The sequence below is a fragment of the Sorex fumeus genome, unplaced genomic scaffold (assembly GCF_029834395.1).
Source record: "Sorex fumeus unplaced genomic scaffold, SorFum_2.1 ptg000010l, whole genome shotgun sequence".
NCBI classification, from domain to species: Eukaryota; Metazoa; Chordata; class Mammalia; order Eulipotyphla; family Soricidae; genus Sorex; species Sorex fumeus.
The window spans coordinates 11,690,307-11,762,395 of NW_026606067.1; the positions used below are offsets into that span (position 1 = coordinate 11,690,307).

Sequence of the window (72,089 nt, forward strand, 5' to 3'; positions counted from 1 at the left end):
ATGGAAATACATTAATTCAATATATAACCCCAGAGTGTAAAATATACAGATGAGTTGTGAAAACACAGTGATGTGATCTGGTATTTTGCTACATTTCACAAGACTGTCTTCTCTTTTCATTCTTTACAGCAAGATGAAACAAGACATTTCTGAAATTTTTGCAACAACTGGTTACGTTTACCTGCATAGGAATACCAGTTGGTCTAACATCCTTAATGACAGACTCCACAACATCTTCACTTTGGCATTTCTATCTTCTGGCTTAGTGACTGAGAAAAATATAAATATAACAAACAGTTACTGAACCGTGGGGGTCATTCTAGAATTAAATTTGGATGGTTTAAACTGATGACAGTCAAGCTATTTTAGCACTGTAGCACTGTTTTCCTGTTCATCGATTTTCTCTAGTGGGCACCAGTAACGTCTCCACTGTGAGACTTCTTGCTACTGTTTTTTGGCATATCAAATATGATATGTTTAGCCCGCCAGGCATTGCCGTGCAGGTGGAATACTCTCGGTAGTTTTCTGAGCTCTCTGAGAGAGGCGGAGGAAACGAACCCAGGTCGGCCGCATGCAAGTCAAACGCCCTACTCACTATGCTATGGCTCCAGCCCAAGCTGTCACTGTCACTGTCCTCCCGTTGTTCATCAATTTTTCTCGAGCGGACCCAGTAACGTCTCCATTTTGAGACTTTGTTGTTACTGTGTTTGGCATATTGAATACATCATGGGTAGATTGCCAGGCTTTTCCGTGCAGGCGAGATACTCTTGGGCTCTTCAAGAGGCGCGGAAGAATTGAACTCAGGTCAGCCATGTTGGCTGCATGCAAGGCAAATGCCCTGCCCACTGTGCTATCACTATACTAAATACATTAAAATATATAACATATTAAATATTTAAATTTAAATACATAAAGTAAATATTAATATATCGCACGGCAGAGCCTGGCAAGCTACCCGTGACAAATTCAGTATGCCAAACACAGTAACAAGTCTCATGATGGAGACATTACTGGGCCTGCTCGAGCAAATTGATGAACAATGGGAGGACTGTGAATATAAAATATATAGATATATTAAGTATATTATTAAATATATGTGCTACTGATACCATTTCTACTAATTTGTAATCATTTTGATTCATGTTTAAATACCCCATATTTGTTCAGGGAGATAGTTCAAAGAGTGAAAAACATGATTTGCATGCAAGAGTCCCAGGTTTGAGCTTCAACCTTTCCATGAGCTTCCATGTACCAGTGTGGGAGGGACCCATTATACCTAGGTATGGCAGCAACTCCGCCAATGATTTAAAAATAGCTTAATTTCTTCTGATGTAACAATATATCTATAGATTAAATTAGTAATTAGATTAATGATTGGTAATTATATTAATGATTAGGTTAGTGTAAGGTTTCATATGTTGATGATAATCTTCCCAAATGATTTAATTTGCTTTTGAGTATCAGTAGTCTTTTAAGCACAATTTCGCTATCTGTTGGTAGCTCCAAATTTAATATCTGTCTTCAATAAATAACAATTGTTATTTTAACATCTATGAAAAAATACTATAAATAAATGTAAAACAATTACCTGGATTAATAAGTTAGTTTTTATTAAATTAAAATATATTAAGTATTTTTATTGTACTTTTAAAGTGTTCATTTATACACTAAAATTTGATTTGAAACTAAAATTTCACATAAGTATGTGCATTTTTCTATAAAATAGTCATGGATTTTATACTTACCAGTTTATACTGGATATTTTTATATTTCAGAGGCAATTTTGCCTATCATACATATTAATCTTTATTGTTTTTCTAATATAATCTCTTACATATCAACAAAAATTATGGTATTTTATTTCTTTCACAAGGTATCACTGTATCACCGTCATCATGTTGATCATCGAATTACTTGAATGGGTGCCAGTAACGTCGCTATTTCTCCTAGCCTTGAGATTTTATTTTTTATTATTTTTAAAAAATTTTTGTCAGTGAAACACCATGAAGTACAATTGTAGGCTAACAAATTTTTGTGCTTGGCTTTCAATTATGCAATAATCTAGTACCCATCCCTCCACCAGTGCCCATACTCCATCACCACTAATACCAGTATCCCTCCCACCTCCCATCCCCTCATCACACCCTGCCTCTGTGGCAGGGCATTCCCTTTTGTTGTCTATCTCCTTTTGGGTGCTGTGGTTTGCAAAAGAGGAATTGAGTGACAATCATGTTTGGTCTATAGTCTACTGTCAGAATGCATCTCCCATCCTGGGCAGATCCTCCCAACACCAGTACTTTGTATATCCTTGATATCAACCCGTTGTCGATGTGTATTCAGCAAATAACCTTTCCCATTCTGTAGACTGTCTGTATATTTTGGTCACTGTTTCTTTTGAGGTGCAAAAGCTTCTTAGTTTAAGATAGTCCCATTTGTCTATCTTTGTTTTCACTTGCTTGGCCAGTGGCATAATGGTATCTTCATCTTTGAAGATATCATTAGCTTCAATGTCATGGAAGGTTTTGCCAACTTCGTCTTCAATGTACCTTATGGATTCCGGTCTGATATTGAGGTCTTTAACCCATTTTGATCTTACTTTTGTATGGTGTTAGGCAGAGATCTGAGCCCACTTTTTTGCATGTAGCAATCCAGTTTTGTCAGCACAATTTGGTAAAGAAGATTTCCTTGCTCCATTTCACATTTCTTGCCCCCTTATAAAAGATTAGAAAATCATAGGCTTGCTGGGAGATGTCAGTATATTCAATCCTGTTCCATTGATCTGCAGCTCTGCCTTTGTTCCAGTACCATGATGTTTTAATTATTACTGCTTTGTAGTAGAGTTTGAAGTTAGGGAAGTTGATTTCTCCCATTTTCTTTTTCCCCTTAATTGTTTTAGCTCTTCGTGGGGACATTCTGTTTCATATGAATTTCAGGAGTGTTGGCTCCATTTCTTTGAAGAATGTCATGGGTATTATAATAGGGATCACATTGAATTTATACAGTGCTTTGGGAAGTATTGGCATTTTGACAATGTTAATTCTCCTGATCCTTGAGCAGAGGATATCTTTCCATTTCCTTCTGTCCTCTTTTGTTTACTGAAGTATCGTTTTGTAGTTTTCTTTGTAGATGTCCTTTACTTCCTTAGTTAAGCTAATTACTAGATAGCTGATTTTTTGGGGCACAATTGTGAATGGTATTGTTTTCTTCATGTTACTTTCTTCTCTCTCACTATCTGCATATAAGAAAGCCATGGACCTTTGCGATAGCACAGCGGTAGGGTGTTTGCCTTGCACGCAGTCAACATGGCCTACCCGAGTTCAATTCCTCCGCCCCTCTCGGAGAGCTCGGCAAGCTACCGAGAGTATCTTGCCCGCACGGCAGAGCCTGGCAAGCTCCCCGTGACGTATTCGATATGCCAAACACAGTAACAACAAAGTCTCCAATGGAGACGTTAATGGGCCCACTCGAGCAAATAGATGATCAACAGGAGGGCCTTTACTTACTTACTTATTATAGCCTGCAAATTTACTATACAAGTTTATTGTTTCTAGGAGTTTCTTTGGAGAGGTTTTAGGGTTCTCTAAGTATAGTATCATATCATTTGCGAATAGTGAGAGCTTGATTTCTCTTTTCCTACCGTATGCCCTTAATATTATTTTCTTGCCTAATCGCTATTGCAAGTACTTCCAGTACTATATTGTACAGTACTGGAGAGAGTGGGCATCCTTGTCTCATCCCTGATCTTAGAGGGAAGGCTCTCAGTTTTTCCCCATTGAGGTTGATTCTTGCTGTAGGCCTTTCGTAGATGACTTTAACTATATTGAGGAAAGTCCCCTCTGTCCCCATTTTGGCGAGGGTTTTAATCATAAATGGGTGCTGGATATTGTCAAATACTTTCTGTGTATTTATTCATATGATCATATGATTTTAATCTTTTCTTTTGTTGATATGATGGATTATGTTAATTGATTTCCTAATGTTAAGCCATCCTTGCATAGCTGGAATGAATCCCACTTGGTCTTGGTGTATTATCTTTTTGATTAGTTGTTGAATTCAATTTGTTAGTATTTTGTTGAGTATCTTTGCATCCGTGTTCATCAGGGATATCGGCCTGAAGTTTTCTTTTCTTGTGTTGTCTTTGTTCCTTTGATATTAGAGAGATATGGGCTTCATAGAAACTGGGAGAATTTCTGTTTCTTCAGTTTCCTGGAATAGCTTGAGAAGAATTGGCAATAGGTCCTCTTTAAATGCTTGGAAAAATTTGCTAGAGAATCCATCTGACCTGGGTTTTTGTTTTTGGGAAGAATTTTGATTACTGTTTCTAATTCCTTGATGTTAATAGGTCTATTAAGGTACTCTAGATCTTTTTGATTCAGCCCTGGAAGATTATAGGAATCCAGGAATTGATCCATTTTTTCTAGGTTTTCTTGTTTCCTGGCATACAGACTTTCAGAGTAGTCTTGATGATCTTTTAAATTTCTTTGGTTTCTGTTGGGATATCCCCATTCTCATTTTTGATTTGATTTATTAGGTTTCTCTCTCTCTTTCTTTGTGAGTGTTGCTAGTGGTTTATCTATCTTATTTACTTTCTCAAAGAACCAGCTATTGGTTTCAATGATCTTTTGTATTGTTTCTTTGGTTTCCATGTTGTTGATTTCTCCTTTAAGTTTTATGATCTCTTTCCTTCTTCCTGACTTAGGCTCCTTCTGTTGATCCTTTTCTAAGATCTTGAGCTGTGAAGTCAAGTTGTTTATGTGGGCCCTCTCTTCCGTCCTGAGAAATGCTTGCAGCACATAAATTTTCCTCTTAAAATGGCTTTAGCTGCATTCCATAGGTTCTGGTAGCTCATTTCTTCATTCTCATTTATTTGCAGGTATCTGTTGATTTTGTTCTTGACTTCCTTCTTGACCCACTCGTTGTTCAACATTGAGTTGTTTAATTTCCAGGTGTTTGATTTGGTTCTCCGTATCTGTGTGTGATTCACTTCTATTCTTAGTGAATCATAGTCTGAAAATATTGTTGATACTATTTCTATCTTCCTGATTCTATTGAGGTATGTTTTGTGGTCTAGTACATGGTCTATTTTGGAAAATGTTCTATATGCACTGGAGAAGAATGTGTATTTTTTCTTTTTGGGGGTGTAAAGCCCTGTATATGTCTAGAAGCCCTTTATCTTCTATTTTTTCTTTCAAAGCCAATGCATCCTTGCTGAGTTTTGTTCTTGTTGATCTATCCAGAGGTGATAAAGCGATGTTGAAATCTCAGGCTTCGATTGTGTTGCTAGCACTCTCCTTAAAAACTGTTAGCAGTTGTTTAAATATTTAGCTGTTACCTCATTAGGTGAGTATACATTTAAGAGTGTAATTTCTTCTTGTGCTACATATCCCTTGATGAAGAGAAAATAGCCTTCGCTATCCCTTCTAATGTTTTTCAACATGAAATTAATGTTGTTGGATACTAGTATGCCCACCCCAGCTTTTTTGAGGGAGCTGTTTGCTTGCAGGATTGTTTTCCATCCTTTCACTTTGAGTCTGTGTTTGCTCTGAGTGTTGAGATGAGTTTCTTGTAGGCAGCAGAATGATGGGTTCTGTCTCTGAATCCGTTTTGCCACTCTGTGTCTCTTAATTGGTGAATTTAGACCATTGACGTTGAGAGAGTTTATCGTTATGGGGTTTTGTGTCATCTTTTTGTAAGGGTCTGTTGTTCTTGTAGGGTTTGTCTTGTCTTATAGTAGCACCTTTAGCCCTTCTTTTAGATTTGGTTTTGAGTCTATGAAGTTCCTGAGCTGCTGTTTATTCAGAAAATAGTGTACTGTTCCTTCAAGTTTGAGTGATAGTTAAGTCAGATAGAGTATTCTTGGTGAAGTGTTCCTTTCAGTGAGTTTTTTTGCTATATCCCACCATTGCCTTCGGGCTTAGAGGGTTTCCTCTGATAGATGCTAAGGAGTGCTCCTTTGTACGTGATTTCCTTCTTTAAGCTTCGTGCTTGTAGTATTGTGTCTCTATTGGCAGCATTAATCATTCTAACTATGATATGTCTTGGAGTGTTTTTGTTCGGGTCTCTTTTAGCTGGAACCTTTCAGACTCCTTGAATCTGAATGGCTGCAATGTCAAGCTCTGTGAATTTTTCAGCAATGATTTGTTTAGTTGTGGCTTTTTCATTGGAATTGTTTCCCTGAGCTTCTGGTACTCCAATGATTCTAATATCGTTCCTCTTGGAATCATCTTCTTGGACTCTGATTAGCTCTAGAGCTGTTTTGAGGTCCCTTGCCATTGTTTGTTGTCGCCTGTTGGCTTGGTGCAACTGATCTTCCAGCTCACTGATTCTGTCTTCAGCTGCGGTCGTTCTATTGTTGAGAGCCCAGACTTTGTTTTTTATTTTATCTATGGAATCTTTAATTCATGACATTTCTGTGGTTAGTTTTACAATTTCTGCTCTCATTTCTTCATGGATTTTCTCTATTGTCTGATCCATTGTTTCTTTCATGTCCTCCTCAATATACTGGATATCTGTATGACTGTTTCATTGAGTTCATTGAACATCTTCATGACTTCATATCTGAATTCTTTGTCAGAGAGGTCCCTTAAGTGAGTAGCACCTACTAACACTTCTGGACTCTTTTCATCGTCCTCCCCCCATAGTGGGGATTTGCGTTTTTTCTTCATGTTGATGTGTAGGTATGGGGACTGTGATGTTACACTAGATTTCTTGGTATGACTAAACTACCTGCAGCCCTCCTAAAATCAGACCATGCCCACTTCTACTGAAGACACGCCTAATTCTGAAGAGGGCACGACCCCACGGGAACCTGGTATATGCGGCCGGTAATGACTGGGTGGGGAAGAAGACAGGCACAGTCTTGGGGACAAAGAGGAAGAGGCAGAGGCTCAGGGATCCTTTTGTCCCAGGGTCCAAGAGGACACCTGGGGCACTTGCACGAAGAAAGCCAAGTCCCAGGTTCGAGAAGATTTCAGATGTCCTTTGTAGGATCAATTAATCTCATCAGAGGATTAAAATGAACAACCGTAAGCCTTTGTCTTTAACCCAATGTGTGGGCTAATGTGCACAGGAAGATACCTTTCTGAGGATTTTCACGTGGTGAGGGAAACCAGTTGCTGGGTTTTCAGTGACAAGTAAATGATCTATTTCTGCAAGTTCTTACTTCAGTTAGAGCTCAGTAGTATCTGCACTTTTTCTCTTGCCTTCTTTTACTTCTTTAATACTTTATTCTGTCTTTTTGTATTTTGCAAAACTATTAGGCTTATTATCATTTTTGGTTTGGTTTGGTGGCCACACCTATTGTTCTTTAGTGCTTACTCCTGGCTCTATGCTCAAGAGTCATTCCTGGCAGTGCTCAGGGGATCATATGTGCTGCTGGGGACTGAACCCAGGTTGGCAAAATAAAAGACAAGTCCCTTAGTCTTTGAACTATCTCTCTGGCCCCAGAATTCAGCTATATGATCTCTGTAATTTCAAGATCTCTGAAGGCATTAACATAATAAAAAATTCTGGTATGATTTTGGAGTGTCTTGTTTCATAACTTAAATCAAAGTTTGAGTATTTCTATAAAATATTACAGAAGAAAAATTACATACTTGTGATCATAGAACAATGCTATTTTAATTTACCCAGGAATTTTCTGTGGAAATTAAAAACGTAGTAATTTAATTCATCAATAAAGCAATTAAACTTTTAGGGACTTTTAAAAGGTAATACATATTAGCCATAGAAAAATTAAAATTTAATTTCAATTGATCTTTGAAATACATTTTTATATTTATAAAGTATTAGGAATTGATTTAACAGTGACAGTATATATTCTCAATTATTTCTATTCTAATACAATTTTCAGAAAGGAAATGTACCTATATTTAATAATATGGAAGATAACAAGTAATCAATGGAAAATATTAGCAGTCAAATAGATACTAAGTGTATGAATGAAGGTTTTAACATATTTAATATAATAGAGGTAATCTACAGTTTTTATATTTTATATTTCAGCTAAACATTTGCTAAAGTCAAATGTATAAAATGTTTTAAATATATACATAGGCCATGCAATACAAATCTAAAATATCTCCTTAAGGTTGAGGCATATAAATTTATTAGCAAAATTATTTGTATGATTATTAAAATATCAGCTGCTGATAAACGTTCCAGCCGATAGCACAGCAGTAGGGCATTTGCTTTGCGCAAAGTCAGCCTGGCCGAGCTGGGTTCAATTCCTCTGCCCCTCTCGGAGAGCCCAGCAAGCTATCGAGAGTATCTTGCCTGTGCAGCAAAGCCTGGCAAGCTTGGACTATCACTGTCACTGTCCTCCCATTATTCATCGATTTGCTCAGGCGGGCCCAGTAATGTCTCCATTCTGAGACTTGTTGCTACTGTGTTTGGCATATCGAATATGTCACGGGGAGCTTGCCAGGCTTTGCTGTGCGGTCGAGATACTCTCGGTAGCTTGCAGGGCTCTCCAAGAGGGGCAGAGGAATAGAACCTGGGTGGGCCGGGTTGGCCTCATGCAAGGCAAACACCCTACCTGCTGTGCTATCGCGGGTAGGGCGTTTGCCTTGCACACAGCCAACCTGGCAAGCTACCCACGACATATTCAACATGCCAAACACAGTAACAACAAGTCTAAAAAAAAATGCAAGCAAATTGATCAACAACGGGAGGACAGTGTTGTTGGACAGTGTTGTATTAAAATATTAGGGTGTTTGCCTTGCATGCAGCCAACATGGCCGAAGCGAGTTCGATTTCTCTGCAGCAAAGCCTGGCAAGCTTTCCGTGATGTGTTCGATATGCCAAACACATTAACAAGCCGCATAATGTTACTGGGACCGCTTGAGCAAATTTTTTTTTTATAATTTATTTATTTATTGAATCACTGTGGGAAAAGTTACAGAGCTTTCAGGTTTAGGTCTCAGTCATGTAAATATCAAACACATTTCCCTTTACCAATACTTATTTTTAACCGCGAACCCCAATAGAACCCCACCTCCCACTCCTCCCAATTCCTGTGAGGCAGATGAGTTCTAGTTAACACTCTATCTACTTTGACTAGATTCATTGTTTCGATAAAAGATGCACCATTATTATTTAGAGTTTACGACCCCCCCCCCAAATTCAGACATGCTGAAAAAGCGTTGTGAAATGATTTGCTTTCTACAGCTGGGTTTGAGAATTAAGTGATATCTTGGTTTTGGATTTCTACTATTTTACTTACCCTGGAAGTATTTCTATTAAAAGTTAGATAGTTAAGAGATTGGTTTCTGTGCTCTGGGGCTGTGGCCGTGCCAGAGAGCCGCTCGTGGGGGGCAACTGGTGACCTTGGTAGGGCGTGAAGGACGGACCAGAACGCCCTCCTTCCCATGAGGTCCCTGCCGCCCCCGACCCCCGGCTCAAACCTGCTGTCCACAAGGCTCCCGTACGGCCGCCATCTTTCTTTCCAGAGAGGAGAGGGCGCGCTCGAGCAAATTGATGGACAACAGTAGGCCAGTGATAGTGACAATTAAAATATTGTTGAAGATTTGGAAGAGAAAATGATTAGTAGTAGAACAGTTGTTGTATATGAGTCAGTGTGGCAGCTGTTGTATATGAGTCAGTGTGGCAGGAGCAGAGTATTAGATTTCTTGCTTCTTTATCATCTTAATTTATCTTTTTGTTCCAATCTTAAAAGTCTGAAAGTAAAGACCTGTTGTTAGTCCTCAGAAAAATCTCTTGTGGACATTTCAAAAACCAGAGACCATTGACTATTCAGTAACAAATGTTTCCTCAGATAAGATGTTCCACTCAGTCCCAGCCTGATCTGTGCCTCCTTTCTCGATGTTTCTGTGACCAGCAGAAGTGTGTATTATATAGTTTTGTCCATGCTCATTCAGGAATGGGTCCAAATGTGACTCCCATCCTCAGTGATCAAGCTATGCTAAGTAGAAACTCGAAGATCTGTAGAGATAAATGTGTTTAAATGTGTTCTACTAAAAGGGTGTGTGTGTGTGTGTGTGTGTGTGTGTGTGTGTGTGAAGCAAGATAATTTTTGTTGAATAAAGGAGTGAAATACATGTTCAGAGAGAACACAGATTCTCCGGAGTGGAAAAGCAAGTAGTTCAAAAAGCAAGTGTTCAAGGGAGAACATAGGTTTGAGAGAACAATCCATCCCCAAAGTTCTTATGACTGGTTTTTAACTAGAAATGATTTGTTGCTTTCATTAGTCAATGTGAGCCAAAACTAAGGGATCAAATATTCCCAATGTAGTCTATGCTCCTTGTAAGAGAGAGAGAATTGAAACAATATTATAGAAAATGATTAAATATATAGATATCTGAGCATTACATTGTTTATATCTATAAAAATATCCAAGGAAGATATTTGGTAAAATCTTTGGCAATGTCTTCAGAAGCTTAGCCTTAACTTTACTAACTTAATAATCATTATCACTTCATTAAACCCTTTTAATTAATAACTATGTTTATAGATAGAATACAGTCGAGTAGAAGGTTTTATGTAGTATATATATAAAACAATATATGTAAATACCACATGTTTCGTTCAAATATTCATTTTCTTTTAATTTTTTTCACATAATGTATTATAAAAAGTATCTATTTTCTATAACATATTATGAGAAGAAATTTTCCTAGCAAACCTCATTTTCTTTATAACCAAATGGCAACATCTGACTTAACATCCTGAAAATCATTGTAGGTAAATGAGCGTGATCTTCTTCGAAGATTTGTTGCTCTTTGTGGTCTTCCTTCTACCAAGTCTAAGTAGATGTCAGATTTCAGAAACCGTGTGTAGCTGTCTTGTTCCATAAGCTGATACACTCTGCTTTGTGCTGCCTCAAAACATTGAAGCGTGGGTTGAGTGATGTTCTTAGTAATGACTTCTTTGGTGTGGAAATCAAGGTTTACCTGGATGTAATTGAAAATGCATGATTATAGTCAATCTGCTTAAGAAAACCCCTTTCAGAAAAAGTATAGAATCAAGCCATTGTTGAAGTGGGCATAGAGCACATGAATATTGGATGTTTCCTGTTGCTGGTTTAGAGGATCTGATGATTTTCTTCAGGCTGATATTTCATCTTGCTCTTCTCTCCCTGTGTTTCTGGTCTTTCCAAGCTAATTTCAATTAATGGAAAGGTGTAAAGGTAAATACTCATTCCACCAGGTGGTGGGGATTATCTCTTGTGCTGCACCGAACAAGAAGCTCAGCTGTGACTTGACAGTTACATAGTGGAGATGTCGGGACTTGAGACCTGTGCAGTGCAGGGGCTTATTGCAGACTATCAACTGGTTCCAGAATGGCAGAGGTGGATTAGGAGAAAGTGGCCATTTCTCTCTCCTTTCTGCCTCAGATAAATTACCCAGGAACCAACCGGAGTCATTACCATGGGAATAATTAGGTTTAGTTCATTTTCTGAGTGGAAACATCACAGAAAAATTGCACCGAGTAAGTGCAAACAGTGAGCTTAGGGGCATATTCAGCATTTCACTGTGAGGCTCTTGTTTCATCTGTAATTTTTTTTTCATTGTATGCTGAAACCAGTGTATTTATAAACAAAACAAACACTGTCCTCCCGTTTTTCATCGATTTGCTTGAGCGGGCCCAGTAACATCTCCATTTTGAGACTTGTTGGTACTGTGTTTGGCATATTGAATACATCGTGAGTAACTTGATAGGCTTTGACGTGCGGGCGAGATACTCTCAGTAGCTTGCTGGGCTCTTTGAGAGGGGTGGAGGAATCAAACCCAGCTCGGCCGGGCTGGTTTCAAGCAAGGCAAATGCTCTACCACTGGGCTATCACTCCAGCCCAGTGTATTTATAAAACTATATAAATCAGTGTATATATAAAACTATATATATTTTTCAAAATACTGCTAATATTTTGTCAAAATACTGCTAATAGTTTAAATGGTGATAACTTTTTGAGAAGAGGTTCTTTTTCCTTGTGTCAGCACAACTTGCTCTCTTTTTTCATGTATAAAGTGATCTTATAGAAAACAAAATAACACAGTGAAACGCATATCAGATTGAAACATACAGAAAATAAGAAAAATAATTTTGTATGAGATGAATAAACACTTAAGCAATGAAATCTCAGGGACAGTGTTTCTTTATAGGTAAACACCATTCTAATAAATAATAAAAATATGTAAATGATTTTTTGAGAACAGCATAAAAATATTTGCTAGTTCTCTACTAGCTTAGCAATTACTATGGACAATTATCTTATATAGCAGTAGCAATCAGAAATCACAACGGAAGATTTTCATACCAAGTTTGCCTCATCACTTTATCAGGGAATTTTTATCTATGAGGTGAGAGAAAATCATTTTAGGGCAAGAAATATTTTGTATAGGGAGATGAACTATCCTTAACATGGAACATGATTCTTGATTTTTTTTGCTTCATCACTTACATAAATCCTGAATTTCTAGAGACAGTGCTTGTGCAAAGGTGATTAGCATGATAAATGAATGATGCTAAATGTTGTGACTTGTAGTATTTGCTCTCAGTCTAGACAGTAGAATAAAAATAAACCTAATGAGTGACTTCAAATATCATTTCCTTTCAAGGCACTATTTTACAATGCATCTTATTTGTACTTAGAAATCGATATAAATAACCATTGTTACTGTTTTCCCCAAATTCTGTCCTTTCTGGCAGACTGTATGGTAAAACCTATTTGTTAAAGGTAGATTCTCTTAAAACAAAAAAGCTGCTGGGTCCAAAAAGAGGATACATGAGAAAGATGGTAAGGCATTTTTCTTGCAAAGTTTCAAACACTGGTTCTATCCCAGGCAACTCTCCCTGAGCTCACTAAGGGAGATCAATGAATGCACAGTCAGGAGTAAGCCTGGAGCACTGCCAGGTGTGCCCTTGCCCACCCCCCCATCCCCAAAAGAAATGCAATTTCAAATTGCTCTAAAATTTCCTAGTCATCTTTACCTCTTGTGGAGCATCACTCCGAATAAATTTTTCATATATTGTTTTTGCTTTGAGGAGAATTTGCTGAGGGTCTTTGCTTTTCTTGAAATCTTCACAGGCTATCCAAAATTCAATGTTTTCTTCACTGAATTCTGTTTTAAGAAATCTGGTAAAAGTCTTCAATCCATCTATGAAGAAAAGAAGTGAGATATTGAACTGCAGAATATTCATGATAAGAGACAGTTTCACTTTGTACTTGGAGTTTGACTGCAGATATTCATGAAGAACGGCCATGTCTTCCATCTGAAACAGCTCAACAATACATGTTTTGCTCTGCAGCTTCAGAGACCTGTAAATGTGCTGTTGTCTTCACAACCCCCAAAGGAGTATCATTATTACTGAAAGGAAATTGAGATCTTGTTACTCAGAGAGACATCTGCTCCAGACCTTGTATAGGATCTCCTTTGTCTGTACCTCTCTCTAACTGAGTTTTTGCCAACTTGTATGCCTGTGATAGTGTGTGTTGTGTGTGTGTGTGTATGTTTTAATACTTTACTGAGCCAACCCCTACTTCTGACCAAGACACTGGTAATCCAGGATTCTGAAATTCTAAGACTCTTCACTTCCATGGTGTGCCTGGTTCTCTTCCTTACATTCCTTCATTTATCAGACTTGGAGATTTACAAACCCTTAAGACCTCAGTCAGTGAGGACAGAATTTGAGTTTGTGTTTAAAATGCAAAGAGGCCTTCCACAGTCTGAAGTCAAAACAAGCGTGGGAAGAGAAAGAATTATTATTTAGAACTGTAGGGACTGAAAATTTTATATTTATAATTATCTTTCAAGTATAAGTATAAATTCAGTGTATTTCTCAAAATAAAAAGATAGCATACATGTTAGAAACAGCTTGATATACAATCTTGAAGGATATCCAGAGATTTTGGGATCTCCTTTTTTACTTTTATCCCTAATCCCAATGAATATATTAGAGGTTTGCTTTGTGATGTGGAAAGTAGCATGGGATAAATCCATGCTGTTCTATGTTCTAAGTGAATTCCTTTTATTTTCTGTACCACAGTTTTTCAATATTTAGATGTAAGAAAATGATTGTGATATCCACTTACTTGGACTTAGATACTTAAATGTGTTAAAAGATACTCAGTGCTTAAAATAATAACTGGTACATCATAAGCACTCTATATGGGTTTTGGTGTTTTATATCAGTGATGATGATGAGAATGATGATATTAATTACTTTTTACTGAAGGTTCAATCAAATTACTTTTATTAGCCAAAATATGGCAGACTAACATAATCTGAATTTGAAACCACTGCTTTTTGAACTATTTTTGACTTTTTGACATTTAAACGATTACACTTAATTTTGAGAAAATTTTAAGTTTACAAATTGTTATAAACAAATATTAGAGATTTCATGCACTCTTTATCCAGGTTCCAATAGTATAGCATCTGTCAAGATATAGTATAGTACAATAGCCAGGAAAAAATGAGAAAATCAAGTACAGAACATTTCTGTATTATTTGGACATCTAAGATGACCCTTTTATAGATTGATTCAAGTATTTTTGCACTCCTAATATTTCTTTAAACTCAGAGAACCACCAATATATTCTGCACTCTTAAAATTTTGTCTGTTCAAGAAGGTTATATAAATGAAATAATAGAATAAATAATATTATTCAGGGTGACTTATTTTACTCAGGATAATATGATGCACATTCAATATTTTATCTTTTTTAATTATGTGATACATTCTATGACATTGACATATCACTAATTGTTTAAAATTTCACCCTCTGAAAGATGCCTTCTACTACAAATACTTAGATTTATTAAATAAATGTGCTCTAAACCTGTATATATAGATATAGAGAGTTGGGCTACACATGAAATTGCTGAAAGTTAACTCCTGGTTCTGTGCTCAGAAACCTTCCTGGTGGTATTTGATGGAATTGTGAGAGCATGTGTAATGCCAGAAATTTAAACAAGAGATGGCTATGTCAAAAACAAGTGCTTTACTATCTCTCTTTCCCAACATGTATGTATAGACTTTTTAAATGTAAATGCAATTCATTTTTTTCTGTGTAAATTTTCAGAAGTTAAATGTTTCATCATGTTGCAGAAACATCTAAAGAATTTAATGTAATATTTTAGAAACATTTAAAACATAGTGCCCATGAAAAAAAAATTTTCTTCCAGTTTTTTTAGAGAAATTCATATTTGAGTTGTAAATAAATGATATTTGTGTTTGTTTTTGTTTTGGGGTCATGATCTGTAGTACTTAAGAGTTTACTCCTGTCCCTGTGCTTGGGGAACACTCCTGACTAGGCATTGGGAACCAGGTGGTACAAGGAATCAAACCTGGCAAGCATCCTAACCCACTTTACAATTGTCCAGATATAAGCGATGTGAGAGCAATACTAATTATATTTGTCTCACTCTTTCATTATGACTCATTCAGTCATTCTGCTATCACTTGTTGCACGGAGAAATTCTATAAGATCTCTCTGGATTTCTCTCTGCAGTATTGGATAATATTGACCCATTTCCCTCCCTTTTAAAATACTCTTCTTCCTAAGATTATAGGTTACCATCTGCCCTAATATCTAAACTCCTAATTCTGGTCTCTTTCTGCAGTTGCCTGGTTTGACATAAGTTCTTTTCCCTAGTTAAATGTAATGTTAACTGGGATCTCTCATTTATTCATTCCGCTACTTTCTTCCTTTTTACTTCTACATTATCCTTTCTTCTTCTAACACTGTCCATGAAACTCATTTTCCTTGATGGCCCAGTGTACTTGAATCACTTTGCCAGTACTTGCAGGTGAAAGGAGGCATTATAATATGGAAAGACAAAGTTCTGAGGTAAATAAAATATAATTAAAATATTATAATCCTTTTGTGAGAATGAGAAAAAGAAATTTTTGTTGACTTTATAGATTTTCACTATTATTGGTACAAAAGATAGTGTTTTAAGTAAGTTTTTTAGACTTGTGTTTTTCATCTGTTCCACCTCATTTATTTCCCAGTAAACTAAAATGTGTTTTCTATCTAACATCTTAAATAATTTTTACCAAAATGACTTACTTGTTATTTTCAGAAAAAATGTTTTAAGTCCATATGTTACTTCCCTCTATGACAGGAGGCACAGATTTGTGTAATTTTTCTCCAGTGCAATCCATGGTCATGAGTTTACTTTTACACCTCTGCTGCTATTGTGAATACTGAGATCACCCCTTTATAATCCGTCCCTACAATTCATTTTCTTGGTTAATAAACTCAGTATTTGAATGCAATGAACATACATAGAGTTCATCTTCAGATCAGAGCTATCACTTGAGCTCTAAATTCATATGATCCAATGCTGGGTAAATATATTCACTGAATTATCTCCCCATAAAAACCATGTTACAGCTGAATTAATTATTTTCATCCCAAACCTTTTCAGAATGTTTCCCATGCAGCAATTTAAGTCACAAGTCTGTAATGAATTTATAGGAACCCAGCATATATATACATGTGTTCATAGGATTCTCAACATACATGCATACATGTAATTACCAGTTCTAAACTGTAGGCTTGGGATATAGTCAGCTTTACCATGATTGGGTTCTACTTAAAAGAGCCAGACATGCTTATTCTTTGACAATATGGCACATAAGTATATAAGATTAATGGTGTACTAGCCCATTTAATAGTCCCTATCTTAGTTTGATGCCATAAAACATTTAATTTTGTTCTATTTTCAAGATTATCAAAAAAGATTTTTATTATGAGTTGGCTTCTCCTGGAGCATACGCAACAGGAGGGAAATGGTTACCAGTGATAGTTTTATTTTTGAATTTATATTAAGTTGGAACTCAGCTTCCTAACTTTTGCCATAATGAGTCTTCTGAGTATTAAGTCCTTCTTCACATGAAAAAAAAATTTCCAAATTGGCATGACTGAGTTTGTGACAAATGCCAATTTGTGTGCTTCAAGTAAGCTGACAAATATTTAGGAGGTACACTGATCACTGCTGAGTGTTACCATAGGCTATCCCACGTATTTCTAATTATAGTGCATCTCTACATTTCATAGGTTTGCTTTGTTTTGTGTGTATATGTATGTGTGTGTGGGTGTGTGAAGCAAGATAGTTTTAATAGAATGGAACTTACTCAGAATGACATGAGCAGAGAGTAAGAGAGAAATATGAATTCAAGAGATAACATGTGTTTCTCCAGAGTGCAAAAACAAAGCAAAAATCATAGAGATAAGCAGGCAAGATATGTATTCAAGAGAGAAGATGGATTTTAAGAGCAAGTTTGGTTTGATTTTCTAACTAGGTGCACTACAGGATTGGAATGGTAATAAAACTTAAATAAATTAAAAAAGTTGATTGAGGGGCAAAAGTGAGAGTTGTAAAAATTGTGTTAGGGGCCAGAAAGATAGTACAGCAGTTATGGTGCTTGCCTTTCATGTTACTGACCTGGGTTTACTCCCCAGCATCATATGACCCTCTGAATGACCACATAGGTCCCTGCCAGGAGTGATCCCTGAGCACAGAGTCAGGAATAATTCCTGAGTACAGCTAGGTGTGGACAGACACCACCACCAACAAAATAATTAAATAATTTGGAATGTGTAGGACAATATACTGAAAAACTGGAAGCACACAGAAATATATGTGGCACTTTGTAGATCTTTGAAAGTGAGCTAGTCAAGTCATCTACATGTGCAGGGAATTTTCTGGTGAAGTTAAGAAGAGAAGAACTGTCAGAAGAATAGAAGGTAAATGGAGTATGGGAATATCCCAGGGTTGGGAAACTTTGGAATTCTGGCACAGTCATAATGGAGTCATCAAAAAGAAGTCATTCTTTTTGTATATGTACTTAACCTAAATTAATGTGTTCTTGAGTAATGACAAATCTAAAAGAGATTGTACAAAAGGCTTAAAAAAGAATCTGTCCAGATGGAATTAAGAGATTGTAACAGTGGTTAAATTGACTAGTGGAAATACAGTTTAACATACTTTAAAGGACAATATGATAAACTAGATACCTATATCCTCTGTGCTCAAATACAATAAAAATGTACTATTGCAAATAAATGTCTAATATGATGATTGTAAAATGAAAATGTTAATAAAAATTAGTCATTACTTTCCAAAATGTTTTTTAAATAGTATGTAAGAACATTTTTAAAGCCATTGCTAAGATGTTGATGATGTAAAAGTTACAGAAGACATAATGAGCTAATAGATGTGTGAACATGGAGCTGAGAAATTGAAGCAATATAAAAATATCCAAATGGACACACTAAAATATAAGATAAAAAATAAATATCTGAGGTTAAAAAAAGCCATTAGGGAGCCAGAGAGATAGTACAGTGGGTAAAACTTTCGCTTTACATGTGACCTAATTGGGTTCAATTCCCGGTACCCCATATGGTCCCTGGAGCACCACAGGAATGACTCCTAAACAAAGAGCCAGAAGTGACTCCTGAGCATTGCCAGATGTGGCCCTAAAGCTAATAATAAAATGTATTGAATAAGTTTGACAATAGATTAAAGATGGTAGAAACTACAGAGTCCATTAAATTGTAGATTTTAAGTATATTTCTTTCTAAATATTTAGAACAAGTAGAAGAATATCAATGATATTATACAAAATAACACTAGTAATCAAATAAACCTAATTAAAAATTCTAAAATAAACTAAAAGACATTTCAAGTATATAAAGACAAATTATCCAAGATGTGATATATTATAGGATGTAAATGAACCTTAAAAGGAATTTTCCAAAGATAGTTATTCTAAAAAAATAGACTCTATAGCCACAGAATTTTATTGCTAGTAACATAGCTATAAAAATCCCAAACACTTGGGTATAGAATGGTACTCTTACAAGTAATTAATAGGCCAAAGAAAGAATCACAAGAGAAGTTAGAAAATATTAATAATTGAAATATAATGAAAGTACAAGAATTCATACTGTGGGATATAGTTTAAACAATAACATAAAGCTGATTGTGAAATGACAAACTAGAAAATAAAGTAAGAAATCACAGTTAAAACTTTACACTTTAAGAAACTTGAAAACTAAGGGTAAATTAAGCAAGGCTAAATAAAAGAAAAATAAAACTGGAAGTCTCTATAAAAATGCAGTCTGTATAAAAATAGAAATCATAAAGAAAATTAACAAAACTTAAAGTTGGTCTTTTAAAATGTTGGTAAAAGAACCCTTTACATGGTTCATTCAGTGTAAGAAGAAAAGCAAGGCTATTACCACAGATTTTATAGGTACTTCAGGAATAGATTTGGAATATTATGAATGAATTTATGTATTTCATGTATACAATAATTGTATTAAATGAGAAAATTTTGGAATGCTAAAACCCATCAAAGAAACCCTGAATATATAGAAAATCTGATAGTGCTGATTTAATTACTATATATTTTTATGATAAATGCCTATATTCCCAGTCAGATTTAGTGAATTCCACTAAACAGCAAGGAGAAATGTACTTGCATATTACACATATTTCTCTGTAAAATGATGGACTGGTAAAATTTCCATCATTCTTTGAAAAGACTGACAAAACTGTAACACACACACATACACACACATATATATATGTACATATATTTCCATGTTCTCCTGATGATAAAAAAGACTAAGAAAAAACTAAGGAAAAAAGTATAGGCAATATCACTCCTGATCACAAATGCAAAGATTCTAATCAAATGTGAAAACTTAAGTGTGAACACCTATATAACAAAAGAGAAGCAAAATATATAGCATTATATTTGAAAACACTGCTGAATTCTACATATATATTAATTTCTTATATTTCTGCTCCTGAAGATTCTTCCTGTGGTCAGTGAATATTTCTAAATTCTACAATTTCATGTAGAAAACATAATTTTGTAGAATTGAGTTTTTGCAAAAACTCAAGAGTTTTCACATTTATATATTTGGAGGTTTTGAGGGCTATTATATACATTACCAAATTCAACCTTACAAAAGACATCTGGAATATGTTCTATATTCATTTTTATAGATGAGGAAATTTTCAGATAACTCTAATTGCCTTAGACGTAAATTAAGAAATTAAGTTGTATAAGTTCATTTTTTTTCAGGAAGATAACTTTCTATATTAGGCAAAGAAACTGCCCCCCAAAGATATACACTCTCTTATCCCCAGAACTTGTGGAAATATTATTTTCTATGGAAAAAAAGCTTTGTAGGTGCATTTGTGGATTATAACCTTATATTGGATATTACCTTGGGATATCCAAAGGATTTAGTCTAATACCATGAGTTGTTTAAAGCAAAAGAGAAACTGAGATTTCCATTGAAATGCCACCTCAGGATAAAAGGGGTTTCATTGGAAAGAGGTGGGTGAATTTCAGTACTTGTGTATATGGGGTGTGGCATGAAAACTTTTGCTAATGTGTGAAAATGAATGCCTGGTACATATATGACAGTTAATGTTATAAATCAATGCTTTCTGAGTTAAAAATAAAAGTTTAAAACTTGAAGGGGGGTCAGAGGTTGAGTCAGAAGGATGCAATAGAAAATCTGTTGGTAAACTTGAAGTCCAAAAGAGAGAGTTATTAGCTAAGAAATCAGGGTGTTTTGTAGAAAATGAGGCAGTCCTCAACCGAGAGACAACAGGAAATGGAGATTTTGGTTCAAAACTGCAAAGAATTCATTCTGTCCAGAAGTCAAATGACAAGAACAGGGAATCCCGCCCCCTTCACTTTCCAGAATGGACAATGACTTAACAATGCCTTTTTTTAAAATGGGTGTTTCCCCAACTCATTAAACTGTAAGATAAATTTGTGTTGAAGTTATGGTGGTTCATATCAGCAGCAAGAAGAAAAATAGCACTGTAGCACTGTACTCCCGGTGTTCATTGACTTGCTTGAGCAGGCACCAGTAACATCTCCATTGTGAGACTTGTTGTTTCTGTTTTTGGCATATTGAATACACCCCGGGGAGCTTGCCAGACTCTGCCATGGGGGCGAGATACTCTCTGTAGCTTGCCGAGCTCTCCAAGAGTGTTGGAGGAATCAAACCCAGGTTGACCTGCATGCAAGGCAAACACCTTACTTACTGTGCTATCGCTCCAGCCCAAAAGAATACAATTACTAAATTATATTCTACGTATCTTCATTTATTTCTACTAGATTTAAAGTATGATCTTTGTTATTAAGATCATTTTTAAAAATTGTAAGCATTTTGTTTTTAATATTAAACAATTTGAAACAGGAACTTAGTTTCAAAGGCAGTAGTCCTATCTGTCTTTTCTTTTCTAGCCTATTGCTTCTTCCACCAGAATTTTTATGGGATGTGAGCAGATGCTACCATTTTTTTCCCTTGGTAAGTTGACTGAGCACCAGATGTGAATGGTTAGATATTAGCAAAAACAAACAAACAAAAAAAAACAAAATCAAAACAACTCAGGATGGCAAATGAAGGTCAGACTCACAAGACTTTAAGAAGATATAGTAAGGCTAACAAGCAACTTGCCACTTATTTAACATCATTAGATGCTAGTAAGGTCACTCCTTTTTAAATACAACCTCCTTAAGGAGAAATGCCAAGTGGCTCAGAATAACAACACATTCTAATCACTCTGAGGAGATAAAAGTAATAAGTATGAGTGATATTTAACTACTCTTATTTCCATAAGCCTTTCAATTATTTTTGTATCTTACTTTAAAACAAATTTAAAGTTGTTTTCCCAAATATCTTATATTGCATATATATGTATATATATTTGCATAGTATATGTCTATCTATAGCATTATGCATGTTGTAGTAGTATAGTGATTTATAATCTTAAAATATTTTAAATAAAAATTGCTGCCAAATTGAACAATATAAAGTCAGATATGTTGGTTTTACCAACATATCCTAGCACACTGGTCCCCACAAAGATTATGATTCTTTATTGGTTCCCACGTGCTAAACCCCTTTTCATCTCACCCATAAATTTTCTTACCACTTTTTCAATAGCACCTGAGCTTGTACAAAGCATCTTTAGAATGGTCTTTCTATTGTACAAAATCAGATACATTTTTGATTTTGGAAAAATTTATCTCTGCATCCTTTGAAGGCTTTGGGTGATTACAGAACCTTATATTGATGATTTTAGAAAATAAGATGAAGAAACATTATTTGGTTACCAAACTGACAACAGTTGAAAAACTTCATTCCTTCCCATATAAGTGACCAGAAAGATGGTTTTATTTCATAATCTCTAGTTTGACTTTTTTGTAATTGACCATCCCTCCTACCTGAACTGCACTGGCCTTTCTCTAATGATCTTGGGAAGAATCAAAACAATAAAGGTTGACATGCCTTCCCATCCTTAAATAAAAATTGAAGTATAATTTGAAATGTGGACAAGGCTTAGGTCTCTAGAATCAAAATTCATCAAAAGCAACAATCTGTAGATCAGTTGGCTTGAACTTATTTTTTGGTCAGAATTGTTAAACTTTTTGAGCATTTTCCCCCTTGAAGAATATTTAGTGTGATGAGAAAACATTGCTTAATACCCGTACTTCCATTTTCCTTCCATTTTCAAGTTTCTAAGATATTCCTCTTTTTTGAGTCCCAAATTAATAATCATTTTACTGAATTTAATTATAACCCATATACATATTATGTATATTATAATACATATACATATGTATTGCTATATAGTCTCTATTTGTCTCTAATAATTATCTCTAGAACTGATCGATTATATTATAATAGAATTCTGAGATTTGTTACTTGTTTGGTAGCTTATTTAATATAGATTTATCTTAAACTCCTTGTCTACTTATTAGGAAATAACTGGAAGTATGAAAAGAGACTGATTGTAGAACATTTTAAGTTTTAAAAAAATGCTCTAGGGCTGGAGAGCTAGTAAAAATGCTCAAGTATTTGCCTTGCATAGGACAGACCTCGGTTAGATTCATTGCACTACATATGATCCCCCAGAGTTTTGCTAGGAGTGATTCCTAAACATGAGATCAGGGGCAAGCATTGAGAATACCTGCACAGGTATAGTCCCCAAACCAAATAAATAAAAAATTTTAAAAAAGTGCTCTGCTGATTTTAAAAAATGTACAATTTATTGCTTTACTTATGCTATAGATATTATTTCTTCATAATAAGAGGCATATTAGCCTTTTTTCTTTTGTTCCTGTGTTCACATCTAAATGGACATTGATGTAAAGTTGAAATAAAGTTCCTGCTATTTTACAGTGGGAGAACAGTCTGTCTAGGTCAAAGCTTGTTTGGAAGAGGAAATATTGTTTTATTGGGTTTAAGAATAAAGTCAGTTTGACCCTAATGAAAATAAAGAATTCTTTTGATTTCCAATTTTTCATTCATATGTTATGTATATCTTGATAAGTTTTTATTTTATATAAAAATTCTTACCAGTTTTATTTAGAAAAAGTGATATATATATATTGCATTTTACTTTCTTATTGTATAGCATTATTATATTTACATAGATTGTGAAATGGTTACCACAATAGTTTCAACTAAGATTCATTCATTTTCTCATTTATATTCAAGAAAAGGGAAAAAACCTACTTTGAATGAGAATGGATCATGGATCGGTTTCAAAAACCAAACTAAGTTATTAATTATGATTTTTGAAGACTATGGACATTACTTTTCCTATGAATAGATGTTGACTAAAATAAAATGTTTTGTGCTGACATCTAAAAGGGATCATCCATATGCCAGGAAACTTTAATCTATCTTATTTATAAAATACCTAAGATGAATCAAAAATTGTATTACATATTCAAAGTGAAATAATACTAATTAAAATATAAGATTTAGAGTTTGCAAGGGTATGGCATAGAGCTATATGCCTTTTTTTGAAACAATTCATTAATTTTCATTTGACTTTTGTATAATACATATTATTATACTGATTTATAAAGATGAAGGTAAGATTCAGTGTTAAGTAGACCCAAATTTTCAGTTGGCAAAGTGAATCCCTGATTTAAACACAGAGGTTTGAACCAAGGTTTATCTTATTTTTAATTATAGAGTATAGTGCAAATGTACCATGAGAAAATAATGTCCCTACTGCTTAGGAATCTGGAAATTAAAGGGTAGGGCATGTGTATCCATTCCAAGGACCAAGGGAGGGCATTTTATGGGGCGACTCAATTGTTGTTAGCTGCTGAACAATGCCAGTTTGCAGAGGAATCAAGCAGAAGTCTTCAGATTATACCATGAACAGTGTTTAAAACATTGTCCCTCTCTCATTCGCAATAGTTTGCCAGTCTCTGTGATCTGGAATACTACGAAAAAAACTTTTAATATCATGGTTAGTTCTGAGTTTGATATGAGCATTCAAAACAAAACCACAGCATTCATATTTGGGGAAAGGGGCCAAAAATTAAAAGTGTTCAGAGTGAATGGATTTTGTTGGCAAAACGTGAAAATAATTGGCAAGAATAAATGCTGATTTAGAAATGAGCTAATGAATGAGAAAGTTCATTTATTTAAAATTCTAAGTCAATTACTTTCTTGAAAGTAATATGCAACGTTATGTGAGATTAATCCAAGGCCATTAACTACTTCCTGTTTCTCCTTGGGCAGCTGCATTAAGCCAGGTCACAATGGAACCATTTTTCACACAGAAGCAGTAACTTGCAAAACAGTCCTTTAGAAGGCAACAGTGGTGAATGCAGCTGCCAAAAGTGCTTGATAGAACCTGGGATTAGAATTCACACTGGAAGAAGCTGGCTCAATGTGTCATACAAATATGAAATGCTTGTAATTGCATGTTTCTAAATTGAAACTCTGGCATCTGTTGGAGTATTTTTCTGATGCCAAGAAACCAAATGAAACGAAAAGTTAAGAAACTCTCAAGTTAAAAATCCCAAGTGTAATAGCCGAAGCACTAGGTTGCATTGTTTCTCCTTTATAGCTGGTTTCCTAATTCTTGACCTGCCACAGAAAACTGATTATTTTAGCAATAGTGATTTATTTACATGATCCTTTTATGTTTAGGTTAAATTTTGCTTTTTTTTTAAGAGAGAGATTAAGAAACTTGAGTATTTGTTATGAGGGTCATTTTAAGAAGTTTAACTTAAAGCATAAACTGTGATCACTTATCTTGTGGAAAATTGATAGCTGGAAATTGGGGAGGGCAATTTAAAAAGCCACAGGATGAAAAGTGGAAGGATGGAAGAAGTTTTCACTTCCTTCTCTAACAAGAAGTTTCTTTGAAACTTTTTTTTAATTCAATATCAGTAATAAGCATTTTTCAATTTAAACGGTGCATAATTTTTAATGAAGTGTGTCCAATGACTATCAATTTTATTTATTTCTGACCTAGTATAAATTATTTTCAGCTTTAAACTGAATAGATTTAGAATGTAAAAAAAAATTCAGATTATAAAAAGCACGAACCCAAGCCCAAGCTTTAATAAAATTATAGACAAACTGAGATGATTTACAATGACTCCTTTGACGCTGCAGAGGAAAATAGACAATGGTATAGTGTGGTAAAAAGAATTTTTTTCCCCCAAAGAAATTTCTTTTATACAGAGTAACATTCTCTTTCATATCTTCAGTTATCAAGTATGTGACATGATTAGTGAATCTCTTCTTTAATCAGTTGTTTTTCTGTATTTTGATGTGTGACTACAAAATTCATGAGAATTACCAGCATCTAACAAATTTTAAACTCTAACCGTACAGTCCTCACAAACCTTGTTTTTTCCTCTCAATTTATCATTTATAAAGGTGCCAATATCTTTCTGTTAATTTGAATTGTAGCACTGTCCTCCTGTTGTTCATTGATTTGCTCCAGCGGGCCCAGTAACATCTCCACTGTGAGACTTGTTGTTACTATGTTCGGCATGTAAATACGTCACAGGTAGCTTGCCCGGCTCTGCCATGTTGTTGAGATATTCTTGGTAGCTTGCCGGCTCTCCAAGAAGGGCAGAGGAATCAAACCTTGCTCAGCGGGGCTGGCTGCGCGCAAGGCAAACACCTTACCACTGTACTATCACTCCAGCCAATTTGAATTAAAACATGGGAATTTGGCTCATTATTTTCCTTAATCTCTAATTTCTTACTCATTTCACTTTACAATAAAACACATTCAGAATACCACCACATTCATTTATTTTCCTTCCAAAAAAAAAAAAAAGAAACAAAACTTTTTTTTCTTGCTCTTGTCAAGTCGTTATAAATGAAATAAGTTTTATCATTTGCAACTAGAGACATTTTTAGGTGAGTAGTTTAAATTTTATTTTTACTTCACTATTAAAATAATTGTATTTGAATTGCAGATTAAAAACACTAGTAACATTGTGGGAGAGGATGGGTGTAAATTCAATGTAATTTTACGGGCACTTTTACCATGAACACCATGAGCAGTGATAATATCTGAATGTGTCAGTATTGAGATTTGTTATTTGTGGTAACCACTCTAATACAAATTGATGGTAGCTTTTTCATTTCCTGAACCAAAAGAAAAGAAAGTTGTGAATTCATTGTTTTCCATGAAGTTTTAACTACCTGTAGAGCAGGAGGATTATAGAATACCAGGGGAATATTTTTCTTTAGGACTAATTACCCTGCCTAAATCTTTCTGAATGAGTCATGAGAATATAATAAAATTATTGCATACAAACTTATTTAGTTAAAGAAATAAATCCTGTTATGTATTACTTTCATTTGGAATTTAATTCTATAAATGATGATTATCCAGTTGGGAATGGACTGGAAAACAGGAAAGTATTATTCAAATTATTGATGATAATTTTTTTAGATAATAGCAGTAACAATTTCCGTGTGTGGTGTTAAATGGATCTTTGTTTCTGATTCATCATCTCACTAATCCTGAGAGGAGCCTGATTCTGTTGGAGTTAAAGATATTATCTCCATTTACAGTTGAGAAAGCAGAAAGTTGGAGTAATTAGGGAGCTTAACTAAGATTATATCACTATTATGTTGCTGAAGGGAACCAGAACTCAAATCTCAAAGGAACCCTAGACTAACTTTCTCCTAGCAACAAATTCAGTTTATTCCTTGAGTCCTTAATGTTTGCCAGAGAACATACTGAGTTTGAACATTCACATATGAAAAATCACATTCACTTTTAATCAATTACATCAGAAAAATAGGAAAGAAACTTTCTTCTTTTCATATACTTTGGTGAAAGTACAAAAAAATAAGGATGTGCCAAAAGGGTGGAAATAAAATAAGATATAAAAAAAGAAACACATTTGAAGGACATCAATTTTGAAGGGAAGTTTTATAGCGGTTGTAGTTAATACTGATATCTAATAAGTGCCTGACATTGTGGTAAGCTAGTGATTGAAGTTGAGATAGATTCTACTTATGTTTGGTTAGGATTTTAATGCAGTTAAGAAATTATTTGAGGGGCTGGAGTGATAGTACAATGGGTAGGGCATTTGCCTTGCACGCAGCAGACCCGGGTTCAATTTCCATCATACAATATGGTCCTCCAAGCACCGTTAGGAGTTATTCCTGAGTGTTTAAGCCAGGAATAACCCCTGTGCATCACCGGGTATGATCCAAAAAGAGAAAAAAAGAAAAAGAAACTGTTTGTTATTGGGAAGGAAACTCTCCCAAACAGGAACAGCTAGCCTTTATGCTGAAATACGAAGAGAGAAGCAAATTACTTTTTCCCCGCCATATAAACTTTCTCTCTTACTTCTCCCTTCCATTTTCTTTGATAGCATACTTGCCTCAATTTAAGCCTTTATTTTTCTTCTGCGTCATTTTTCTTTATTGGAGTGAATATTATAACTCAGAGATGGTCTCTGCTTTCATTGGAAGAAGGGGATGCTTTTAATCTGAGACTGATACCAAAGGACAGTAGAACAAGGGCCAGGGATATTGCTCCATGGCTGGAAGCCTGTCTCATGAGCTGGGGGAGAAGGCAGCTGGAATAGAGAAGGGATTACTAAATTAGTGATGGTTGGAGGGATAGTTCTGGATGAGAGATGTGTGCTGAAAGTAGATAAAAGACCAAACGTGATAGCCATTCAGTATCCATATTGCAAACCATACTGCCCAAGAGTAGAGAGAGCATATGGGGGAAATTGTCTGCCATAGAGGCAAGGGGGGGTAGGGGATGATACTGGGGACATTGGTTGTAGAAAATGTGCACTGATGGAGGGATGGCTGTTCCACTGTTGAATGACTGAAACTCAAACATGAAAGCTTTGTAACTGCATATCGTGGTGATTCAATAATAAAAAAAGAAATGTTTTCAGGTATAGTCTGCAGAAATAAAATTCTCAAGTCTGTCACTTCAGAAAAGCATGAACTGAACCCAAGGACCTTGGAGAGAGAAAGACAATGATGATGCAGAAAAATACAGCAAAATATGAGGTCAAACAAGGGAAAATGGTGTTTCATCAAATGGAGCACAGTCTGAATTACAAGTACTCTGCTCCAGGCTGTTCTGGCAATAGGAGCCCTCCCTTCTTGTTGTGGGAGGGTAAGGCAGAGGAAGAATTTGAGATGTAACTCAGGCACTGGGCTTGAGGAAATGGTGATATTTGGTAATGGTTAAAGGTTGTGTCTTAAGCAGACTATGTCATGTTTAGTGTAGAATGACCCCACAATTGTCTTGCCCCAGAATATAATCCATTCAACTTGTAAGTGTTGCTACCTGAAAAAAATTATGGTCTGAATAGAGAGAAACAGAACCAGTCACCTGCTGCCTGTGTAAACTGATCTGAAAGAGAGGCTGCAAGGCAAACATTTTCCTCCCTTCCCTGTGTGGAGACCTAGAGCATCAAACCTCCATCTTATCTACAAAGTGCTGCCTGAGACACCCGCTGATTCTCTCATTTTTATTTCTAAAAATTCTGCTTTAGAATTGATGATAATATAAACAATAGATCATTTATTTTAATTTTTTATTTCTATGATGATTTCCTAAATATCAACACAAAGAGCTACGTTAGGTTTAGACCATTCCACACTAAAAATAAGAGATGATTTAGAATTTAATTACACCAAAGGTTTCATTGAGAAATTTTAAAAAAGACAAAAGAAAGACTTTTAACCATGACTTGTGTATTTTAACCACAACGAGTAATTCTTAAAATAAAAAAAAAACCTTTAAAATTTCTCTTTGTTGAAACTATATTGTTCAGTTGTCTCTAATAGAAACTTCTGAATGACAGCCCATATTGTACAGTTAATTACATATATTCTTTCAATAATTTTCCAGGAAAAGAGAAATTATTTGGAAAAATTGATACCAACCTTTATGGGAAAGCAGTTTCTCAAATGATTCACCCCACATCACTGCTTCTGCAGGGGAGATTCTGTTTACAAGATAAAATGTTTTATAATGTATTGCGTAGAAGGTCTGTTTGTGAATCTGCTTTAGCATATTCTATACCTCTGTCTTTTCAGTCATATTCCACATGATTGGTCCTTCACTATTACATTATGAAGTTAGCAACTTAAAATCATTGGAAACATTTCTTTTGGTATTTACTTAGCAGATAAAATATGATTAAATATTGGTTGATGAATGTGTGGATTGTTTAATATTTTAAGGAAAGATTACTAATGTGCTAGGTCAAAGAGCACACAAAATAGCTGTGAAAAAATAGCTCTACTATTTTTCTTAATTCAGCAAATGGAAGAACCTGAACTGACTAAACTGAATTTTTTTTAAAACTGTAACTTCCTTGACTCTCTTACCACATATGCCACAATGTTTTATAAAGGAAGTTTAACTAATACAGCTTTAAGGAAGTGGGAACTGTGAAACATTATTGATATAACAGATATTTTAGAGGATGATAATTTAGAAGTTTTTGTGAGCCAAACCTAGTAGTGCTAAAGGGTTAACCCCTGTTAGTGGTCAGGGAAGTCTATTTGGTTCTTGGGAAAAGGGATTGGACACATTTGAGTCAAAGACCTTAATCCCTGAATTATTATCTTGTTGGTCATATTTTGCAATTAGATAAAATTGTATTATATTAGTATATAAGCTTATTCTACTTTCATCTTAAATTAAGAAAATGTTTATTGATTACAAATACCACTTTTTCTGTTTTACTTACTATTAGAGTAAATCACAAAAAGGAGATATGAATATTTATTTTATGTAACATCATTACCTTGTGAAAACCCTTACAGTAATGAGTATTTCATCAATTATAAAGAATAAAATATATCATTTAAATTTGACAGATCTGTGATTTTTAAAGGGAGCTCTTCAATTTTTATAAGATTATTTTAATGCAGGCTATTAAAGTGTTTGAAGTAAAAATATTTCAAGCATTTTTAGAATGAGAACTTTAACCTTCCTTATATTACTGCATAATTTCTATTAAATAGAAATTTTTAATTTCCTCTTTCTTAAATCTTTAAAAGATAGAATCATCAACATCTTCCCGAAATAATTAAAAATTATTCACCTTCTTTCTTGGGCCAAGTGCCCAGATCTACTGGAGTGAGTCTCTTCGTGAAACTCAAGTTTCTGCACAAGAAGACTGAGCCTGTTTCTTTTTTCCTTAGATCTGCAATAGAAAGCATTGTGTCAGGACGATTTGAATAACTCTTAAAATATCTCCCGCTAAATATCAAGCAAATTTGGAACCAGTGATCACCTGAATACCCCGCTTCTCTCCCTCAACTCCCCACACATTCTGATTGACTTTTAAAAGAATATCATTTAAATATCATGTTTCCGGAGGAATTAGGACACATATGTAAAAGATTTTTCTATTTCTCCTTTAGTGACTATCTATGGTGTAAGATTATTTTTCAGTAATATTTTAACCAGTTTTTTAGTTCCCGAGACTGCTGCACTTTTTAAATGAAGGTACTTTAGACTTAGCTGCTTGCTTCTGATCAATAGATATTTTAATTGAAACACACGATACAACTATTGTATTGTCAAACTACATTTCAACCACATTTCAAAAACAAGTGCTAATAAAAATTCAACACACCAACTCTGTTTTTAAACATAGACTGATTTAAAAAATATGCTTTTACCTGATTTTTTCTTCTTTCCTTGTTTCTTCTTTTCCTGAACCATGTATTAATTTGAAAAACGTTTTTTCTCTTGATTCACACATATTTAACTGAGAAAAGAAAAACAATGATGTTTCCATCTTCTCTCTCTAAATTGAAGAGACATACACTTTCTTAGACTCATTGCTTCTTGCTACTGTTCCATAGTGACACATGGTAGCACCTAAAGTTTTCAACTTTCAGCAATACGTAAAAATCTGGAAGTCAAGACCTGTATTTTCTTTCTCTGTGAATATTTAGGACTGAGGAACTGAAGTACAATTCAGCCCTGAGTTGTTTAGGGAAATGATGCTACAAATTTGCAGAATTACCCTTGGCCTCTCAGATAAAGACTAGCATTACCGCAATGCAACTTCTCTTTCAAGTTTGTGTAACCAAAAGATGCTTTTATATAACCAAATAACACTGTCATTTCCCACAGGAACTTTTCAAAAGTACTTTAATGTATTTAGTGTGTGTTAAAATGTTCTTTGAAAAGTACTTTGTAAGAGAGAGCTTGCCTGTTTATTAAGTGTTTCTCTTTTATTTTATTGCATTGAATTAAGCATATTACATTGAATTGATAAAATTCTATGTAATAAATATATTTAAAGTGCATAGAAAAATAAGACTATGAACCTTAAAGTTTTAATTTAAGACAGACAGTGGAAAACACTTAATCCACCTCTTTTTTAAGCACAGATATCTGGAATGATTTTAGACATTTATGAGAATTTCTATTGGTTCAGGAGGAAAATAAATGAGACAGAATACAAAAATCATTTTTTTCTTATAACTGTAATTTTATTTTTTTATTTTCAGTTTATGTTTTTGTCACTCTTATTATTAAAAGTTTCTTTTTAGTGAAATGTTTTAATTACAGCTTTTGCACTATTAAAGAAACTATCCTTAAAGCAAAAGACATCCTGCTGACTGGGACAAAATGTTCACACACATAATTCTGCTAAAAGGAAGGGTTTAAGATTTTAAGAATTTAAGAAATTAAGAATTTAAGATTTTTTAAAAGCACTTTAACACTGTCCTCCCGTTGTTCATCGATTTGCTAGAGTGGGCACCAGTAAGGTCTCACAACAAATTGTGAGACTTGTTACTGTTTTTGGCATATCAAATACGTCATGGTTAGCTTGCCAGGCTCTTCATGCAGGAGAAATACTTTCGGTAGCTTTACAGGTTCTCTGAGAGGGGCGGGAGAATTGGACCCAGGTCGACCATGTGCAAGGCAAAAGCCCTACCCGCTGTGCTATCGCTCCAGCCTGAGATTTTTTAAAAGCATAATAAAATTCAGACATACTCGATCATTATATAACTGAAACCCAAGCAAAAAATTTGTAAGTCTACAACTGTACCTCATGGTGTTTCACTAATAAAAATTTTTAAAAAACTTGGATAAAAAAATATTAATCTATTAATCTTAAAAAAAACAATAAACCAACTGTCAAAAATGGGAGAAAAGTTAAACAATTTGCAAGAAGACATGCAGATGCATGCATGCATTTATTTTAAATGTGTAAGGTGCATTTAAAATAAGGTCATCATCACTTATTATTGAAATGAAAATTAGAGATATACCTTAATACTCATTAGAATTACCTATATTAAAAGGCCAGAAACAGCAAATGCTGATGAGGTTAGAGAATAAATGGGAACTTTAACTTATTGTATGAATATAATCTAGTTCAGATTTTGTAAGAGCAGTATGGATTTTCTTCAAAAATTAAAATTAGAGCAACCACAGGAACCAAAATTTAGTTCTTTTTCCTAAATGTCTATCCCCATAACACAAAAACACTAATTAAAAATTTTTAAGAAGTATATGTACAAACACACACACACGTACCCTTATGTTTAATTGTAGTACTATTGACAGAACTACAATTCCAAGTAATAATGTCAAGAATAGTACAAGATAGTACTATATTCCAAGATCTGAAAGTAATCCAAGTGTCCAACCACAGAGGATTGAAAAAACAGAACAGAAACAAAAACAGTGACATATAAGCCCAATCGGATCCTGTTCACATACAAGAGAAGATGAAGACCAGCTTTTGACTACAGCATGGATAGGACTGGAAGTTATCATGTTAAGAAATTAAGTCAAAGGAAGGAAAATATAGAAAAAAATTATTTATCATTAGTGCATAAAGAAACAAGTAAGGAAAAGTATAGAAACAGGCAATGTCCAATAAAATTAAATTAGTAAACTCCTGCCACAGAATCAAGTTAGCCATAAGGTATGGTAGGCTGTGGAAGACAAAGCTCTTATGGACTATGTTGAAGGGTGAACTAAGAACACTGAAATATGTACACATTTGTAAACTAATTTTGAGTCAATAAATTGAAAAGAAAACAGTAACGGCAATAGTTTGCATGTTGATTTATCTTATGATTTTATTAAGAAACAAATGTTGGACCCTGGAAAAATAGTCCAGTAGACTAAGCTCAGGCTTTAATTGCAAGGAATGAAAATTCTGTTCCTAGACCTGCATGGTCTCTTGGTACACTACTGGAAGTGACACTCAAGTATCACTAGGTGAGGACCAACTCCTCTCCCCCTAAAAAAATGTTAATTACAAATCATAGAGCCTCTATTTAAAAAAAAATATGAAACTTAGTAAATACAGATATCATTGATATCTCACATTTTATAGAAAAACATCAAGGATCACCAATAGAAAATTTTTATTTTGGCAAAATCTCCTGGAATCAATGAAGGAATGTCTCAATTAATAGTAGAATGCTTTATAATCTTCCAAGACTTTTGTTCCAGATTCAAATGCTATAATTTCTGTAAAATGTTGCATTTTAATTTGAAGTTATATCCAATAGAATATTCATTTTATTTTATCATCTTAAATTATTGATTATTGATAACCAGGAAAATAGTTATGAGGTCTATCAGTTAGGCATTCAAAAGACTTGTTAAATTAAAATGAAAGAATATGCCTATCCTTATCTGATTTATCTTTTTGCTTAGATTTACTGCTTTGGCATGTGTGTGTGTGTGTGCATGTGTGTGTGTGTGTGTGTGTGTGTGTGAGCACGCATGCATGTTGCCAGGGATTGGGCAAAGATATGTTTTTTTTGAGATTACAAAAAATTTTATTTTTTAAAAAAATTTTATTAGTGAAACACCATGAGGTACAGTTGTAGACTTACAATTTTTTTGTGCTTGGATTTCAGTTATACAATGATTGAGTGCCCATCCCTCCACCAGTGCCCATTCTCTACCTCCAGTGCTCCCAGTATCCCTCTCACCCCCCAATCCCCTCATCCCACCCCACCTCTGTGGCAGGGTATTCGCTTTTGTTTTCTCTTTCCTTTTGGGTGCTGCGATTTGCAAAAGAGGCATTGAGTGGCTACCATGTTTGGGTCTATAGTTTACTTTTAACATGCATCTCTCATCCTGGGAGGCTCCTCCCAACACCCTTTATTTGGTGCTCCCTTCTCTATCTGAGCTGCCTTTTCCCTTAGCATGTGTGGCTGGCCTCCAAGCCATGGAGTGAACCTCCTGGTACTTATCTCGGCTATTCTTGGGTATTAGTTTCCCATTTTGTTACTTTATATTCCCCAGATGAATGCAATCTTTTTATATCTGTCCCTCTCTTTCTGACTCATTTCACTTAGCATGATACTTTCCATGTAGTACCACTTGTATGTAAATTTTCTGACTTAATCTTTTTCTAACAGCTGCATAGTACTCCATTGTGCAGATGTACCAAAGTTTCTTTAACCAGTCGTCTGTTCTCAGGCACTCTTTTTTTTTCAGATTTTTTTTTGTCTATTGTGAATGAACATAGAAGTCCAAAAAATCATTTTGCCTGTACTTTTTTGCCTCTCTGGGATATATTCGCAGGGGTGGTATTGCTGGGTCAAATGGGAGCTCAACTTTCTAGTTTTTTGAGAATCGTCCATACTGTTTTCCAAAAGGGTTGAACCAGTTTTCATTGCCACCAGCAGTGAAAGGGAGTCCCTTTCTCGCCACATCCACGCCAACACAGGTTGCTTTTGTTCTTTTGGATGTGGGCCAGTCTCTGTGGTGTGAGATGATATCTCAATGTGGTTTTGATCTGCATCTCACTGATGATTAGTGATGTAGAGCATTTTCTCATGTGCCTTTTAGCCATTATGATTTCTTCTTTGGAAAAGTTTTTGTTCATTTAATCACCCCATTTTTGATGGGTTTAGATGTTTTATTCTTGTAGAGTTCAACCAGTGCTTTGTATATCCTTCATATCAACCTCTTATCAAATGGGTATTGGGTAAATATCCTTTCCCATTCCGTATATTGTCTTTTTATTCTGTTCACTGTATCTTTTGAGGTGCAGAAGCTTCTTAACTTAAGATAGTCCCATTTGTTTATTTCTGTTTCCACTTGGTTTGTCAGTGGAGTGTCGTCTTTGAAGATACTATTAGCCTCAATATCATGGAGGGTTTTGGGCAAACATCTCTTGATTTTACTTGGAAAATATTTTAAAATTCTCCTTGACTGAAAATTGTTTAAAACAAAATAAACAAATAGAAAATTTGTGGTAATTTAATCTGGAAGCAGATTCTGATAATACAGATTGCACTGTCACCACTAAGGTGTCCCCTACTGTTTATTAGCATCTGCTACATTTGTGTGAGCCTTCATTATTTTAAAGGTGTAGATTCTATCATAGGCTCATGGACAACACAGCTAAATTTCTAAATCCAGAGTAGTACAAATCAAAATTGGAGAAGTAGCCAAGTATCCATCATAAGGTGTTTTGAATGTGTGTATAGGAGGTACAATCCACAGGCTTATAGAATGCTAGAGAGATTTTGCAAAAATAAGACCCAAAGAAACTACTTATAAAGCCTATACAAAGTATGAAAGAGAATTAGGAGTGGTGTGGATCTACTTTTGTGAATATAGACAGGTGGAGGTAGAAGAGAAAGAAAAGTCATGAGTGTGCATGATGACTTCAGCTAATAATCAGTCTTTTAGACAACTGTTTTCAGACTCTGAAAATAGGTAGCAGAGCCCCTGTGATCCTTAACAAAAGAAAGACAGATAAGGTAAGCCCTCCAACTTCAACAACTTTTTAAAAAGATATTTGAGCAGGGAATAAATGGAAGACTCACTTAGAGACAGAGAAGTTCACAACAGTGCTTCTTAAATAGAGCTAAGGAATACTACTTTAACTGGAAGGAACCATGATCTGAGTCCAGCGAAAGCCACAGACTTCATACTATGGACTGCTAGAAAAAGCTCACAAAAATTGTAAAAGGGTAGTGTCTAAACAGCAAAAAGCTACATGCAGGATGGAACTCCAATTGGGTTAACTCCTTTGCCAATTTTCAAATTTATGTTAGTGAATTATGTTAATTATGATCATGGCTATCTTTTTAACTGACTTACATACTGTTAGACTGTATTGATATTCATGAACCCTATTATCTTACTGACTTCTATTATTCCATCTCTATATGAATTGCTTTTATTGCTCATGTAATCACAATTTTCTATTGCTTTTCTTAGGTTTCTCAAATAATCAGGTTTTTTATAGATATTATTTGTTTAATGCTCCTAAAATTATTATATTAAATTTCAGTTCCATAATTGATTTATAGCTTCACTACAGTAAACCCATAATTAGAATATTTTTTCCTTGATATTAGGAGAAGTCAAGGCTCACTAAAAGAACTCAGATTCAAATTTATATTTTTGAATGAGTATGTTTACATAAACATGTCCTTATTCTAATATGATAACTTTGTATGAAATTTGAATATTTTCTCATTTATTTTTATGTGAGTTTGTTTTCTTGTATGTCCAGGATTTAATAATACTTACCTAGTTTTAATTAATTTCAATAATCATAGGGGTAATAATAATATTTTAATATAATGGAAATTAAGAAATTAGATGATCTAGTTTATAATTTTCTGAGTCACTTAGAGCAGAATTTTTAGAGTGGGATTGCTACATAAAGATCTATATGGAAGAGTTTGGTTTATATATCTAAAGTTTAATTCCAGGTGTCTTATGAAACCAAGTAGTTGTTATTGAGTCACTCATCCATTCTAATGGTTAGTCATCTATTTTTTTGTGGATGGAGCTAGAATATATATTTCTTTTTCCTGCAAATATATACTATCTCTTTTTAATAAAGGCCACATTTTGAACAAATTGAGGATATTTGAATTTCAATAATTTTACAATTTAAATGGACTTAACAGATAAAAACTTATTTATATCAGCATTGTGACATTAAAAAAAGAATTGTCTACTCTCAAGTACTTTCAGAAATTGATCAATTAGCATAAAATTGCTTGATGTAAGAAAAATTAAGCCTCTTTTCTCCTTTACTATAAACTCTATCTTGGGTAATAGAATAGTAGCTGAGAGAAAGATTTTATAAAGTACTTTAAAAAAACATAATAGTAACATCTAAGGTTTTTTGTTCACCACCAGACGATTATGTGTAAATATTAAGCACTGATGTTTGCTCATATTATGTGTTTGCAGGGAGCTTGCCTGGGAGTAGGAACCTGATCATATGCAACAGTTTTTCAAGAATTACTGCTGCAGTTTGATCCATTGTCTCGACCCAGTCACTAATTAGGAGGAATGACAGAGGCTAGAGTAACATATTGAACTGAATTATAGATGAGTATCAACAAGATCAAAACTGTGAAGGAAACATAAGTCCAATTGTTAAAATGGAAAATTATAAGGAAAAGAAGGGGATTGAAGTAAGGAATAAATAAAATTGTCTGAGTGGACTGATTGAGTAGCATAGAACCTCTATGTGAAGTCTGTCTTCTCAAATAACTGCCTGCCTATTCACCTAATTGGTTATATATATATATATATATATATATATATATATATATATATATATATAAAGGCCCTCCCCTTGATCGTCAATTTGCTCGAGCGGGCCCAGTAACGTCTCCATTGGAGACTTTGTTGTTACTGTGTCTGGCATATCGAATACTCTCGGTAGCTTGCCGGGCTCTCCGAGAGGGGCGGAGGAATCGAACTCGGGTCGGCCATGTTGGCCGCTTGTAGGGTGAACGCCCTACCGCTGTGCTATTGCTCCAGCCCTGCTATCACTATATATGTTTATTTTAAGACTATACGTGGTAGTGCTCATGGACCGCTCTGAGGTCATTAGTGATGTTATTCAGGGGACCATGCAATGCTGAGATTCAAACCTGAGCCCCACATGCAAAGCATGTGCATAGTTCATTGAACTCTTTCTAGTCCTGTGTATCCTATTTTATCTAGGAAACACTCATTCTTGCTACCAGTCAAGTAGTTGAAACCAATACGCTATCCTGCTAGCTACTTTGAGAGCAAACTATACAAAGAGTAAGTCAAGGAAATTTAAATTCCATAAAATTAATCAAGATATCTCTCCCATGCGTCTGGTCCCCACAGTAGGTTACCGGCGCTGGGCCACCCCAGGTGTGAATAGGTTTCATTCCTTGGCCTGTTCTCCCTGGCAGCTTGGTGGCTGCCATCCTCCAGAGGCCATTGGACAGTCAAATTTGGGCCCATAGTGAGGAGACACGCAGGGCCTCACGAGATGGACGAGTGCATCAGCAGCCTGATGGTGCCTTCAGACTTCTAGATACTCCAAAATTGCTGCTGTGCCTTTGGCAAACCCCAACAACTTGGGACCAAATTTACTAAGAAAGTAAATGGTCAGAATTAGGTATGTGGGAGACACACCCACAGATCACCTCCGACTCAGCTCTATAATTGGAAGCAAGGCCTTTCTGGTTCCTGATCGAACTGTGTAATGACCATGATCTCAGAGACTCAGAAACAAATCTCGGAACCCAGTGGCTCTTGGCAGAAATGTGTCTGGTTTCCCCAGTAGGGTACTGGTGTCAGGCCACCCAGGGGAGAAAGGGTGCTGTCCCTCTGCTGGCTCCCCCTTGGCGGCGGTAATCCTTCAGAGGCCACTGGACAGTCAGGTTTGGGCCTGCAGTGACGAGACACACAGGGCCTCACGGGATGGGTTTGGAGATTCAGGAACAAATCCGGCCCTTTCCTTCCTGCCCCAATGAGTTCCCGAGTTGCCACCCACAAAAGGCGTCTCTGGCTCCTGATAAAGCTTATTAATGGCCTTGATTCCAGATAATGAGGAACAAGTCTTGGAACCCAGCAGGTTTTGGTAGAAATCCATCCAGATTTAATTGTTAAAATTTAGGAATTCCAAAATCCTGCAGCCACTACCGAGGCCACACAACATCATATGTTCTTCATAATAAGCAACAGAAAACAAATTGTCTACGGTTGCCTTCTCAGCAGATCTGAGTGTTGGTGTAAAATTCCAAATAATAATGTTGGGTCTGGTGTCGATATATTGAATGCAATCAAAGTAGATCGAGAGTAATGTGAAAACCATCTTCACCACAGGTAGGGGTAGAGTTTGGGATGGGGGGCATACTGACTGGGGTTTTGGGTGGTGGAAAATGGGCACTAATGAAGGGGACGGGTGTTTCTGCATTGTATGAGCGAGACTTAAACCCTAAAGCTTTGTAACTGCTCTCATGGTGATGCAATGAATAAATTTATAAAAAAGAAAAAAATAAGGTGGAGTTCATGTCCCATTCAATCAGCCTAATCAATGGTTGAATAAATAGCAATATTCTTACATTAAAATCAAAAAAGATATCTTTTCCATATCTGTCTATGAGCTGGTTTTGATCACAGCAATTTCGTTACTTTGATTGTGTTACAAAGCATCAACACAATTCAAATACTGGCTCACTCCAGTGATCTAAGTTTCTAAAATTCTGATTATTTTAATTTGAAAAATAAAATATTGTGAATGGGAATACTAACCACTATCAAAATAAAATGAGTAATGTGAAAAGCATAAAAAAAGTCTTTAGTCACCTATAATACAAGAGTGAAAAACTAAAAATTCCCTAATGTCTACAGTAAGATCGGGCTCCCCAAAATATTGGGATGGCTTCCCCAGAGGGCGCAGCACAGGTCTTCCCAAGATGCTTTACTTTGGCTGGGGTAATGTTTCAAGCTGAAGCCCTGAAGATACAAAGAAAACTTTAGCTAGAAGAAAGATAAGTAGTATTACCCAGATTCAGCATTTTTGCCTAAAATAATCACTCTCTAAGTAAACTTATCTTTGTGACAGCACAAACAGGTAATTGCAGAACATCTGGTTTTAGTCATGAGTTATCTACTCCTTGTCATGTGTGACCAAACCCCTTTCTCTTCTCCAAGCCATGAGTCCTCATGCCCCTCCTTAGTTCTAGGTTTCAGCCCTCATCAACCCTTTTTAAAAAATACACATCATGTAGATACTTTGTAAGGATGCCATTGAATGTGTTCGTTTCCCCTCCTGGTTTGCCTGATGTTCTTTTGATTGCTTGATTGGTTAGGGAAGAACCAAAAATGGGAGGAGGAAGTTTCTTCTCTATCCCTGTGATTTGTTGGGGGAAATTCATCAGTAGAGAGGCAAAAAGAACACATGATCTTTCACCCTGGCATTAAGGTAAGTGTGCTGTGGGCATAGATGCACTGAACACTTGATGGAAGTGCTCCATGAGAACTTTCACCTCAATTACCCAACTAATTATAAAGTAGGATCGGTGTCCTAGTACAAAACTGACAGTGTCCTAGTCCAAGAAAACCTTACAGAATGGTGAGAAAATGCATGTTCATTACAATTTTCACTTTTCTACTGAGCTAATTCATCACAGCAAACTCACAAGTTTCCTTTTCATGTCCCAATTTCCTTTCCTTTCCCACTGAGCCTTGACCTTCCACGGGTTAAACAGCACCTTTATGCTCCTCTACCAGTCTCTAGGCCAGTCACAATTCTCCTACTAACAATGTTCTATACCCTGAGCCACTATGACGGTGTCACACTATGCCTCTGTGGTCATATTAGCTGTTTCTTTACTGATTCAGGATGACTGTGTTTTTAGTAGTTGGATAAATATTTGAATTTTAATCAGAAATATTTTATTTTAATAAAAATTTAATTTTGGAAGCATTGTTTATATATGGACATGTTGTAAAGATTGTACAGAATGCTCATATAATCTTTACCTCATCTCCATTATTGTTAATAGTTTACATAAATATCTTAGTTCTACACAGTTCATCTCTTTTTCTCTACCTGAACATGTGGAAGCCAACATTTATGCATCATTTTAGCTAAGAAACACTTTAATTCAATTTTACTTTGCTCTACTGGTATAATATTTGTACTTTAAGATATGATTAATAATTCCCCATTACTTACAATAGTCAATTTTGATTTCATTTTCCTCATCCATGACAATGTCTTATTCTCTTCTTGATTTTCAAATTCTCTGCAACTGATGTTCACTTCTCAGGTATTTTGTAGACTCTCTCTTAATTTGGTTTTGAGTAATCACTAGGCCAGGGTTACGAGTTTCATCACTTGCTTGGTTTATGAGATTTGGAGAAAAAGAGAAGAAAGTAAAATGCTCTTCTCATTAAAATGTGTCACTGGGTAACTACTATTACTATTGGCTATACTAATTGATATTCCTTCACTGAAGGAGTTTGCCAAGTCCTTCAGTAAAATGTGTGTTTCCCCAACTTTCATGTTCTATTTTTGAAAAGCAAATCACTAAGTGCACACTCAGGGATGAGGAGTACAGAATTAAGTGCTACCTCTTGGAAGAAGGGGTTTTTACAAAAATATTCAAATTCTCATAAGAAAGATTTATATAATTTATTTCTTTAATCAATAATTAGTCAGCATCAGCTTTTGTGTATTTATATTTCTATTTATAATCTTATATTACAATATTTATTTTGTTGTCTTAAAGTTTATAATCATTAGAAGTTGCTCATTTAAATTGATTCATTACTGACATCTTTTGAGAAGTAAAATATACCATACACCTTATTTCTAAACTCTGGGAAACAAAATTGTTAGCCATTGACATCTGAAAAATAAATTATTTGATTATTATGATGAATATGGCAGGAAAGGGCTGGAGCAATAATACAGCGGTAGGGCATTTGCCTTGCATGCAGTCAACATGGCCGACCCGAGTTCAATTCCTCCGCCCCTTTTGGAAAGCCCGGCAAGCTACCGAGAGTACCTCGCCCGCACAGCAACGCCTGGCAAGCTACCCGTGACATATTCGATATGCCGAACACAGTAACAACAAAAGTCTCACACTGGAGACATTACTGGGCCCGCTCGAGAAAATCAATGAACAAAGGGAGGACAGTGACAGTGACAGTGATGGTAGGAAAAAAATCTTAAGAAAATAATATAAAGTTGTTAAAAATAGATAAAATAGCATAAGTTCTAACACAATTTTACATCCATTCTAAAAGTTAGTAATATTTAACAACACTTTATTTTTTAAGTGATGTTTTCTAGGTAACCGGAATGCCATTAGTGAACCTAAATATGACTGGAATTTTTTTTAAAAATAAGTTTTATTGGATCACCATGAGATACAGTTACAAACTTGCATGATTACATTTCAATCATGAAATGCTCGAACACCCATCCTTCTACCGGTGCACATTTTCCACCACCATTCTTCCCATTGTCCCACTGGCCACCCACACCCCATCCCACTCTCTGCCTCTAGGCAGGTACAATACTTCTTACTCTCTCCCAAATTTGGGGCATTATGATTTGCAATGGGCTGGAGCGATAGCAGAGCGGTAGGGCATTTGCCTTGCACGCAGCCAGCATGACCGACCCGAGGTCGAGTCCTCCACCCCTCTCGGAGAGCCTGGCAAGCTACTGAGAGTATCTCGCCTGCACGGCAGAGCCTGGCAAGCTACCCGTGATGTATTCAATATGCCAAACACAGTAACAACAAAGTCTCCAATGGAGACGTTACTGGGCCCGCTAGAGCAAATCGATGAACAACGGGAGGACAGTGACAGTGACAGTGATGATTTGCAATACAGATGATAACTAAGAGGCCAACACGTTTTGTCCTTGGTCAACTTTCAGCACACAACATCTTCTATACTGGGCAATCCCTCCAATCATCATTTACTTAGTGGTCCCTTTTGTATTCCAACTGCCTTTTCCCCCAGCACATGGGCCAGCTTCCAAACCATGGCATGATCCTCCTGGCTTTTATCTCTACTGTCCTTAGGTGTTAGTTGTATAATCTCTGCAGCGGCTTGGGACACCCTGGTGGCTCTCCCTTTCGCAGCCCAGTTTGGTGGTCTTGGTCTGCATCCCAATCCGGGGTGACCCCTGTCATCGGTGGATGGAGGAGGAAGTGAGGGCCAAGCTGGTTGATGATCACTTGCCATTTATTCTGTTTCCCCAACACTCCTGTTTCAGTCTCTCTGAGCTCCCCATTCTAGTCTCACACTGCCCCTCATTCTAGTCTCCTCCTGTCTCTCCCACTCATCTCTCTGCACTCCATCTTCCCAGCCTGGGCTCCTTCTCACCAGGTGCCTGCTCCTGCATTATTCTTCTACATTCTTCTCCCCCTATCCCTCTTGCTAGTCTCTCTACGCTCCATCTTGATGCCCTGCTCTCTCTCTCTCATCTCTCCCCAATTCCCCCACATTGGCAGTAGATGCTACACCCTTTCCAGTGGCAAAATCAACATAAGAAAACCCTTCCTTTGTTAATGTTCAAGATACTACTTAAGGTACTTTTCTCCTTTCCTTAGTCCAATAACTTAATTAGCATCTTATTTAACATCATACTTCTACTTCTTAATATTAGTTATTTTGTATGGACATAGTAAGAGATAAATTGAGCTTGTAGGGTGGCTCTCCTGGGATCATCTCGCCACAGACTCATATTCATACTTGCCACAGTGCTCAGGCCAGATTAATCTTTCCTACCCCTAGCAGGGTCCAAATCTAGTTATTACTTTTTGGCTCATGACATAATTTGTCCATGGCCATGCTCTTAAGTTATAGTTATGTATTATGGTGCTTTGGGCGGGCCCATTTTGATGCCAGAATAGCACATAGCTCACCGCTTGCCCTGGTTCCAGCCAGTCCCACATTAGGGCCCTGCTTTTGGGGTGCTATGAAGTAAGTTTGACCCAAGTTTGATCTTTGTTACCCTATAAGATCCTCCAGCAAATCCAGGATTGACCCCTGGACATAGAATTAGAAGTAAGTCCTATGTAACACTAGGTGTGGCTCAAAATAAAAACTATGTTGAACAAGACATTTTGCTTATTCTGAAATACAGTATGAAAAGTTAGATCAGCACAATTTTTTCCTATGGTTGTTATTTTTATGTTAATCACTTTTCTCCATATGCCATAGAATTTCCTATCCATATTGGTTTCTATATCTTTCTTTTTAGAATATAATTCTGAATTCTAGATGCTTTATATTTAATACGTCCATTATTATTCAATTATTTTCATTTTGATGCACAAATTTTCTTTGGCCTCTGGGCTCAACTTCAAAGTGGATCCTGTCTTATTAAGGGCCAGCCTGTTCCCTTGTTGCTTCTAGGCTTTCTGGCACTTGCTCATATGAATATTTCCTGTCTGAGCTGGGGAGTCATTCATATCTCCAAGAAGGCCAGCTCATGTCTTTTAAGGAAATTGTACTTAGAATATTGGTACTATGTGACTGAACTCTAAAGGTTGTTGTTGCTTCTGCAGTGAAATACATATTTTGAAAGGAAATTCAAATCATATCTTTAATTTAATATTTTTATTTTACACTGAAAAATACCTTGAAAAGAACATGCCATTTCACATATTCTACAATATACACAAAAAATTCTAAAAAGAAGCAATAATATGATTGCCTGAATAAAAATACTGAAAAGACATTTACATTTATTTCTTGATGGTTTTTATTTCTTCTTAAAATAAATCCAAAGGATCTGTATTAAAAATTATATAACAATTAGATGTGCATATGTGTATAAAGTTCTCCCAACTTATGATAAAAAATTAAACATCTTTAAACTCTGCCTTGTAATTAAATATGTTAAAAACTACTTTGTAATCAATCTTTACCTTACCTTGATGCTTTCACTTAACATTACTCCCTTCAGAAATAACCTCATTTCTATTTTTATTATATTGTGGGAGGATTTCATAGTCAGTGATCATATGAATTGTTTCTAATTATCTATCAGTATAAATAGGACTCTAGTAATAAGCCTGTTACTATGTAATCCATTTTTATATCAGATTATTTGGGGGATAGAAATTGCTTTTCTGAATTGAAAGGTGAAGACTTTGCTGAGAAGCTGGGTATAATACCTTGCAGGCTGGCCAACAAATTATATCAGAAAACTTTTGAATACTTAACAAATAATAAGTGTAAATTATCCCTCATTGTTTTCTCTTGTTTTGCTTTAGTATGTGCAGTAATTTGGCTTATTTCTCTTCATGGTTTTAGGACTCAAACCCAGAGCCTTACAAACACACTGCAAGTACTTTCTACTGAGCTACATCTCCAGACCATCATATAGTTTTTTTAGGTTAACTTTGTATTTTTATATAATTCTAAATATTCAGACAAGTTTCAACATAACAAAGTGAGTTTAAATATACCTCTCATCTCAGCAAAGTTAATATCTTCCATATTCATGGCAGAATTACCAATTTAAGAAAATTACTGTTGTTATAATGTTTCTTAACAACTTAATTGAAATAACTTTGACACGTAAAATCATACATATTAAGGTGCTTAATTTGATATTCTACACATATATACTTTATGAAAAAACTCTCAATCAAGCAAAATAGTTACGATTTTGTAAGGGTGTAAAGTCAACTGAGGAGATCAAAAAATTAGTAGAACTGGTATTTAGAATCTCACAGTGTCTCATAGTGTGAGAAATCAGGTTTGACTTTTTCAGTGTAACAACAGCTCCTGGAGCAGACCATATCACATTGTGTTGGCATATTCTAACAATGAAATAGTGCTTAACTACACTTTTTTGAATGAAGACATAAGCAAACACAGTAAGCATGACTACAGATTATGATCATTTGTAAAGAAGTGACAGATACTACTGAGCTTAAAAATCCTTATTTGAATGTATTATTTCTTTATTAATAATGATTTTGAGAAGTCAGTGTTCCTTCCAGGGCGCATGGCTCATATTGTCTATGTTGAGCAGCTAATGTGGAAGAGACCAGTAATAACTAAGCATATATTATTGTAGGCATCTCTGTTGGAAATTTTCACCTAATGTCATTGTTGTTTTAATTTCAGTAACATTTAACATTGACTCCTGCAATGCTTTAATGATAAGTTCTTCTCAACTCCATATGTTCACTCCTACCATGCTTCTTGTAAAGGTAAAGGTCGCTGTTGTTTTCACATTTCCTTCATGGTTTGGATTAAATTTGCTGTTGTTTTTCAGTGAATCCTGATGCCTCCAAGTTACCTCCCCTGAGGAAGAATTTTAGGAGGTATGTGATAAAAGTAAACTTTGAGAGACTTGTATCACTTGTCATCCCGTTGCTCATCAATTTGCTCAAGCGGGCACCAGTAATGTCTCCATTCATTCCTGTCGAGTGCAAGTGTAGCCCAGTGGCGTCTGCTCACTCCAGGAACACGAAGAGTATCAAACTGTTCGTTCAGGGTCTTGACGAAGAAGTCTGACCATCTCGTAGGTGGGCGGCCAGGTGTTCTTGACATCCCATGGACTCCAGTTGGTAGCGGCTCTAGTCCAGTGTTCATCTCCAAATTGCATTATGGGTCCAGCCCTTCTGATTTTAGACACTTTGGAAAACGAGGCAGCGTCCCTGATCTTTGATTGTAGATGGAGGTCGGAACTCCGGATTACTTCTCTCACTTGAGTGAAGCGTGATACTCCAAGCATAGCTCTCTTGATTCCTCTCTGGGAGACCCGAATAGCGTTCTCATTCTGCTTTCATAGGGCCCAGGTCTCTGAGGCGTATGTTAGTACAGGAAGAACGGTGGAGTTGACATTTGAGAGACCTTCTTAATAAAAACTTTAATTGTCATAGTTTTACTTGATTTGAACTTGACATCTTTCAAACCCTGTTTCTTAAGAGTGTGTCGAAAAGATTTTGTTCATTTGAATAAAAAAACAAAGGCTCATTTTCATGTTCTCCCTTGAACTCTTATCTCTCTTGCTTGTCTCAGTGCTCACCTTTTTCCACTGGAGAGAAGCCTGTGTTGTCTCTCAAATGATTTTTTTCTTCTCTCTCCCTTCACATCTTGTAAATAAGCTTCAATAAAACTTACTTGCTTTGCACACATAAAAATTAATTAGTGCACAGATATAAAAAAAAGAGATCCCTTCCCCCCAGATTACAGTGCTAATGTCAAAATGATAGGAAAACTAGTAATAATCAAAGTACTTAGGTGGTTGTGTGCACAGATGAGCTTCAGAAATCATTTAACTTAAAATATTTCCTAGGTATAGACTGTGGGCTGGAGTGATAGCACAGTACGTAGGGCATTTGCCTTGCGAGTGGCCAACCCCGCCAACCCGGGTTCGATTCCTCTGCCCCTCTAAGAGAGTCCGGCAAGCTTCCAAGAGAATCCCGCCTGCATGGCAGATCCTGGCAAGCTCCCCGTGGCATATTCGTTATGCCAAAAACAGTAAGAATAAGTCTCACAATGGAGACGTTACTGGTGCCCGCTTGAGCAAATCGATGAACAACCGTAGGGCAGTGCTGCAGTGCTAAATATAAATATAAGTTTTTTCAGCCCAAGACATCAGACGTTCAAGATTTGTCACACTGGGCTAAAATTAAAGTTTCTGCAGGGCTATTTTTTTTTTTTTGGTGAGTTTTTGTTTGATCTTTAAAGAAATTTTGGAAATAAATAGGCTTATTGGAAAGTGGACGGAAAAGAAAGAGAAACTTCCCAGTCAGGGAGAAAATTAGTATAAGTTCTGTTTTAGGGTTTGGCTGAGTTAAAACCATTTTCTTGCCTTTTCTAGCTGCTAAAAGCAGATATTTTCTCCTTCCAATGAATAAAATATCAGTTTGAGTTTTTCTCCTTTGGCAACCCCTTCCAATGCCTGTTTCTGCTACAGTTTTTCTTACATTGATCCCAGTTAGGAAAGTCAGGTTAATCTCCCTATTTTAAAGTACATTGACTAGCAATCTTTATCAATTTGCTATCTTAATTCCCTCTTCCCATTCAACATGAAGTATCCAGAAGTGCTAAATAATTGGGCCTCAACATTATTCTGCATATATATATATATATATTCACTTAATCACTTAATCCCCGTTATTCATCGATTTATTTGAGCGGGTGCCAGTAACATCTCCATTCATCCCGGTTGCGTGCTAGCGTAGCCCAATGGTATCTGTTCGTTTTAGGAACATGTAGAGCCTCAAACCGATCATTTAGGGTCTTGACGAAGAAGTCTGACCATCTTATAGGTGGGCGTCCACGTGATCTTTTGATGTCTCGTGGAATCCAATCAGTAATGGCTCTAGTCCAGCGGTTGTCTGTAAACCTCATTACATGTCCAGCCCATCTGATTTTTGATGTCTTGGCAAATGAGACAGCGTCCCTGATTCTTGAGCGTTGATGAAGATCAGAACTCCGGATTCTATCTCTCATTTGAGTGAATCGTGATATTCCAAGCATAGTTCTTTCGATTCCTCTTTGAGAGACCCGAATAGCGTTCTCATCCTGTTTTCGTAGGGTCCAGGTCTCTGAGGCATATGTTAATGCAGGAAGAATAGTGAAATCAAAGAGATGTGCTCGTAGCTGGAGGTTCTTTGTCCTTTTAGTTATTTCTTCAATGCTCTTGAAGGCATTCCAAGCCGCTCTCTTCCTCCTGCGCAACTCAGGTGCCAGGTCATTCATCATGTTGATTTCTCGACCTAGGTATATATAACTGTTGCATTCGGAGATGGTGGTTCCGTTGAGAGCGAATGGAGCGTCAGGAATAAGGCTGTTTCTCATAAACATTGTCTTCGTAAGATTCAGCTGTATTCCGACCTTTCCACATTCACTGTCAAAGTCGTTGAGCATTTGTGCCGCTTGGTTGATGTTTGGTATTATTAGAACGATGTCATCAGCAAAGCGGAGGTGGTGTAGTTGCCGACCATCTATCTTCACTCCCATGTTTTCCCATTCCAGTCGTCCCATGATGTTCTCGAGGGTGGCACTGAAGAGTTTTGGTGAAATGGTATCACCCTGCCGAACCCCTCTCTTAATATGGATGATTACTTCTTTGTAGAATGGTGAGATCTTGGTAGTGAATCCGCAATAGAGCTCACGAAGGATCCTGTTGTATTGAGTTTGTACGCCCTGATTGGCTAGGGCTTCCATGACTGCTTCCGTCTCAACAGAATCAAAGGCCTTCTTTAAATCAATGAACGTTACACAGAGTGGCATCTTGAACTCCAGAGATATCTCAATGAGCTTGGTTATTGTGTGGATATGGTCAATGGTACTGAATCCTTTTCGGAATCCAGCTTGTTCACATGGTTGTCCTTCATCTAGTGTTCTGCTAATCCTGTTCAGGATGACTCGAGTGAATAGTTTGTAGATGACAGACAATAGGCAGATTGGGCGATAGTTGCCAATGTCATGGATGTCTCCCTTCTTGTATAGTAGTACAGTCCTGCTGGTTTTCCATTGGGATGGAACCTTGCATTCAGACAGGTAGCGTGTGAAGAGTCGAGCCAATGTATTGATGAGTACTGATGGTAAGTTCTTCAGGTGTTCAGGTCTGATCTTGTCTGGGCCAGGTGCTCTTTGTTTCTTTACTGACGAGATGGCATGTTGGATTTCGGAAGGGAGAACATTGGGAACGACATATCCATCATGTGGTATGTGGTATGTGGGCAAGTGGATGTGGCTATTAAAGAGATCTGAGTAGAAGTCATGAATAATCTTCTCCATTGCCCTTCTGGAAGATGTGATAGATTCATCATGATGTCGGAGGGCAGTCATCTTGGTTTTGTAGTTGGTGAAGGACAGGCGGGCATTACGAATGTTTTTCCCAGCTTCTGCTGCATCTACCAGTACTGCTGCTCTTCTGTTTTTGAGGTCATCCTTTATGGCTTCTCTGCACTGTTTTGCCAGTTCGGACGTTCGCTTGTGGTTGCCCGAGGCACGTGCCAAGTCACGTTGGCGAATAAGTTCAAGAGTGTTCGAAGAAAGATGGTTTTTTGTGGTTATCTCTCTCTTGGCATTCCTTGCACAATCATGGAGGTGCTGAATCATTCGATCGTATTCCTCATCAATGTTGTTAATGATGGCATCTTCCCATGTTGCCGCAATAGAGCCAAAGAGCTCCCAGTTGGTGGTTGTTCTGGGAGTCCTCTTCTTAAACCTTGCATTCTTTTCTCCTCGTTCTGTGAGGTAGAATTTTGCACAAAGAAGACGGTGGTCTGATCCCATTTGGAATTTTGGGACAACAGCAACATCGGTTAGGCAAAACCGCCGATTGAATATGATGTGGTCTATTTCATTGTGGAACCGTCCATCGGGAGACTCCCATGTCCAACGTTTAGATTCAGCCTTTTGGAATTGTGAGTTACCATGGAAGGTTTTGGTTGACATGATGAACTCAGACAGTCTGTCACCCTGTTCGTTCCACTCCAGGCCATGGGTGGAGTTCATCGACTGATCTTCTTGGTCCTCTCTTGGCATTAAAATCCCCGACAATGATCTTGTAGAAGGTGTGATCTTCTTTATAGAACTTCTCCAGCTCCATGTAGAATTTCTCAGTTTCTCTTTCACCATAACTGGATGTTGGTGCATAGACAACAAAGATAGAAACTGCCGGTAGTGAGCCACATTTATTCAAGTGTAATCGTCCGATTCGGGTTGTTAGGCATTCTAATGAATCAATGCTTGTGACTAAGTTTGTGTTGACAAGGATACCGACACCACCGACGCCTCTTTTATCACATGTTCCAAGGAACAGTTCTTCTCCAGTGTCGAAAACAGCATGATGGGATTGATGTCTTCTCGTTTCGGTCAGACCAATGATGTCATATTTGATCTTTCGTGCTTGTACCATAAGGTCTTCAATGGATGCAGCAGATGCCAGCGTACGAACATTAAAAGTACAGACAATCATTTTTGTTTTTTTGCGTTTTGGCAGCCTATGTCTGCCTTGGTGTTTTATCAGCCTCTCCTTCCATATCCTTCTCGACTCTGCATATTCAGGGTTAGGGAAATGAGATCCATTTATTACTGGATTTGGCATATCAATTTTGTCTATTTGGCATAGACTATGGATAGCTTGCCAGGCTCTGCCGTGCAGGTTGGATATTTAAGGATATTTAAGGTACCCTGAAAACTTAGAGAAAAGTAAATAAATAGTCGCACCTTCAAAATTATTTACTGCCATTATATATATAGTATATATAATAATATATATATATAATATACTATATATATATAAATAATATATATATTATCACAACAAGCTCCCGGGAGCATGCGGCCGCGTGCTCCCGGGAGCTTGTTGTGATAATATATATATTATTTATATATATATATTATATTATATATATATAGTATATATATATACTATATATATAAATAATATATATATTACATACATATAATATCATGAAAGTAGGGCTGGGTGAAAAAGAAATCATTCTGATATTTGAGAACGCGTTTGGTATAATAGCAGTAAATAATTTTGAAGGTGATAGTAATTTTGAGTCCACATATATTATATTATTCGAATGTTTTTCAGAGTTCAGATAAGAAATGTTTGCATAGTAAATTAAGGATGTTATTTTTTGTCTGCATATTCCATTTACCATATTCAAAATGCCAAAAACAGTAGCAACAAGTCTCACAATTTGTTGTGAGACATTACTGGTGCCCACTCGAGCAAACCGGTGAACAATGGGAGGACAGTGACAGTGACAGTGATATTCCATTTATGTGCTTTACTCCTTATTTCTGGTAGAAAGTGCTTCTGGAACTAACCTAAAAGGATATAAGAACTAAAGTCAAAATTAAAACTGGAACACTTTGGATTTGAGGTGTGGAGAATGTTGAGAATGAGAAGAGGGTTGGTTTCCCTTGTCCTTTCTCTCCCCTGCTCATACTCTCCCTCAAAAGAAATGTTTTTCAAGAAAAATTACATGGAAGCTGAATATTCATGATTTTCAGCCTACACGTGAATTTATTGATTACCTTGGCATTTAGTAGTCTGTATACTGCTCCTTCTAAATATAGGCTGCTCTACTACTTTCCTATATATACTGTTTATTATGAGCACGCAGGCAAGGGACAGTTTACTAGAGCATGCGCCCACCGTCTTTCATCCTGCTAGCTTGTTTCTATTAAAGCCCTTTTACTCCCTGTCACCTTGTCTCACAATTGATTAATTCTCAAAGTGAAAGCAAAACTGGACTTTCAAGGCTAAGATTCTTTAATTGAAGAACATATTTAAGTTATTCTTCAGGTTATGGTCAAAATAAATGGATTGCCTCGAGCAGGCCCCAGTAACGTCTCTTTCATCCTAGCCCTGAGATTATATTCAAGGCTCTTTAGGAGAATGAGACCCATCATTGTTACTGGTATTTGGCATATTTGGTATGCCACGGGGAGTTTGCCAGACTCTGCCCTGTGGGCAGGCTACATTCGATAGCCTGCAAGTTTGTCCAAAGTAGGAATGAGATAATAAGATCTCATAAAAAGATGTCCTGATAAGATGCGGTTCCGGGAGCTGGATTTTATAGTCTCTGAGTCTTGGCCGTTGATGGGATTACATGGCGCCAGGGGGCCAGATGGTGCGTGTGACCCCCGCCTACTGGGATTTGGAGGATCTGGGTGGAAGATGCTCGACTCCAGTCCGAGTAGGCTTGGAGATCTCGGCCCTGGAACCCGCGTGGCTTTGTCCCTCTACCAGTACCTTCATGTGTGCGGAGAGTGGTCTCAACATGGTGGTGGCTGGTCCTGGAGGTCTTTGGCTGCCGGAGCCCTGGTCGGGGCGGGGAGGAAAGCTCAACCCGCTCCCCTCCAAGGGGCCTCGGCGAGGAACAGCCAGGCGCGGGGGCAGAAGACTGCACTGTTCTCGTCCGGGAGCTGGATTTTATAGTCTCTGAGTCTTGGCCGTTGATGGGATTACACGGCACCAGGGGGCCAGGTGGTGGGTGTGACCCCCGCCTACTGGGATTTGGAGGATCTGGGTGGAAGATGCTCGACTCCAGTCTGAGTAGGCTTGGTCAAAATAAATGGAAAATGCTCTGAAATTGAAAATATAATTTTCCCATTTGTAGATAATCTTCCAGTTTCCCTAGTGCTTTTAGACATAATGATATTTTTATATCAATCTATTTTTACACCAGGATAGTTGTGCTGTTTTCAGTGTCTATTGATCAAAAAAATAAAGATGAAAGAAGAAATATTAATAGTGCTAAATATGTATAAAATTCATCCTAAAATATACATAAGTTTCAGACAATAGAGCATGCATATAAATTTATATTATTAGTTTACATGTTTGTTTTATGTACATGTACTTTCATAGCCTCCTTGTAGTAAGTCTATGCTACAGAGATCCATGGTAACTCAGAGTATGAGTTACACCAAAACAAACCAAGAAACTCTACTTGAATCTACATTCGCTATTTTTACCAAAAGCATATTTTGTCCAGATGTTTGAGTACATTGGAAAATAAAAAATACTTCAATTTTGATGCTTAAAAAGAAGCAAGAACCTAGAAATCAACAGGGAAAAATGTTGAAAATTCTGAAACAAAAATATGCAAGTAAATTCATTTTTATCTCAATCTAGACTAGCTATCTGGTATGCAATAAAGTTACAATATAAAATAAATTTAATTTGCAGAATTAGACATGCTAAGTAAGTATTACTTGATAACTTAACCTGAAGACTCTGAGGCAAATTCTTCAAAACTGTTGAGTGAAATGTATATTCAAATTTACTTTTGATTTCAGCCTTGAAAAAATAAAATATGAGACCAATATTCAAGAATAGTAGAAACAAGAGCCAGGAGGATTGGTCCACAGTTGGAAGTCTACCTTTAAATGCTAGAGGAGAAGGCAGTTAGGATAGAGAAGGAACCACCATGACAAAGATAGCTGGAAATGATCACTCTAGATAAAAACTGTGTATTAAAAACAGGTATGACATCTTTGAAGACACTATTAGCTTCTATGTCATGAAGGGTTTTGCCGACATTTTCCTCAATGTATCTTATAGATTCCTGTCTGATGTTGAGGTCTTTAATCCACTTAGATCTTACTTTTGTACATGGAGTTAGGCAGAGATCTGAGCCCGTTTTTTGCATATAGCCGTCCAGTTTTGACAGCACAATTTGTTAAAGAGGCTTTCCCTGCTCCACTTCACTTTTCTTGCCCCTTATCGAAGATTAGATGCTCGTATGCTTGCGGGGAGATGTCAGTATATTCAACCCTGTTCCCTTGGTCTACAGCTCTGCCTTTGTTCCAGTACCATGCTGTTTTAATTATTACTGCCTTGTAGTAGAGTTTGAAGTTAGGGAGGTTGATTCCACCTCAAAAGAAACAGTAACCAAAATACAAAGACAGTCAACTGAATGGGAAAGGATATTCGCCAACTACACATCTGATAAGGGGTTAATTTCAAGGATATACAAAATACTGGTTCAACTCCACAAAAAGAAAACATTCAACCCCATCAAAAAATGGGGAGATGAAATGAATAGAAACTTTGACAAAGAAGAAATCCGAATGGCTAAAAGACACATGAGAAAATGTTCCACATCATTAATCATCAGGGAGATGCAGATCAAAACCACAATGAGGTATCACCTCACACCACAGAGACTGGCCCATATCCACAAGAACAAAAGCAACCCATGCTGGCGCAGATGTGGTGAGAAAGGGACACTCCTTCACTGTTGGTGGGAATGCCGACTGGTTCAGCCCTTCTGGAAAACAGTATGGATGATTCTCAAAAAACTAGAAATTGAGCTCCTATTTGACCCAGCAATACCTCTCCTGGGAATATATCCCAGAGAGGCTAAAAAGTATAGCCGAAGTGACATCTGCAATTGTCTGTTTATTGCAGCACTCTTTACAATAGCCAGAATCTGGAAAAAACCTGAATGCCCGAGAACAGATGACTGGTTGAAGAAACCCTGGCACATTTACACAATGGAGTACTATGTAGCTGTTAGAAAAGACGAAGTCATGAAGTTTACATACAAGTGGTACTACATGGAAAGTATCATGTTAAGCGAAATGACTCAGAAAGAAAGGGATAGACATAGAAAGACTGCATTCATCTGGGGAACATAAAGTAGCAAAATAGGAAACTAACACCCAAGTATGGCAGAGATTAGTACCAGGAATTTTACTCAATGACCCGGAGGACAACCACACATGTTAGGGGAAGGGGGAGCTCAGAAAGAGAAGGGAACGCCAAATAAAGGGTATTGGGAGGATCCGCCCATGATGGGAGAGCATGCTGAGGGTAGACTGTCGACCAAGCATGATTGCCACTCAATGCCTCTTTTGCTGACCATGGCACTCAAAAGGAGAGAGAGGGAAATGCCCTGCCACAGAGGCAGGGTGGGATAGGGGCTGGAGGGGGAGGGGATGCTGGGATCCGTGGTGGTGGGAAATGCGCACTGGTGGAGGGATGGGTGTGTGATCATTGTGTAATCGAAACCCAAGCACAAAAATGTGTAAGACTACAACTGTACCTCATGGTGCCTCACTATTAAAAAATAAATAAATATAAAAAATAAAAAAAACAGGTAAAAGAAGGAACATGATGGCCTCTCATACCTATATTGCAACCATAAAGCCCCAAACGGGAGAGAGACACACAGAGAGACAGAGACAGCACAGAGACAAAGACAGAAAGAAGGAAAGTGCCTGCCACAGAGACAGGCTCAGGGGAGGGTGGTAAGAGGGAGAGTGTGGATATTGGTAGTGGGAAGTGTGCACTGGAGGAGGGATGGGTGTTGAAACACTGTATGTCTGAAACTCGACCATGATCAGCTTTGTAACTCTGTATTTCATGGTGACTCAAAAAAATTAAAATTAAAAAAAAAACTGAGGGGAAGCCGAGTGATACAATCCCCATGACCCCACCTCCATAAACATGAGGGATGATATTAACTAACGCTGCTGTTGCTGCTGTTTTAAAACACCAACTGTGACTGTGGTGGCACAATTTACAATAGGTAATTGATGTACAAGGGTTTATTATGAATGGCATCCTAGTTGCCTAATGCTAGCAATTTGTTCTCCTCTTATCCTCTTCATTAAAATATGCTGAATGTGTTAAAAACAAAATATTATGTTCACTTATGATGAATGTCAAATCCAGACATGTGACAGATATCATATAGGCATTTTTAACAGTATTAAATTCTGTTACTGACATGAAAATACATTGTTTCATTGATTAGTTGTCTGTGCTGGAAATATTGATCTCTTTAATGAAAGGACAAAACATAACTTTTAGAAAAATAATAAGAATGTGTTTGATAAGGTACATAAAGATTAGTTTTAATAGGTAAATGTTTTGCTTGTATTTATTGTCTTTCACTTAAGTTTTCCTTTTCCTCTGCCTTCCATTTCTGGTGAGGATACTATTTACTAGAATATATGTGTTAAAAAAATAATCCATAATTACATTTAAATAAAAACCATACTTTAATATTGAACAAGTTATTATTTTAACAAACCAATGTAGGGGATAAACAGGAAAATCAAATTAATTACCTTATGACATAAGGAAATTTAAGTTAGTAAAAAGCAGAGGCCAATGTTAAATTATTTGGCTGAGCTAGTAAAATAACTCTTCACCTTGTCTCATTCATTTCACTTATATAATGACTTTTAGATATTTTATCTTTGTTAATATTTGGATGAGGACTCATACTTTTTAAAATAGTTTGACAAGATTACTTATACAATATAATTCATTATTTTTAAAGGAATATATCCATTAATATGTCATATTGGTATATATGACCAGATAACCTGTTTGATTTTAATTTTTACCAGTACTTCATCTGTATTTAAACGACCAGAAACCTACTCAGGAACAAATGATATTAGCATTTCATATTTCCATGATAGTTGATACAGCCTCAAATTTGATGAAGAAAGGGGATTATATAAAAGAGTGATATTGGCATGTTTCCATTGCTTAGGGCCAAGGACACAGAACATTTGCAGATTAAATAGTGCGTAAATTTTTGTTGATGTACCCATTATAACCACCGTGACAGGAAACAGGATACACAGTGTGAAACAGGACTCACAGTATCACTGGAGGTTTGTTCTCTAAAATTTACCAAGTCTGTGGTTATTAATAGTATGTGGAGCAGAAACCCACCATTGTAGTTGCATTTCCATAACTGAGCAATGTACTAAAAATTGATCTTTTATCATCTATTTTTTATAAATAATAATGGAATCTTTCCTATAAGCTATTTTTTTGTTAAATTTATTTATTGAATCACCATGAGAAAAGTTACAAAGCTTTCAGGTTTAAGTCTTGGTCATATAATGATCAAACACTCTTCCCTTCACAAGTAATTATTTTTCATCACTAAGAACCCCAATATAACCCCCCTTCCAACCCTCCCAATGCCTTTGAGGGAGATGATTTCTACTTAACTCTCTCTACTTTGATTACATTCATTATTTCGACAAAAGATGCACCAATATTATTTGGAGTTTCCCCCCAACAATCAGAACTGCTGAAAAGGCATTGTGAAATAATTTGTTTTCTATTGCTGGTTATGAAAACCATATAATGTCACGCAGCTGCGATAGTGGCTGTGTGAATTTGGATTTCTGATATTTTACTAATTAAGTTTGAAGGGACTTCTGTTTTTTTTTTTTTTTTTGCTTTATGGGTCACACCTGGTGATGTACAGGGGTTACTCCTGGCTCATAGACTCAGGTATTACTCCTGGAAGTGCTCAAGGGACCATATGGATGCTGGGAATCGAACCAGAATTGGCCACGTGCAAGGCAAATGCCCTACCCGCTGTGCTATCACTCCAGCCCCCAAGTCTGAAGGGATTTCTGCCAAGAGCTGGATAATTACGAGATTGGTTTCTGTGTGTCTGGTGCCATGGCCGTGCCAGAGAGCTGCTCATGGGGGGCAACTTGTGGCCTTGGTAGGGCGTGAAGGAGGGGCCGGTTCTTCCTCCCCATCCCATGAGGCAGTTGCCCTGTCACATTCAGCCCATACCTGGCTGCCCAATTAGCTCTGAGGCGTTGGCCACCATGCTGCTGGGGGAACGGCGGGGGGGGGGGGGGGAGGCAGAACAGACAGACACCATTTCCCTCCTGAGGGGACATGGTGCAGTAGTTTAATGCATAGTCCATTCACAGTTCTGCCGCAAGCTGCCAGGCTCTGGATTAGGTCCGTGTGCCTCTGGTGCTATGGCCATGTCAGAGAGCTGCTCATGGGGGGCAACTCGTGGCCTCGGTAGGGCGTGAAAGACAAGCCAGTTCCCACTATAAGCTATTATTTTTTAAAAGTCAGACTTAAGCAGAACATTTTCTTTCTCACAAGTATTAAATATACATTGAAGGCAAATTGCTAGGACACAAAAAACTTCCTTGCTTATTGATTATCTGGTATTTGAAATGCTGAGAGGAAAATATTTTCTTGCCATTTATGTTTATAAATTAATTGTTTGGTTTGAGAGGAAACTTCAACTTCACTCAAAAATTTTGTCGAGAAGTAGAATTGGGATATGCCTAGATTAGGCAGTAGGATATCTAACAAAATGATGACAAAAATATCTTGAGTTTCATATTAGAGTTAGCTGTTTGATACTTAATTCAAAAGAAGCCATGACGAGTAGCTATAATGAACATCAATTTTAGCCTCTGCTTGTCCTGGGCTCATAAATTACTAACCATGTGACCTATAGGTCATTTTGCATCACTCTGCTTCAATTTCCTCATTTTTAAAATGTGGATAATAGTAGTACATACCTCAAGAGATTGTCATGAGGATTAAAAGAGTTAATATAAGTAAAGCACTTAAAATATTGCCTGACATCTTATAAGTGCTTTTGGAAAAAAATGTAGCAAGTCATTTGTTATTTTAAGTGCCTATTACCTATAAAGCACTATGCTCTTGTGAAGTCTCGAAGGTGAGGAAGTTGTGGCCCCCTTTCGCAAATAGCTTACAATAGTGTATGGGAGAATCGGACTTTCATAGATCATGTCAATAGAATGTGTTAAGGTTCATAGTATGATATCCGTGCTGGTTGCTATAGGATAAGCATGGCTCTGACTTTTATCAAAGAGCCTATCTTAGCTGCTTGTTGAAGATAGGAAGTTACCCAAGGTAGAAACTGGGAAAGGCCATTTCATCTATAAAATAACACACAAGAAATCACAGAAACATAAAATAATATGCTTTATGTAGGAAAGTTTTCACAAGTCAATGTGGGGAAACATAATTATGGAAAAAAATGTGCATGTGGGAGTAGGTGTTTAGAATTCTGAAGGTTCCCTCTCCTCCATGCCTTAAGTTATTAAAAGTTAATTAAATGTTTTAAAGTTTATCATTGATCCTCAATATCAACCACTCCTTTTGTTGACCACAGCATGAATTGTGCAGGACCTACTCCCACCTCAGTGCTCAGAGTTCATTCCTAGCAGTGGTGGAGATGCCACATGCAGTGCCACTCATCTGGCCTGGCCTCCCACTTGTAAAGCTCATGTTCCAGCCCTTTGAGCTATCTTTCTGGTCCAATATACCTCTTTAAAGTTAAGAAAATGTGTAAAAAATTCCTTGAAGATAGATATTATACTTGAGAGAAAATCTCCAGAAGCACGAATGAAACAATGAGGTTTAGTAAAGAAACTATGAGAAAGAACAGCAAGATGTGTGCTAAATGTTTTTATGTTTGCGCAATGACGTCTTATTTGCAAGGGAGGTCCTCTGAGAAACTATGCAAAACACTCTTCTCAATTGTTCCATGAAAAGATGGAGATGGAGGCATTTATTTCCCAACTTTCCCCATCCATACATAATTGGCTGAAGGTTCTACCTCGCATCAGCAGAGTCTGTCATCAGTCATAATGCAGAGAAAGAGAGAAGTGGTGAGCAGAGCAGAATGCCCAAACGTGATTTGAAAATTACAGATGACTTCAGAGGTGAACTCAAGAATTAGGAAGGAAGGACCCACACTAAACAGTTTGAAAACATGAGTTTATGGGCTCTGGCATGAAATCTGAGGGAGGGGCTGAGGGAAACTAGATAAAGATGGTGATACATGCTAAACATCCTTCTTGAACATTTCTCAGACTATGAAACACATTGCAAAGCACCTTGTATTATTCCAGAGGAAGTCCTTTTATATTGTTTTGCAGATAGCATGGAATACAGTCCCCAGAGCACCACCAGGAATGCTCTCTGAGCACAGAACCAGGGCCACATGGCTGTGTTGCTCTCTCACTTCAGTGCATTGCTCATTAGGAACTGTACACTTTAACTCTGGTGTTCACACACACCTGGATCTGGGGTGCTGGAGAGCCCATACTGTTGTGATGCCAGGTATCGCAAATGAATGTCTTCAGAATCACACTCAGCATGTGGGGTGTGAGCTCAAATTCCCAGTCTCACACCTGCAACAATAAGTGCTCTACCATTGAGTTATCTCTGGGCTCCTATCATTTTTATACTTTGTAAGAACACATTAAATCTCTCAGAAGCTTTCAAATGTATAATACAATTGAAATAAACAATTGTAATACTCTACATTTTATACCTGAAAGTATAAACCTGAAAGTTTATATGCTTTGACAGATATCTCCTCATTTATTCCACTGTATTCCCCAGAACCTGGTAGCTACTTTTTATCCTATGTCACTATGAGTCCACATTGCATATATGGGGGTGGAGGTGGGGCATCAGGCATTTCCCAAGCAGTGTTCAGGAGACCTGGGGCCTCTCTTCTTTATTCTAGACCAATGTGACAGGCAGTATGATGTTATTATGGAGACTTCATGGCTATATCTGGTGGTACTCAGGGGCCATGGACTTTTGAAGATAGAACTGTGATCAGATAGTTGCACATTATGTGCTTTAATCCCTGTACTTTCTCTATGGCCCCCATGAGTTCAGCTTTTTTGTTTGTTTTTTAAAGTCCTTGTATAAATGTGATCATATCGTACTTATTTTCCTTTATCTGACTTATTTAGTGATACATTCAAAATTCCTCCATGTTGTTTTGATTGATGAGATTTTCTTACAGTAGCTGTGTGCACACACATGTGTGTGTGTGTGTGTGTGTGTGTGTGTGGTCACATCTTTATCCATTCATGCAGTCATATGTTGACACCTACGTATTTCCATATATTACTATTATGAATAATGCTGCAGTGAGTATCAGAGGGCAGCCAGTTCTTCAGTATACTGGTTTCCTTTTCTTTGACGAAATCCCAGAATAAATACTACTGGATCGTAACACTGTATATTTTAAATATAAGCCATAATGTAATATAATATAATTCATAGTGTTCATAGTGTTCATAATATAAGTCATAGTGTTCATTCTGTGTACAGTCCAATTCATCCCTGTGATGGAGACACTCCAAATAACTTAAAGATAAATATAAACCATTAATTTCTAGAAAAATAGTATCAGTTAATGCATTTAATATTGGATTCTGTCAGATTTTTAGAATTATTCAATGAATAGTTGACTTGGAAATGATTCTTAATGAAAGTAATAGCAATGTGTAAAGTATGTGACCAAGTAACCCTAATACAATATTTTAAATTTTGATTAATACTGGAAATTCCTGGCTTTCATAAAAGTTCATTTCACAGACTTATATTAAATGCAAATCCTTTGACAGAAAAAGAGATCACTCTCCGTACTGACCATCAGCATTTTTGAGCATGCACCTTTACCCACTGAATAACTTCTTTTTTTATTATTTTTAGATTTACAATTTTTGTGCTTGGGTTTCGACTATACAACGATCAAATACCCATCCCTCCACCAGTGCCCATTTTCCACCACCATGGATAATATACCTACCACCCCATCCCCCCATCCCCCCCGACTCTGTGTCAGGGCATTCCCTTGTGTTCTCTCTCTCCTTTTGGGTGTTGTGGTCTGCAAAAGAGGCATTGAGTGGCAAACATGTTCAGTACATAGTCTACTTTCGACATGCATCTCCCCTCCCTGGAGGATCCTCCAAACACCCTTTATTTGGTGCTCCCTTCTCTATCTGAGCTGCTCTCTCCCCTAGAATTCCCGACTGGCTTCTAAGCTATGGAGTAATCCTCCTGGTGCTGATCTCAGCTATTCTTGGGTATTAATCTCATATTTTGTTACTTTATATCCCCCAGATGAATGCAATCTTTCTATGTCAATCCCTCTCTTTCTGACTCATTTCGCTTAGCATGATACTTTCCATGTTGTACCACGTATGTAAATTTCATGACTTCATCTTTTCTAACAGCTACATAGTACTCCATTGTGTAGATGTACCAAAGTTTCTTTAACCAGTCATTTGTTCTTGGGCATTCAGGTTTCTTCCAGTTTCTGGCTATTGTAAAGAGTGCTGCAATGAACAAACAAGTGCAGATGTCACTTCGACTATACATTTTTGCCTCTCTGGGATATATTCCCAGGAGTGGTATTGCTGGGTCAAATGGGAGCTCAATTCCTAATTTTTTGAGAATCGTCCATACTGTTTTCCAGAAGGGCTGAACCAGTTGACATTCCCACCAACAATGAAGGAGTGTCCCTTTCTCACCACATCCGCTCCAGCATCAGTTGCTTTGGTTCTTTTGAATGTGACCCAGTCTCTGAGGTGTGAGAGTGTATCTCATTGTGGTTTTGATCTGCACCTCCCTGATGATTAATGATGTAGAGCATTTTCTCATGTGCTTTTTTGCCTTTCGGATTTCTTCTTTGAGAAAGTTTCTGTTCATTTCATTGCCCCATTTTTGATGGGGATGGATGTTTTCTTCTTGTGGAGTTCAACCAGTATTTTGCATATCCTGGATATCAACCCCTTGTCAGATGTGTACTCGGCAAATATCCTTTCCCATTCTGTAGACTGTTTTTGTATTTTGGTCACTGTTTCTTTGGAGGTGCAGAAGCTTCTTAGTTTAAGATAGTCCCATTTATCTATCTCTGTTTTCACTTGCTCGGCCAGTGGCGTGGCATCTTTGAAGATTCCATTAGCTCAATGTCATGGAGGGTTTTGCCAACTTTGTCTTCAATGTACCTTGTGGTTTCTGGTCTGATATTGAGGTCTTTAATCCATTTTGATCTTACTTTTGTACATGGTGTTAGGCAGAGTTCTGAGCCCATTTTTTGCATGTAGCCGTCCAGTGATCCCAGCACAATTTGTTAAAGAGGCTTTCCTTACTCCACTTCACATTTCTTGCACCTTTATCAAAGATTAGATTATCATATGATTGAGGGAAGATGTCAGTGTATTCAACCCTGTTCCATTGGTCTGCAGTTCTGCCTTTGTTCCAGTACCATGCTGTTTTAATTATTACTGCTTTGTAGTACAGTTTGAAGTTCGGGAGGTTGATTCCTCCCATTTTCTTTTTCCCAAGAATTGCTTTAGCTATTCGTGAGGGCTTATTGTTCCATATAAATTTCAGGAGTGTTTGCTCCATTTCTTTGAAGAATGTCATGGGTATCCTTATAGGGATTGCATTGAATTTATACAAAGCTTTCCGTAGTATTGCCATTATGACAATGTTAAGTCTCCCGACCCATGAGCAGGGGATATCTTTCCATTTCCTCGTGTCCTCTTTTATTTCCTGAAGTAGCGTTTTGTAGTTTTCTTTGTACAGGTACTTTACTTCCTTAGTTAAGCTGATTCTTTGGTACTTGACTTTCTGGGGCACAATTGTGAACAGGATTGTTTTTTTCAAGTAGCTTTCTTCTCTCTCACTGTTTGCGCATAAGAAAGTCATGAACTTCTGCATATTGATTTTATGGCCTGCAACTTTACTATACGAGTCTATTGTTTCTAGGAGTTTTTTGGTGGAGGTTATTGGGTTCTCTAAGTATAGTATCATATCATCTGCGAATAGTGAGAGCTTGATTTCTTCCTTTCCTACCTGAATGCCCTTAATATCTTTTTCTTGCCTAATCACTATTGCAAGTACTTCCAGGACTATATTGATCAGCAGTGGAGAGAGTGGGCATCCTTGTTTCGTCCCTGATCTTAGAGGAAGGCTCTCAGTTTTTCCCCATTGAGGATGATGCTTGCGGTAGGCTTGATTTAGATGGCTTTAACTATATTGATGAAAGTCCCCTCTACACCCATTTTGGCTATGGTTTTCATCATAAAGGGGTGCTGGATCTTGTCAAATGATTTCTCTGCATCTATTGATATGATCATATGCTTTTTATCTTTTCTTTTGTTGATATGATGGATTATGTTGATTGATTTCCGAATGTTAAACCATCCTTGCATCCCTGGGATGATTCCTACTTGGTCATGGTCTATGATCTTTTTGATGAGTCGTTGGATTCTATTTGCTAGTAGTTTGTTGAGGATCCTTGTGTCTATGTTCATCAGGGATATCGGCCTGTAATTCTCTTTCTTTGTGGTATCTCTGTCTGCTTTTGGTATCAGTGTGATATTTGCTTTGTAGAGACTGTTCGGAAGTGTTTTTGATATTTATCCATTTCCTCGAGGTTTTGATGTTCCGTGGCATAAAGTTTCTCAAAGTACTCCCTGAGGATCCTCTGAATTTCTGTGGTTTCTGTTGTAATGACCCCCTTTTCATTTCTGATTCGGTTTATTAGGGTTTTCTCTCTCCCTTTCTTTGTGAGTTTTGCTAGAGGCTTATCGACCTTGTTAATTTTCTCAAAGAACCAGCTCTTGGTTTCATTGATCTTTCAGATTGTTTTTTGGGTTTCCATCTCGTTAATCTCTGCTCTGAGTTTTATTATTTCCTTTCTCCTGATAGGGTTGTGCTCCTTTTGTTGGTACTTCTCCAAGCTCTTAAGCTGTGAGGTTAGGTTATTTATGTGTGCTCGCTACTCCTTCCTGATGAATGCTTGTAGAACTATAAACTTTCCTTTTAACACAGTTTTTGCTGTGTCCCGTAAGCTTTGGTACCTTGTGTTCTCATTTTCATTCTTTTCTAGGAATCTTTTGATTTCCTCTTTGATTTCCTTTCTAAGCCACTCGTTGTTCAATAGCGCACTGTTTAATTTCCAGGTGTTTGATTTAGTTTCTGTTTTTGTGTGTGATTTACTTCTAATTTCAGCACATTATGGTCTGAGAAGATTGTTGATACACTCTATCTTCTTAATTATATGGAGGCATGCTTTGTGGCTCAGCATGTGGTCTATTTTGGAGAATGTTCCATGTACGGTTGAGAAGAATGTGTATTCAGCTTTTTGAGGATGAAGTGTCCTGTATTTATCTACTAAGTCCCTTTCTTCCATTGTTTCCCTCAAATGAAGTATGTCCTTGCTAAGCTTGAGTCTGGTTGATCTATCAAGAAGTGACAAAGCGGTGTTGAAATCTCCCACTAGTATTGTGTTGCTATTGATGTCTTTTTCCAAATCTATGAGTAGTTGTTCTAAGCACTTTGCTGGTCTCTCATTAGGTGCATATACATTTATTATTGTAAGTTCTTCCTGTTGTACAGATCCTTTGATCAATGAGAAATGGCCTTCACTGTCTCTTATGATCTTCTTCACTCTGAAATCTATGTTCTCTGATATTTGGATGGCTACTCCAGCTTTTTTATGGGTGCTGTTTGCCTGTCGGAGTGTTTACCAGCATTAGACTCTGAGTCATTGTTTGCTTTGACTATTGAGATGCGTTTCTTGCAGGCAGCAGATTGTTGGGTTCAATTTTCTTATCCATCCTGCCACTCTGTCTTTTAATTGGTGCGTTTATCCCATTGACATTGAGAGAGATTATTGTTATGGGATTTTGTCCCATTGTTCTGTTGAAATTTTGTGTATTTGAGGGGCCTGTCTTGCCTTAAAGTAGCCCATTTAGTTGTTCTTGTAACCATGGTATTGAGTCTATGACATTCCTGACCTGTTGTTTGTCTGTGAAACTGTGTGTTGTTCCTTCTATTATGAATGAGAGTCTCGCTGGGTAAAGTATTTTGGGGGAGGCATTTATTTCATTGAGTTTTTTCACTATGTCCTACCACTGTTTTCAGGCCTTGAGGGTTTCATCAGAAAAATCAGCTGTGAATTTTAAGAATGCTCGTTTGTCAGAGATTTCTTTCTTCGATCTTGCTGCTTTCAGAATTTTGTCTCTGTCTAAGGTTTTGGTTATTTTGATCAGGATGTGTAGTGGGATATTTTTATTCGGATTTCTTCTAGCTGGTACCTTTCAGGCCTCCTGAATGTGGTCAAAAGTTTTCTTCAGCTCTGGAAACGTTGTAGCAATGATGTCTTTGACAGTTTCTTCTTCATCAAGGTTTTCTTCCTGTACCTCTGGGACTCCAATAATTCTTATGTTACCCCTCTTGGCTTCATCACAATCTTCTCTTGCCACCTGTCCCGAATCGTGAATCTCTTTTCCATTTTCTGCTCTTTTCTGGAGAGTCTCTTAACTTCATCTTCGAGCTCACTGAATCTGTTCTTAGCAGCTGTTACTCTGTTGCTGAGGCCTTCTACTGAGTTTTTCAATTTGCCTACAAGATTTTTCAGTTCTGACATTTCCGTTTGCATTTTCCTCATTTCTGCCTTCAAATCCTCTTGTCTTCTATTGGCATTGCTTTCCATTGTTTCTTTTAGTTCCCTAAGCATCCTAAGTAGCTCTCTTCTGAATTCCTTGTCAGAGAGGTTGTCTAACACTACAGTACTGGTGGTGTCATCTGGGCTAAACTCTTCAATAAGAAAGTTTGGTGCGGTTTTGTGTTGCTTTACCATTGTGACAAGTGTGGTTTAGTCCTTCACATTCTCTGTTACTATTCTGCTTGACATGCAGTGTGAGTTATGATAGGCTTATGAGTTTTTGGCTACTGTGTTTCTAGTGGCTGAGCTAAACTAGAGAAGTTTCCATCTAAAAAGGTAGCTTATGGTTCCTATGGCATATGTAGTGGGAGAATATTTCATGGCCACATTAGCAGCCGCATCTCCGGAAAAAGTCCCTGCCACTGGGCGAGGAGTTTGGAACGTCTCTTGGTTGGAATGAGGAACCGTTCAGCTTTGCTGCCCAGAGCTGGTCCTCCGTTCCCATCCCGTGCAGATCAGGGGAGAAAACCGGCTTTCTAGGAGATGGAGCGAGCTGCGCATGCCCAGAGAGAGTCCCAGGCCCTGGGGGCGGGCTGTACCTGGTTGGAATAGGAGCCGTTCAGCTTTGTTGCCTAGAGCTGGGCCTCCGGTCCTGTCCCGCGCAGATCAGGGGAGAAAACCGGCTTTCTACTGAACAACTTCTTAGGGTAGAATTTACACAAGAAAATCATACATAAATTAGAATAAGACTGAGCTTGTTTTTCATTTAGTCATAGCAGTACACTTATGCATTTGATTATTTTGTATTTAATGTATAAAATAATTACTGAGAAACGTTATTGACAGAAATGTGCATGTGTGGTTTGTTCAGGAGGGAGTCTTAGATTGTTTCTTAGTGTGTAGATGTTGAATCTGTGTATATAATGTTTCTGTGATGGTAAAACTATTTCACAGGCAATTTTTCATATTAAAATATTTTAAGTAGATATAATCTCTAAAATTCAACTAAATACTAGATTTTGACTAAAAACAATATGTATTTCCTAAATGCCATGGATGGAAAAGCTGCTTTCTGAGCTTGCCAACTTGGAAATGCTGCATACTGCTAGGACGTTGAATAGAAACCAGGCAAAACATTGAAATGTAGGGAGCTTAATATCACCCCTAATGGAGCCTCAACAGAAAGGAAAAAAAATTCTCTTGAAAGAGAATTCTGTAGGCTGGAGAGATAAGACAATTGGTAGGGCAATTGCATTGCATGTGGCCAAACACTTCTATAAATAATCCTTGAGCACAAAGTTAGGAGTAAGCCCCAAGCACCACTGCATGTGGGACCAAAACCAAAAAAGTAAAATAATAATTCTTTCTTTTTCTAGCTTTGTAGGCAAAGTTCAATAATAGGTTCTACACTGATCATGTATGAAACAATATAAAGTTTCCTTACATAGAAACAACACACAGGCACAAATACGAATAATGATGTGAGTTCATTGTATGGCATTGAGAAAATTAATAGCACTAAGCATTTCATAGGCATATAATATATGATTTGAACTATGCTATACTAATGACAAAGCAAGGCATATTGACTACAGTTAAATTGTTCAGAATTTTAAAAAAACAGTATAACATATTTTGTTGTTGTCTTGGACAAATTAAAACTTCAAATGACAAAATATGGTTCTGTAATGTAGTCCTTATTGCTTAGAGGTTTAGATTTTACAAGAAAAACTACTACATTGTCAATGAGTCCTTTTCATTAATTTTTTCTTTGCCTAATTCTGGTTTACTTCATCATTTTTGTGAGATGTTTAGCTGTTTTTACCTGATAATATAATGTGCTTTTAGTGGGAAGGTGGAACCTTTGAATGATTAAATTATTTGTGGATTACTTGTCTGTTATTGATCAGATAATTACTTATGGAGTACTTTTTTTAAAACTTGGTTCATCTTCCTTTAGAAAAATCATCTAAACCCTATAGAAAATTTGTATTTATTTGTTAAATATGCACATATCAAGTGATTATATATAGTTTTCTTGTTTTTTTATATAATATTGGAGCACTGTCCTCACCAGGGCCTGACAGCTGAAGACCTCTGGGACCCAGCTAAAGTCATGCTGAGACCACTCTCCACATGCTTTGATGAACCTCACACATAAAGGAACCAGCAAAGGAACTCAGCTGTGTGGGACCCAGGGCTGAGATCTCCAGCCTGCACGGTTTGGGACTGGACCTTCCAGTAGCTAGACAGTTACACCCACCAACAGCCGTGAAACCCCAACAACTGCCAGGATTCAGAGATTATCACACCAAGCTCCCAGGAGCTCATGGCCGCATTTGCGGCCACACTACTTCTTATTCTTTATCTCGCTCTCAGAGAACCCAGCAGGCTACCAAGAGTATCATAACAACACATATGCCTGAATAGGAACACCTGTAAAGTTTATTTATGTTTTCAGGCTACCTTGAGTATCCCACTCACACGGCAGAGCCTGGCAAGCTATCCGTGGTATATTCGATATGCCAAATCCACTAAAAAAAAAAATGGATCTCATTCCCCTGGCCCTGAATACGGCAGAGTCGAGAAGGATGTGGAAAGAGAGGCTGATAAAATCTCAAGGCCAAACTAGGCTGCCAAAATGAAGAAACACAAATTTGATTGTCTGTACTTTCAATGCACGTACGCTGGCATCTGATGCATCCGTTGAGGACCTAATGGTACAAGTGCGAATGATCAAGTATGACATCATTGAGATGACCGAAACGAGAAGACATCAATCACATCACGCCATTTTCTACACTGGAGAAGAACTGTTCCTTGGAACATGTGACAAAAGAGGCATCGGTGGTGTCGGCATCCTTGTCAACACGAACTTAGTCATGAGCATTGATTCACTTGAATGTCTAACAACTGGAATCAGACGATTACACTTGAATAGATGTGGCTCACTACCGGCAGTTTCTATCTTTGTTGTCCATGCACCAACATCCAATTATGGTGAAGGAGAAATTGAGAAGTTCTACATGGAGCTGGAGAAGTTCTATAAAGAAGACCACACCTTCTACAAGAACATTGTTGGTGATTTTAATGTCAAGATAGGACCAAGAAGAGCAGCTGATGAACTCCACATCGGGACCCATGGCCTAGAATGGAATGAACAGGGTGACAGATTGTCTGAGTTCATCATGTCAACCAAAACCTTCCATGGTAACTCACAGTTCCAAAAGGCTGAATCTAAACATTGGACATGGGAGTCTCTCGGTGGATGGTTCCACAATGAAATAGACCACATAATATTCAATTGGCGGTTTTGCCTGACCAATGTTGCTGTTGTCCCAAAATTCCAAATGGGATCAGACCACCGTCTCCTTCATGCAAAATTCTACTTCACAGAGTGGAGAGAAAAGAATGCAAAGTTTAATAAGAGAACTCCCAGAACAACCACCAACTGGGAGCTCTTCGTCTCTGTTGCGGCAACATGGGAAGATGCCATCATTGACAACATTGACAATGAATACGATGGACTGGTTCAGCACTTCCATGATTGTATTAGGAATGCGAAGAGAGAGAGATAACCACAAAACAATGCCTTTCTTTGAACACTCTTGTACTTATTCGCCAACGTCGCTTGGCGCATGCCTCAAGCAACCGCAAGTGAATGTCCAAGCTGGCAAAAGAGTGCAGAAAAGTAATCAAGGATGACCTCAAAGACAGAAGAGCAGCAGTGCTGGTAGATGCGGCAGAAGCCAGGAAAAGCATTCGTAATGCCTGCCTGTCCTTCTCCAACTACAAGACCAAGATGACTGCCCTCCAACGTCCTGATGGATCTATCACATCTTCCAGATGGGCAATGGAGATTATCCATGACTTCTATTCGGATCTCTTTGAGAGGCACATCCACTTGCCCACATACCAAATTCCACAGGATGGATATGTTGTTCCCAATGTTCTCCCTTCCGAAATTTGACAGGCCATTTCGTCGGTAAAGAAATGAAAAGCACCCAGCCCAGACAAGGTCAGACCTGAACACCTGAAGAACCTGCCGTCAGTACTCATCAATATGCGGGCTCAGCTCTTCACACACTACCTATGTGAATGCAAGGTTCCGTCCCAATGGAAAACCAGCAGGACTGTACAAGAAGGGAGACATCCATGACATTGGCAACTATCGCCCAATCTGCCTATTGTCTGTCATCTACAAACTGTTCACTCGAGTTATCTTGAATAGGATTAGCAGAACAGTAGATGAAGGATAACCATGCGAACAAGCCAGGTTCTGCAAAGGATTCAGCACCATCGACCATATCCACATCATAACCAATCTCATTGAGGTTCAAGATGCCGCTCTGTCTAACGTTCATTGAATTAAAGAAGGCCTTTGATTCTGTTGAGGTGGAAGGAGTCACTGAAGCCCTAGCCAACTAGGGCATTCAAACTCAATACATCAGGATCCACTGTGAGCTCTATTACGGATTCACTACCAGGATCTGACCATTCTACAAAGAAGTAACCATCCATGTCAAGAGAAGGGTTCAGCAGGGTGATACTATTTCACTGAAAACCTTTAATGCCAGCCTCGATAATGTCATGCGATGACTGGAATGGGAAGGAGTGGGAGTGAAGATAGATGGTCTGCAACTACACCACCTCCGCTTTGCTGATGACATCGTTCTAATAACACCAAACATCAAACAAATGCTGACCGACTTCGACCTTGAGTGTGGAAAGATCGGATTACAAATGAGTCTCACAAAGACTATGTTCATGAGAAACAATCTTGTTCCTTATGTCCCATTCACTCTCAACGGAATGACCATCTCCAAATTCAACAGTTATATATACCTAGGTCAAGAAGTCAACATGACAAATGACCTGGCACCTGAGTTACGCAGGAGGAAGAGAGCGGCTTGGAATGCCTTCAAGAGCATGAAAAAATAACTAATAGGACAAAGAACCTCCAGCTCCAAGCACATCTCTTCGATTCCACTATTCTTCCTCTATTAACATATGCCTCAGACACCTGGGCCCTATGAAAACAGGATGAAAACTCTATTCAGGTCTCTCAAAGAGTTACCGAAAGAGCTATGCTTGGAGTATCACGCTTCACTCAAATGAGAGATAGAATCCAGAGTTCCAATCTCTGTCAACGCTCAAGAGTCAGGACACTGTATCATTTTCCAAGGCATGAAAAATCAGATGGGCTGGACATATAATGAGATTTAGGCACAACTGCTGGACTAGAGCCATTACTCACTGGATTCCATGGGACGTCAAAAGATCGCATGGACACCCACCTACGAGATGGTCAGATTTCTTAGTTAAGACCCTGAATGATCGGTTTGAGGCTCTTCATGTTCCTAGAGCGAGGAGATGCCATTGGGCTGTGCTAGCACGCAACAGGGATGAATGGAGATGTTACTAGTGCCCACTCGTGCAAATCGATAAGTAACGGGGTATCAAGTGATCAAGTTTTAGGAGTACGGCTATTTAT

At 37.1% G+C, this 72,089-nt stretch overlaps 1 protein-coding gene across 1 annotated transcript; it reads right to left on the bottom strand.

Moving 5' to 3' along the window:
* Positions 1 to 10,652: 10,652 nt before the first annotated feature.
* Positions 10,653 to 31,142, bottom strand: RGS18 (regulator of G protein signaling 18). Its single transcript, XM_056110821.1, has 5 exons — positions 30,968 to 31,142; positions 30,385 to 30,486; positions 29,216 to 29,277; positions 12,949 to 13,115; positions 10,653 to 10,910 (listed from the first exon to the last, which is right to left on the bottom strand). Exons 1-5 carry the CDS (start codon positions 31,084 to 31,086, stop codon positions 10,653 to 10,655), a joined length of 708 nt encoding a protein of 235 aa, XP_055966796.1. The 5' UTR covers positions 31,087 to 31,142.
* Positions 31,143 to 72,089: the final 40,947 nt, after the last annotated feature.

Bases quoted from the DNA above. Each gene is read 5' to 3' on its own strand.
- RGS18 (XM_056110821.1), bottom strand. From the start codon at position 31,086: ATGGAAACATCATTGTTTTTCTTTTCTCAGTTAAATATGTGTGAATCA. The intron at 13,116-29,215 runs GTTGGTATCAAT...TTTTCTTCATAG, and splicing joins GAAACTGCTTTCCCATAAAG to ATGGATTGAAGACTTTTACC. The intron at 10,911-12,948 runs GTAAAGATGACT...AATTACATCCAG, and splicing joins GGAGTGATGCTCCACAAGAG to GTAAACCTTGATTTCCACAC.